This window comes from Homo sapiens, chromosome 7 (genome assembly GCF_000001405.40).
Source record: "Homo sapiens chromosome 7, GRCh38.p14 Primary Assembly".
Classification (NCBI taxonomy): domain Eukaryota; kingdom Metazoa; phylum Chordata; class Mammalia; order Primates; family Hominidae; genus Homo; species Homo sapiens.
The window spans coordinates 122,910,269-122,982,357 of record NC_000007.14 but is presented as its reverse complement, the minus strand read 5'-3'; the positions used below and the strand labels follow the sequence as shown (position 1 = coordinate 122,982,357).

General features: G+C 36.5%; 1 long non-coding RNA gene across 1 annotated transcript, besides 3 other annotated features; it reads right to left on the bottom strand.

Annotated features, from left to right (window-relative positions):
- Positions 1 to 16,086: 16,086 nt before the first annotated feature.
- Positions 16,087 to 66,800, bottom strand: LOC105375482 (uncharacterized). Its single transcript, XR_927924.2, has 3 exons — positions 66,687 to 66,800; positions 56,143 to 56,251; positions 16,087 to 16,421 (listed from the first exon to the last, which is right to left on the bottom strand). It is a non-coding gene; the product is annotated as an uncharacterized LOC105375482 (long non-coding RNA).
- Positions 49,890 to 50,390: an enhancer, noted in NCBI's record as "H3K4me1 hESC enhancer chr7:122572022-122572522 (GRCh37/hg19 assembly coordinates)". NCBI's record gives its function as "activates a minimal SCP1, AML or CMV promoter by ChIP-STARR-seq in naive H9 embryonic stem cells {active_cell/tissue: H9 hESC(naive)}" and the evidence as "EXISTENCE:reporter gene assay evidence [ECO:0000049][PMID:30033119]".
- Positions 68,004 to 68,513: an enhancer, noted in NCBI's record as "H3K4me1 hESC enhancer chr7:122553899-122554408 (GRCh37/hg19 assembly coordinates)". NCBI's record gives its function as "activates a minimal SCP1, AML or CMV promoter by ChIP-STARR-seq in naive and primed H9 embryonic stem cells {active_cell/tissue: H9 hESC(naive and primed)}" and the evidence as "EXISTENCE:reporter gene assay evidence [ECO:0000049][PMID:30033119]".
- Positions 68,514 to 69,024: an enhancer, noted in NCBI's record as "H3K4me1 hESC enhancer chr7:122553388-122553898 (GRCh37/hg19 assembly coordinates)". NCBI's record gives its function as "activates a minimal SCP1, AML or CMV promoter by ChIP-STARR-seq in naive and primed H9 embryonic stem cells {active_cell/tissue: H9 hESC(naive and primed)}" and the evidence as "EXISTENCE:reporter gene assay evidence [ECO:0000049][PMID:30033119]".

Genomic DNA, 72,089 nt, shown 5'->3' with positions numbered 1-72,089 from the left:
ACTACTTCTTTTCTCTCTATTAAGATATGCCAAAACATCAGAGAGAATAAGAAGCTGAAATTGAACCTTCATATTTGATAAAAATTGGGATTAAATTAAAAATTTTAAAACTTTAAAATTAATCTATCTAGCTATCTAGCTATCCATCTATCTATATTTAAGGAAAGGTTAAAAATCACAATAAAAATCCAACCAAGGTAAGTTTAGATATTGAGACACCACATGTATCTCAGCAAAAGCTCACAGAATTGAGTGCAGTATCCTATGAAATAAATACTTAGGATGACAAAGGCAACAAAATTGGAGTATATGGACTACTTATAGAAGCCTCCCTGGTAAATATCTCTATATATCTCATCTTTTTTCATTTAATAAAAAGACTAAACAAGCTCATCTATGCAGAGAGTCACGAAATCTATAACATGAAATCCAGTTTATGAGCTAGATAAAACATATGCCAGCTCAGAGCACTAAACTTGCTCCTCTCACACACAAATCTCCTATAAATAGTTCATCCAGGTAGAACTCACAGTATTCAGTATGAAAAACAAATCAATAGAAACCAATATCTAACATATGCAAAACACACAAAAACAAAGGAAAAAACAAGAATGCAGATGAGGATTACACTATTGCAAATGTCTCAATGCAGATTAAAGTTATGATAAAACATATTTCAAAAAACTCAAAGAAACCCATGAAAATATCCTTTCTATAAAACAAAAACTCAATAAGAGATATGAAACAATTGAGAAAGAAATAAGAAAAAATAAACTTGTGAAGTGAACAAGGACAATAAAATCATTACACCTAAAAGGAAAAATAAAAGAAACTGCTGAATACAAACTAAGGAATATGGCAAACAGAGTTGAGATAAGAAAGCAAAATGAAATTCAAAAGAGCGAAGAGTTTAAGTTACGATGGCCATTACTTTTGGAAAAGTAGGAGGATTTGGAATGTTGAGTAATGTTTTATTTTTTGAAGAATACAAAAGATAGTAGTTAAACAGATATGTCCACTCTCATTACTCATTGAATATGCATTTATAATTTGTTTACTTTTATATATGTTATTTCTTCTCTTTTTTAACTCAATTTTTCTTGAAGTATAGCTATACTTCAAGAAAAATTGAGTTAAAAAAGAGAAGAAATAACATCATAAATATGGAAGGAGATCCGATATATGCATTATTGGTACTTCCTGAAGAAGAGAAAAATTGCCACTGGAAAAAATTTAAAAATATGATTTAAGAAAATTGTTCTGAAACTAGAGAGATCTGAAACTACAGAATGAAAAACTCCAATTTTGAGGAAAATGAACACAAAATTTTCAACAATGAGGCATATTCCAGTGAAATTAATAAATTTTGGCCTGGCACGGTGGCTCACACCTGTAATCCCAACAGTTTGGGTGTCCAAGGCAGGTGGATCACATGAGGCCAGGAGTTCAAGACCTGCCTGGGCAACATGGCAAAATCCGCTTTCTACTAAAAATACAAAAATTAGCCAGGCGTGGTGGTGCACACCTATAATCCCAGTATTCAGGTGTCTGAGGCAGGAGAATCACTTGATCCCGGGAGGTGGAGGTCGCAGTGAGCCAGGATCACACCACTGCATACCAGCCTGTGTGACAGAGATCTTGCCTCAAAAAATATATATATATAATAATAATAATACATTTCATGTAAAAATAAAATAATAAGCAGAGAGCATTGAATCCCCAAAATATTAGTTGAAAAATAAAACAACCCTGAGAAAAGTGGTTAACCAATTACATTTATGTTTTAAACTACACTGATATAGAAACAATAATATAACTAACACATTTCTGTAGTTAATGGTGAAGTAAGGTTTTAGGTATTACATGAGTTAGTTACAATGGTAAACATTAACTATGTACATGTAATAAGCTTTTCAAATTGTCACAATATAAATGCATTTTAAAAAGTCAAGCAAACATAGGTCATATATCAAAAGATAAAAAACAAAAGACCTATTAAAATATAAAGTTTGACCAAAATATATCAGAAATAAAGTCAAATGTATGTTAAATCAATAAATTTAAATAATCATCTACTAAAAGAAAAAGTTTATCAGATTTGACTATAAAGCAAAACATAATTATATGCTAAAATCAAGAGAAACACTTAAAATTAAGTGACTCATAAAGTTAAAGTGAAAAGAAGGGTAAAGTATGTTTGTAGTAAAATTCTGTAATTTGCTTTTCCAATTTAACAATAAATTAAATAGATGAAAAACTTAGTAAAAATTAATAACATAAAACAGATCTGATGGCTTTATGTCTAAGTCTACACCAAGAAAACAGAAACAAAACCTTCTTTTCAAGTTTCCATGGATCATTCACAAAAAGTGATCACATATTAAGCAGCTAAAAAAGCTTCCGCAAATTTCAAAAAGACATAGCACAAACGGGATTCTCTTTTCTAGTATGGTAATGCTAGAAATTAATATTAAAAGCATAAAGAGCCCTATGAGATTGTGAAATTTTACTAATCTTTTCAATAATTTTTGTACAAAAGGAAAAGCAAACTGAAATTCTACAATAGAGAAAATAGTAACAATAAAGTACTAAACATCAAAAATTAGGATATGCCTAAAGTGCACAAACATAACCATAAATATAAACACTTAAATTAATAAGAAAAAATCAGTATATAATTAAGTATCCAACTCATTAACTTGAAGAGATTAACTACTAAGGAAATTATAAGGGAAAGATAAAAATAGAGTGAAAATAATGAATTTAATAAAATGTTTTCAATTGACAAAAATAAAGAGCTATTTACTTCAAAAATAGAATACAAACATCATGAAGTAACTGAATCAAAATAAAAGGGAGAAAGTACGCATAAGTTTTATATAACTATGAGTAATCTTTAAAATGCTACTGAAGAACACAAAAGAAGACTTAAATGAAGGCAAGAGCATTTTAAAATCTTGGACAAAATGACTCATAGATATGTGAATTCTCAAATCAATAAATGTAATGATTTTTCTTTAAGAATGTGCTCAACTTTTTAAAATAAGATAAGCATTTTCTAAAATTTGTATGGAAAAGTAATATGAAAAATAGGTTCTAATAAATTCTGAAAGTGGGGGGAGTAATAAGAGGAGATAGTCCTCCAGATAAAAAAAACCTACTATAAAACAATAGTAATAAAAAAAGTGGTACTGATGAATCAATATACCATAAGAAACAACCCCCAAGATCATTTAAATGAAAAAAAAAAATAGAGTTCAATGAGTGCTGTAATATATATTCTCCTGCGTCTAAAACACTTAAGGCTATGCGACTCTATCTTTGACTATGCAGAAACTACCTCTGGAAGATAGCACAGATTGTTTCTGGGAAGATAATGGAAGATTAAGGCATTGGAGCGAGGGTGAGGTGATTTACTTTTCACTATATATCTTACTGTTTCTTTTACATTTTGTGTTATCGTTACACATTAATTATTTTAAATTTTAAAGTAAATGAAATAAATTACAAAAAAAGTAAAGTTACAATTACACATGTTCGTTCTAGAAAATTAAAAACTTTAGGAAAGCTTAAAAATTAAAACCAAAATTAATTGCAATATTGTTAACTGTGGAACATATCCAAGATGCAGCACCAAAGTATGTTATCAGCGAATCCATACAGGTCTGCAGCGAACTCAATTCTTGCCTTCTCAGAAGAAGGAATTCGACAAAGGAGCATAAGACAGAAGGAGAGATGGAGGCAAATTTTAGAGCAGGGGTGCAAGTTTATTAAAAAGCTTTAAAGCAAGAAGGAAAAGAAGTAAAATACATGTGGAAGATGGCCTAGCAGGCAACTTGAGAGATCAAGTGCACAGTTTGACCTTTTGACTTGGGGTGTTATACACTGGCATTCTTCCAGGGTCTTGCATTCTTCTTCCCTGACTTTTCCCTTAGGGTAGGAGGACTCATGCTCCCTGGTCAGCTAGCACCTAGGAGGAAAGCATGCACAGTGTGTTTACTGGAGTTGTAGGCATGCTCACTTTAGTAGTTCCATCTTGCTCCTCAATGCACATGCTTGAGCCCAGCGGCCCAACTCCTGAGATCTTATCGGGAAGCTACTGATCACAAGTTTCAGGTGTCTTCATTTATTGGGAGACCGCCTTTCCCTGGTGCCAGCTGTGACCCATTATTATTATTATTATTTTATATATATATTTTTATTATACTTTATGTTCTAGGGTAAACGTGCACAATGTGCAGGTTTGTTACATATGTATACATGTGCCATGTTGGTGTGCTGCACCCATTAACTCATCATTTACATTAGGTATATCTCCTAATGCTACCCCTCCCCCCTCCCCCCACCCCACAACAGGCCCTGGTGTGTGATGTCCCCCTTCCTGTGTCCAAGTGTTCTCATTGTTCAATTCCCACCTATGAGTGAGAACATGCAATGTTTGGTTTTTTGACCTTGTGATAGTTTGCTGAGAATGATGGTTTCCAGCTTCATCCATATCCCTACAAAGGACATGAACTCATCATTTTTTATGGCTGCATAGTATTTCCATGGTTTATATGTGCCACATTTTCTTAATCCAGTCTATTATTGTTGGACATTTGGGTTGGTTCCAAGTCTTTGCTATTGCGAATAGTGCCACAATAAACATATGTGTGCGTGTATCTTTATAGCAGCATGATTTCTAATCCTTTGGGTATATACCCAGTAATGGGATGGCTGGGTCAAATGGTATTTCTAGCTCTAGATCCTTGAGGAATCGCCACACTGTCTTCCACAATGGTTGAACCAGCTTACAGTCCCACCAACAGTGTAAAAGTGTTCCTATTTCTCCACATCCTCTCCAGCACCTGTTGTTTCCTGACTTTTCAATGATCGCCATTCTAACTGGTGTGAGATGGCATCTCATTGTGGTTTTGATTTGCGTTTCTCAGATGGCCTGTGATGATGAGCATTTTTTCATGTGTCTTTTGGCTGCATAAATGTCTCCTTTTGAGAAATGTCTGTTCATATCCTTTGCCCACTTGTTGATGGGGTTGTTTGTTTTTTTACTGTAAATTTGTTTGAGTTCTTTGTAGATTCTGGATATTAGTCCTTTGTCAGATGAGTAGATTGCAGAAATGTCCTCCCATTCTGTAGGTTGCCTGTTCACTCTGATGGTAGTTTATTTTGCTGTGCAGAAGCTCTTTAGTTTAATTAGATCCCATTTGTCAATTTTGGCTTTTGTTGCCATTGCTTTTGGTGTTTTAGACATGAAGTCCTTGCCCATGCCTATGTCCTGAACGGTATTGCCTAGGTTTTCTTCTAGGGTTTTTATGTTTTTAGGTCTAACATGTAAGTCTTTAATCCATCTTGAATTAATTTTTGTATAGGGTGTAAGGAAGGGATCCAGTTTCAGCTTTCTACATATGGCTAGCCAGTTTTCCCAGCACCATTTGTTAAATAGGGAATCCTTTCCCCATTTCTTGTTTTTGTCTGGTTTGACCCATTATTATTTTACAGAGACAGTTAACAACCATCTGACCATCACCTGATGGTTGCCTGACATTCCTGGTTTTGTTGGGGGGGAGCTGGGGTGGAGCCCTCTCCTGCCTTGCTCATGTCTGACTTGCTACCCACTGTAGCAATTTCATCATGAGAAGTTAACTACTCTAAAGATTATCATTTGTTCCTCTTTACTCTTTTGTTTATGTGTATTTAATACAGGCAATATTTCCTTTGCATAAGTGTGCCAAAGAGGCAGAAGGAGATAAGCATTGAGAAACTGGCTCTATATGATAAACAGCTAGCAATGAGGAAGAATGAGAGGGAGAAAAGCCTCTCTGGCCAAGACTTGAGGAGAAATTTGAAGGTTTGGAATATGTGAGACTGGAGTAGCTCCAGAGTACAAGAGAACTGAAAGAAATAAAAATTTATGGGCTGGGCGTGGTGCTTCATGCCGGCAATTTCAGCACTTTGGGAGGCTGATGTGGGTGGATTGCTTGAGCTCAGAAGTTCAAGACCAGCCTGGGCAACATGATGAGACCCTGTCTCTACGAAAAATACAAAAATTAACCAGGCATGGTGCTGCACGCGTGTAGTCCCAGATACTAAGGATGCTGAGGTTGGAGGATCGCTTGAGCCCAGGAAGTCAAGGCTGCAGTGAGTTGAGATAACACCACTGCACTTCAGACTGGGTTATAGAGTGAAACCTTTCTCAAAAAAAATAAAAAAGAATTTATGAGAAGGAATGCCGTTGGCTATCTGTTGGGACCACTGTATATACCCTTTAAGGAATATAGGGAATTATTAGTGTTGCCTTTTTAATAAGTTGAGGTTCTAGGCCATTCTTCCTTTAAAATGACTCCTTATGCAGGCTGAGCCATGTGGAGCCCTGCCATTAATCACTTATTTAATGTAAAGTGTGTGGTGTACATGTAGGACTCTCTTCCTTAATAAACATTTATATAACTTTTTTATTTTTAATAATGTCTTAAAAGTATATATGCCTTTGCTCTTCCCACAATTAAAAAATAATTTTATAAAATCACAAAGAAATGAAACCCTTAATGGATCTAATATTGCCCACCAGGGAAAATGTCATATCTCAGAGAAAAATGTGGAGTTAGCCCTGATGGTTAGCAAGACTTCTTGCAGCAAGACCCAAGCAGTACTAATGCTTATACATAGGAAAAGGGTCACTCTTTGTGAGGTGCTAACAATGTGCCATTCTAAAAGCTCTTCACCTACCCCAGCCAGCAAACCACAATCCTCCCACTCAACCATTTGGGCATGTGAGACATTTACACATCTACACATATCTGGTGACACTTTAGAATTAGAATTGGAGTGCGGTCACAAACCTATGACTCAGGAGCCATAGTCATTCATCTCTTCCAAACTTCCTTCTTTGTTGCCTTCTTTCATGTTGTCATGATAACTTTCTGTTCCATCCAGCCTCAACCCACCACTCAATCTCTAGTAAGTGCAAGTTGCCAAAACTAAAATATTTTGGCTCTTGATTGCTTTAGAAAGTATGTGAGTGTTAGATAGAGCTAGTAAGAAAAAGTCAGAGCATTTTATTTTTTGCTGCCTTTTACAGCTAGAAAAAAAATGTACTGTAGAATGCAATTAGCTAGGGGGATAAAAAAAAATCGTATTTCTATCCAGAACATTTTTGTGTTGCTTACCTTTAAAAACTTTAATTATTCTAATTATATTTTTTAATAAGAAAAATCAGAAAATCTAGTTATATTGTGTTTATTTTAGTTTATTTAGAAAATGGCTATGACTTTTGAAATTCTGGTGACAAAATGTAATGTTCCCCATTAAAATCTCCACTCAAAGCCTTTTGGTCTAATGCCATTTCATCTTACGACTTTAATATTATTAAGTAGGAAATTGATAAATGTACTTTTACCTTTTTTCAAAAAAAATTTTATAACAAATACAAAGTTTTAGAGTTTTGTATGCTTTTTTTTACATAATGTTGTAAGTGCTTTCTAACACCATTAAAATGCTAAAAACTATGATTTTTGATAACCACTATCGCACAAAATAAGGTTCTTCTTGTATCCTCCCCTGCCCCCAACATTAACCAATTTTCAGGACAAATTCCACAAAGTCACAGAGTATAGGGAAGAAATAGGCTTTTTTTGAAGAGAAGGGAAACTTATATAGGCTATGGATCAGTAAGAGGAGAGAAAGAACAGGGCACCCAACCCTCCCATCATTTCTCAAAGACTCCTGCTGGGGCTAGTGTACCAGGAGAAGTGTGCATTCCAATGGAGCACACCCTCATGGAAGTTCCTATTTTCTAGAAAAAGGATGAGAAAGCAGCCTCTGGGTATGAACATGCCAGCTGCATGCCAGCCATTCACAGGCATTGTCTGAGAACGACGCAGTCAGTCACCTTGAGACCTGGAGACCATGGGAAACTGCAGTTCTGACTGCCAGGGGAAGAAGCCACCATCCAGTCCTGTGGGAATGTGAGCTTGGCTGCAGCCTCTCCTTCTGGGAGGAGAATGGGAATCCCAGGTACCAGCTGGTTAGCTGTCTAGACAACCCAGAATGACTCTCTAGGACTATTTTCAGCCATCTTATTCATTACATTACAAATGCATAATAATTAATCACATGTAACTATTATAGTTTTATTTAACCTTTCTTCTGATTGTTGCTATTTAGGTTATTTTTCTATTTTTCACTTTTATTAATAACGTTAAATAACATTGGCTTTCATTAATAATGTTAAAATGAACAACTTTTGCATAAATCTTTATGTGCATTTCCAATTGTCCTTTAGGCTAAATTCATAGAAGTAACATTGCAAGGTCAAATGGCAACAATTTCATTACGATTATTTATATCTCCTGCCAATTTGCCTTCTAGAAAGATTATGCTAATTTACAATTTCATAAGCAGTATACTTATGAAAGTATATACTTTCATAAGCAGTATATGAAAGTGTCTTTTTCACCAATTCTTCCCCAATGGGGTATTATCTTTTTAAATGTATTCTCTATTTTGATAGATGAAGTATAGTATCCTGCTAATATTTAATTAGCATTTCTTTCATTACTAGTGTGAAATGAATGTGGTTTTTAAAAATTGTTTGCTTACTAATTATGCAAGTTCAAATTTCCTGTACTTGATCTTAGTTTATTATTTGGGTATTAATGTCCTATTATTGATTGTGAAGAATTCTTTGTATATTAAGATATTAAACATTTTTCTGTTATATCTGTAGCAAATATTTTCCCAGTTAATTTACATTTTAATTAAAGATATAATTTCTGTTATTCCTTTGAGAACTACACATTTACTCACTGACTTCTGATCAATTATTCCTCATTTCAGACATGTTTTATATTATGAGGAATTTGAAGAAGGGGATGTGTATTTTTATTTGAAAGTGTTTTTTGTGTGTGTGCATATAACTAATAGTAAAATCAAATGCAGCCTTTGAAGAAAAAGAAAATTAGAGCAAGACATTTTAATTCATTTACTAACATTTCTAGAAAAATATTTGCCAATGTCAAAAATAGTCTTTCTAATTAAATTTCATCTGGTTTCCAAATATGTACTATGATTTTCTAGTTTGAAAGGTATATAGTATGAAGCTTATTTTTATTTCTTGAACACGGACTGCATATGTAGTAACAGTAGATAGAGGAAGTATTAAGGAAAGGCATACATTGTGGATTATCAACTAAATAGTACAAAAATTTCTTTAAAGGCAAAAATAAGCATGTTACTTACAGTAATGGGGTTAATATCAAGAGAATCTATTAAAATTTGAAAGTATCATTTCTCTTAATAAATTTTGCAGAGCTCTTGTTCTTTTAAAGCCTTGTGCATATATAACGTGGATAAAAACTAAAACTAAGCTACATTTTGAGATATAAAAGCCAAAGAAAAAAGATTAAGAAGAAAATACATCAAAATGTTGATGATATTATTCGTTGTCTTAATGGTAGGTTGCAACTGATTTTTGCTTATCTTGCCATTTCTCTATTTTCCAAATTTTCAACAATAAATACATATTACTTACATAATCAGGAGGTGGGGGGAGAACTTGGATAAACAGAGAAAAATATATGAAAAGAAAGCTCTCTTGACCAGTTTTAATTCCCAGGCTCTCTAATGCCCCACATCCTTTCTCATTAATTTTTAGTCATTTGAAATGTTTTCATGTCTCTCCTGACAACACAATCAGCTACTCTACAATAGTCCAATTTATTCTAGGTTCTAGGTTATTCCTGAACACAAGGTTTCTCAAAAAGTAAACTGGCCTATATATTTCAGCTTTCTTTGATTTCTAAAAATAATCTCTGTGTTTCTCCATAACTTTTTGCCTCTAGCTTATCCTAACCTAAAGCTACCTGGCTTTGCCTACCTTTTCTATCCTCCTCTTCCCCTACCAGGAGATACAAACCTCAGTTCCCCAATGTTCATGATTTGAAAAGCAGGTTAAATCGTGATTCAACATATCTGTGTGGAATTACAATCTACTTTCCCAGGCTGTTTTCCTCACAGGCTAGCTGATGTCGGCCAGAGGAGTGACAGAACTTTCACTGTCTCTAGTTAAGGGGAATGTGACATTGAATGTCATTGTTCACCCTGGAATAGTATAGCCCAGGCCCTCCACACTGTTGCCCAGGTTACAAGTTGATCTGCATGAAACATATAATGTCCACGAAACTAAGGATCCTGCAGAGCCAATCATTTAAGGGGACAAATCATATAAGAAAAGAAAGCTGTTCGTAGAGTGTTCGTGCTTTCATTCTTAGAAGAAAGGCTAATTTCAAAACTACAACCTCGTGGAGACAGGGAAGGTGACAGGAAAGGGCAGATAATGGTTTGCTTTTTACTAAAACATAAATATTTTATATATGAAAACTGAAACCAGCTTCTGCTCTGGTGTTTGGGTTTTATTCTCTAGCTAACATTTGCTTTTTCAAATTTTAGCAGTAATATTATAATACAACAGCTTTTCCTAATATTGCTACTGTGCCTCACTCAGCCATCATGGATTACCTCTTTAAATGTTGCTTCAGTTACATATATAGTCATTATTAATATTTCAGGCATATGTTTTACAAATTATTTCCCATATTTAAATTCTTAGTGGAACAAAATAGTCCCTGGTCCTCTTTTCCTACCTATATGGGGGAAGGGTGGGGATCAGAGAGAGAAAATTATTATAAGCTAAGGTCAGGGTCACAAGTAAAGTGTTCATTCCCATCTGAAAAATATATTTCAGTCAATTGTTTGGTTAAACAATTCTAAGAGCATAAAAAGGTCCTTGTATTTACATGGAACACAGCTTGTATTTACATACAGTTTAAGGTCTTGATGTGTAAACATGAGAAGATGATGCAGTCTCTCCCTCAGGAAATAACACCTACTTCCTTTGTGCTGAGGAACTGGGAAGCTCTCTAGTGTGAAACGAAAAGAATCATTCAAGGGAAGTGTATTAGGTTGTTCTTGTGTTGCTATAAATAAATGCCTGAGTCTAGGTGATTTATAAAGAAAAGAGATTTAATTGGCCCACGGTTCTGCAGACCGGACAAGTATGGTGCTGGCAATGGCTTCTGATGAGGGCCTCAGGAAGCTTACAATCACAGTGGAAGGCAAAAAGGAGCAGGCAGTTCGCAAGGCAAGAGCAGTAGCAAGATGAGGGGAGATGCCACACATTATTAAACAACCAGATCTCACGAGAACACACTAACTATCATGAGGAAGGAAGGAAGGAAGGAAGGAAGGAAGGAAGGAAGGAAGGAAGGAAGGAAGGAAGGAAGGAATATATAGTCGTGGGGTATGGGGCAGGGGAGTAGAATGGCAGGCAGACAGGCTGCTGATTTAAAGTGGATTAACCAACTCTGAAACACAAAGAAATCTGGAGAAACAGTGACTTATATTAAGAAAAACAATTTTAACTTACTATTTGCAGGAGCAGTGGGGAGCAAATATTAGATGTGTGGTCATATCAAAAAAGAATATTAAATTCTATCTTATAAAGCTGGAGCAATCACAACATGTAGTTGAGACTTTTTTTAAAAGGCACAAAAGACAATAAAAGACTGAAAAGAAAATTAAATTGATATTATATCTTCTGAGTCTGTGGACATGGCCAACTGTGCACGGTGCAGCAGGAGCTGGAGGGGATGGGCACTGTGTCAGCATGAAAGAGGTTGGTTACAGCACACTTGGATTTAGAGAGCTTTTGGAAGATGACAACCTGGTTTGGTTATTTTTTTATTTGTCAGAGTGTATTAAATGTTGTTAATTTCATAAAATAAAGAAAAAAGTCAGACAAAGAAAACTGAATATGATAGAGCTTAAGATACTAAAAGAATATCTACAAAGACTGGGAGTGGGATGGGGAAGTTAATTACCAACATTCATTCTGATTCTTCTACCTATATTTTATCAGAGCCTTTGGATCTCCTTTTAAACACAACTTTTCTTTTCCTTGTAACGTCACTCCAAATTTTCCTTATTTCCCTTCCAACTTCTAATATTTTTTCCTCCACTTCTTTTCATCCTCGTTTTCCTTTAATTCCAATTTTTCTTTCCTTAATGCAAGAGATATGCAAAGTATAGAACAAAATGAAAGGGTCATTTAAAAATTAGATGGAGAAAAATTTGCAGCAACATGGCAGAACATTTAGGGTACCAGTTCAAGTCTGTTCCTCCTCTCCTTTGCAAAAACAGGACCAAAAAGAAGGATAAAGAGGAGAGAAGAAGGTGGAGAAGGAAAGAAAGAAATCAAGAGGAGGAATAGAGAGGAGGAAGAGAAGGAAGGAGAAGGAGAACAAGAAAGAAGAAAGAAGGGAATTTCCACAAATAATATCCAGTGACCTGAGCTTGAAACACTCAGGAGTAACTCAGCCAAATTGCTCTCCCTGGGAGTCAAGGGAGAAGCATAAGGGTGGCAATGAGGAAGGTAAGGTATAGTATTACTGTTGAATATAAAACAAAGGGGACAATGTGTAAGTTGGATTGTTAAAATATATAGTCAATGCTTTTAGTGATGAAAGCAAAAGTATGATAATCTATTATAAAAGTTTCTTTTTTTGCCCATTGCTATCAAATGGCATACTAATTAGAAAGCAAAATCATGGTGAAGTGCATTGTTTACAAAACATGTAACAATTTAAATTATAGTACATATAAATTCTTAAATACTGCCCATACAACTTTTAATAATTCAGTTTAGTATGTAGTTGCTAGTTCAGATAAATGGTTTCAGCATAGTTATTTATTAAATAATGAAAGATCATTTATTAAGAAGGCTGGAAGTGGCTAGAAAAATATTCAGGTTGGTTTCTTTTTATATGTTCTTATAATAAATGTGAAAATCCTGTAAGTTTAAGCAAAGATCAGATTTGCAACCTATTTGAACACCAAAAACTAAGGGCTGTAATATTGCCAAACGTTTAGTTTTACTCCATATAATACCATACTATAAGGCTTCACATTTTTAAAAAGTTGATGATTATACCCCCACTGATTTTATGATCATTATGAATCCAATTTTCCTGTGGAATTTCTAAAGAATAAATTTTTAGAGAAGTGGAAATATAATCATTAAATAAAACATATTTTAGAATACATAGTGAAGCTATCAGTAAATTCAATTTATATTAGTAGGACAACTATGCTAGGGCAAACTACTTAAATGGTTTGTAAAGAATAAATGTCTTTTTAAAATGTTTTCTCTAATTCAATCAAAATTGCTAACATCCATTCTTTGTTCAAGACTGTGTATTAGGCAATAAGGTAGATTAAATGTAATAGGTGAGAAACACATACAAATAATTACAAAACCACACTTGCTTTTATGAATGCTTTAATAGTTCAATAGTGCAAAGAGAGAATGGGTGTGGGTGATATGAAAATAATATTGGCAAAATCTGGAAAATCCCCATGGAGAAGCAAGAATCATGCAGTGCTTTCCACAGACATTACAGGAAAAGGAAGTTTCAAGAAGATGGAAAGTAAGGACAAAGTCCCCTAAGTAGAAAAGCTTTTACTCCCAAAGTTTCTTCACTGTATCGATTTGAAATTTGTTCCCCTGTGATCTCAAGCCACTGATATTTCTCCTCTCTCTGGGATCACGCGCACTAAAACTATTCATTGCTTTAAAAGAAAAAGCCATTGTGACATCTTGAGTGATTTACTAAACGTTTCTGTTCCTCACTTTTCAATAGAATCAGGATAATAATAGTATTTGCCTCATAGGTTTGTTTTGAGGTTTGGACTGTTTTATTCATGTTGCATACTCAATACAGTTCTCGGCACATGTACTGAGTTCATTTACATTAGGTGCTCTGAACAGTGCCTAGTTCAGTAATGTTAGCTGTCATTATTATTATCATCATGTCTGTCATCAAAAACAATAAAAAGCCTGTTAAATAAGAAAGCTTTTAATAATTGGTGATTGTATCACTGGGTCTTCTGTAAATACACATCCTCTATCCTTTCTTAACTTATAATTTTAAAAAAACATATTTTTTCCTTTTATTTTTATTTGATACATAAGTATACATATTTATGGGATACAGAATGATATTTCAATACATGTATGTAATGTGTAATGATCAAATCAGGGTAATCAGCATATCTATCATCTCAAACATTTTTCATTTTTTAATGTTAGGAGCATTCAAAATCCTCTCTTCTGGCTTTTTGAAAATATACTTTAAATTATTGTTAATCATATTCACCACACAGTGCTACAGAACTCTAGAACTATTCCTCCCATCTAGCTGTAACTTTATATCTTTTAACCAACCCTTCCTATCTTTCCCTCTCTCTACCTTTCCCAGCCTCTAATAACCACAATCCTACTATTTGCTTCTATGAACTGAATTTTTTAGCTCCCACATATAATGAGCTGAATTAAGCTCCCACATACAAGCGAGAACATGTGGTATTTATCTTTCTGTGCCTGACTTATTTCACTTAATATTGTGTTCTCTAGGCTCATCCATGTTGCTGCAAATGACAGTATTTTATTCTTTTATGGCTGAATACTATTCCATTTTTTTGTGTGTGTGTGTGTGTGTGTGTGTGTGTGGCTCATATTAAATAAAACTTTTTAAAATTATACTTTAAGTTCTAGGGTACATGTGCACAACGTGCAGGTTTGATACATAGGTATACATGTGTCATGTTGGTTTGCTGCACCCATCAACTCATCATTTACATTAGGCATTTCTTCTAATGCTATCCTTCCCCCAGCCCCCCACCCCCTGACAGGCCCCAGTATGTGATGTTCCTCGCCCTATGTCCAAGTGGTCTCATATGCAGCCATGAAAAAGGATGAGTTCATGTCCTTTGCAGGGACATGGATGAAGCTGGAAACCATCATTCTCAGCAAACTATCACAAGGACAGAAAACTAAATTAAACTTTTAAGTGTTTCCTAGCTGTCAAAGTTTTGAATCACTTTATTATCTTCATTATTTTCTTCCATATCTGTTCATTGATCATAGTAGTTCTAAGGGGGTTTGCAAAAGTCTTTTTAAAGTTGGTAAAGCAAAACTGGATGGCAACACTTCCTGCTCCCAAGTGCAAATTAAATAAACAACAATAAAAAATGACAAATTTATTTAAAACAAAGAAAAAAATAGAACATTCTGGGATGTCACTGAAGGAAAAAGTAAATTGATGAAATCCTAAGGATTTTCACTAATACTGTCACTGAGAAGAGAAATGCACTATAGGGTGAATAGAGAGGAGAAAAGGAGAGGGAAAATCTTGGAGAGTAGAAGCCAATAGGACTTACTCATTTTTAATCTGCCACAGATACTCACTTGCCTACAATCCAGAACTTTATACCTGATAATTATCCCAATGTACTTCAGAACAGAGCTGCTTTTAATGCCCTGTAAATATGAATCACCAGGACTACAAGTTAGGGGACTTTGTCTATAGTCCTGATTTAATGATTAAGTAAATCAGTGATCTTGGACAAATCATTTGAACTCTCCAAGCCTCCAGTTTTTCATCTGTAAAACAGATTTTAGATTATTTTTATTAAGAGGCATGTGTCTTTTTTAAGTTTGGAGAGCTCAGCCTGAAGAGATGTTGATCCTAAAGTCCTGGACAGATGGTGGAGAGGGCATGACTCTCCTTCCTGCTTGTTGTGTATTGCAGGAAGGTGGTGATGTGCTGCACGGGTTGCACGCAGATCTGTCAGGTAAATGCCTGGTTTCGACAATCTCTGGTTCTGTTTCAGCCTTTAAAACTATCATCTGTAACCTGATACTTTTGATCATTCTGCATTCGTTTAGGGACAACCTCGAAGTATAAGTAGATTAACACGATAAAAGTTTATTTCTTGCTCACATGAAGTCCAATGAGTGAGAGGAAGAGGGGCTGTTTATGTTCTGTAGTCCCACCATCTCCTCAGAACTCCCAGTCCTTGGCTGAATTCTTTGACATTAGAGGACTGACAGAGGAAGAGAGAGAGCAGAGAAGATCATGCAGTTGCCCTTATGGGCTAGACCAGGGTGTCCAGTCTTTTAGCTTCCCTAGGCCACACTGGTAGAAGAAAAATTGTCTTGGACAAAACATAAAATACACTAACGATAGTTGATGAGCTGAAAAAGAAAAAAAAATTGCAAAAAAAAAAAAATCTCATAATGTTTCCAGAGAGTTCACGAATTTGTGTTTGGCCACATTCAAAGCTGTCCTGGGCCACATGCAGCCCACATGCAGGCTATGGGTTGGACAGGCTTGGACTAGACTGAAAGTGGCATATAACTCTTTTGCATTCCATTTACTAGACCTCAGTTATATAACAACACTTAAGGGCGAGCAATGTCTCTCTGCGAGCCCAGGAGCACGAGAAAATAGATGACTGTGAATACACAGCTATCTGGCACATAGGATAATCTTTAAGTCATGGTGTTGTGCAAATCCAGATGAAATCTAAAATGCAAACAGACAAGAAAATGTTTTAATGTTTCTTCTGTGAGGGATGCATAATATAAAGTGTTAAATGGAGAACCTGAACAAATGAAAGTCACACTCCTCTGGTAAGCACTATGAAAAAAGACTGTTTTGTGAATGCAGAACTTTAAATTACAAGCAGAAACATTCATAAGGTGTATTATGGATGTTAAAATCCTTCAGAACATGCTCAAGTTCCCTGTTAATGACAAATCTATGCCAATAAAATTATCAGACCTTTTCTGATGACCCCGTGTGTAAGAGAAGCCCCGCTGGGAGGCTCATATAACATCTGCCCATATCATATTCCTTTTTACAGAAAGCACTCTTATGCCTGCACTTTTCTTAGCATCACATTTACAGGCCATTTCAGCAGTAGCACATCACTGTATTCTTGCAGCTTCCAAACAAGAATTACTCAAAGGTTTGGAAAGTGCTGTGTAATCAGAAACCATTCAAATTAAGTCTGTATTTGCTTGTAAAATGACCCACTCTCTTTTCCTCTTCCTCTTTAATGATGCTTATTATTTTCATGTATGAGGTTAAATGTCCATTCATGCTTAGCCAGTTTGCTCCTGACATTCATTTCAGGCTTTTGCCACAATGATGTCGGGATTTTACTCTGGGGATCACAAATTGGTTAGCTGAAGTTACTTATTAAAATTATGTAATGTCTAGTTCAAAGGCAAAAATTTGAGAAAATATAACAAGTAGCAAGGATTGCTAATGTTTAGGTAGTTGACTACCTTCCCATTTACTATCAGAGAAGTGGATTATAAAGGGAGGGATTAAAACAATACTACATGCTAGAGCTGTAATAAGGCTGACACATCCTTCCCCAACATTTTTTCTGATCATTACTGTCTCTTATTTGTTTGTGAAAAAAAAAAAAAGAATCAAAAAGCAGCATTTTCTGAAGTGCACAATGTGTACTCCTGAATGATTTTAGGTTTCATGAAGCATTATATAAAATTTAATCACATAAAGATTTTCCATTTTAATTATCTTTCAGTTGATTACACCAAAAAGAAAGTTACAACTTCTTGCTAGCATGTCTTAAATACACCTCTAAATCTTTTTTTTTTCTTTTTTTTTTTTTTTTTTGAGACAGAGTCTCACTCTATCACTCAGGCTGGAGAGCAGTGGTGCAATCTTGGCTCACTGCAACCTCTGTCTCCCGGGTTCAAGAGATTCTCCTGCCTCAGCCTCCTGAGTAGCTGGGATTACAAGCGTGCACCACCACACCTAGCTAATTTTTTTGTATTTTTGGTAGAGATGGGGTTTCACCATGTTGGCCAGGCTGGTCTAGAACTCCTGACCTCAAATCATCCACCCGCCTTGGCCTCCCAGAGTGTTGAGATTACAGGCATGAGCCACTGCACCCGGCCCAGTAGGCCTCTAAATCTAACTGATCTCTTCAAATAAATAGAGAGAAAGCCTTAGGCCCAAGGCCTTTGGCAGGCAATAGCATTTTGTTGTAATTATTGTGTGATTTCAATACATTTATTTTTATAAAGACTGTCTACTCCAAGTCATCTAAGTTATTTAAATTAGTTATATTGGGCCAGAGTGGTGGCTTACACCTGTAATCCCAGCACTTTGGGGAGCCAAGACCAGAGGATTGCTTGAGGCCAGGAGTTCAAGACCAGCCTGGGCAACATAGCAAGACCCTGTCTCTACAAAAATTTTAAAAATTGGCTGGACATTGTGGCATATGCTTGTAGTCTTAGCTACTTAGGAGGCTGAGGTGAGAGGATCACTTGAGCCCTGGAGTTTGAGCCTGCAGTGAACTTTGATCATGCCACTGCACTCCAACCTGGACAACAGAGTGTGACTCTGTCTCTAAAAAAAAACAAAAGAAACAGTTATATAAAGTCAATTTTTAAAAAATATTAAATCAGTAATATTAAAAGCAGACATGGATATAACAAGTATTATGAAGATAGTATAAGACTGAATGAACTTTGGAAAATAATGCAAGGGGAAATTATGCACAATAGACCTATTCACCATATCTGTGGTTGTCATTACCATGAATAATACACAGAAAGAGGCAATACCATTAGATGTAATTTTTTTTTACTAAAGCTACTGTATTTATATTTTGCATTGTTCTTCATAGGAACATTTCATCCTAAAGAATAGTTATTTACATATGTAAAACCAGATTGCATTATAATACAGGTTGAGCTGCTATTACTAATAACTAAATTTTAAAATGGCTCAGATATGATAGACGATTTTCTCTTTCTCCTGTAATGGTCATACGGCAAGTGGTCCAGAAAATTCCCATTTTTCTTGTTGTTCCTCTCTCATCCCTGGAGCATCTACAGATTCAAAGATATATTAGTGTCCTGTCTACATCCCAGGTAGCAGCAGAATGAAGGAGTCCAAAAGAGAGAAAGCTCCCTCCCTTTAAATGACAAATCTTGGCAAGAAATAATTCATATGGCCATATTTAAATATGATGGAGGCTGGTTGGTCAAATGGTTTACCGAAGATTTCATTAACATAGAAAAAGAAGGAAATATATATTGATGAACAAATAGCGGTCTGCTTAAACTCCAAGGGATTTCTCAATCACAGAAACAATGAAATTATATTTATATACTGTTATCTTTACAGCATTTTTATCTTTGTTCCATTTCATACCAAATTAAATACAAACCCGTTGACCTAATGTTCAAGTCCCTTCAAAATTGTCCACAATATAAAAATATGGCATTAAGCTGCAAAGACAGTTTGAAATGACTAGAGATGTTTCTTTTAAAAACCTACACAATGTGACTGACTTTATCTAGGTAAGTCTGACAGTTAAGCAAGATGGGAATCTGAGCAGTTAAGAGCACGTGTTTAGGATTTGTTTCCTGAAGATAGTAACTGACACTAAAGCCTAGAAAGGTATTCTTATACATTTAGCTCTGCTAAATGACCAGCAGGTCACAGAAGGTAAACGTAAGACTTCCACAGAAGATGCTGACACTGACAAATGAAAATGAGGTTAAATAGAGTCATTATAAAAATCCCTCTAGTAAAACTTCAGAAAAACAGAAGTTAAAGCCAGATGCTTCTATTACCCAGCTCATCCAATTTAAGTCTACTCAAGAATCGATAAAGCTCTATTCTGAGATTTCTTAGCGACTGTTCAAGGTTTTGGGAGTTGCAGGAGGCTTGATTAGCATTTGCCGGTGCTGGGACATTTTTTAGGAGATACCACAAATCATATAACTTCAGTTATGAGAAGTCCATGAAATATGTCCTAGATATAAGAATCTTAAATAACATCCATCAGGATATCACCATTGGGAAAATAACATCATATGTTTCAATAACCTGGAAGCAACTGTGACATGTGACAAGCAGAAAGCTGAGTGAGATTCCCCCCCTGCCCCCAGCAAGTAACATAAATACAATTCCAATATGAAAATGAAAACAGAGCGAAAACAATGATTAAATAACTGGAGTAACAGTACTTATTACTCAAATGATATCAGAATATAAGAATTCACCTATATTTCAGGACAGAGCATGTTCTCATTCAAACATATTTGACCAAACACCATTTCTTTTTCAAATACTGGAATATTTTTAAGTGTGAAAAAATGTTTCTATCCATTCTTCAAAATTAGTGCTGAGGCTGGGCCCTGTAATCCTAGCACTTTGGGAGCCTGAGGCGGGCAGATCACTTGAGGTTAGGAGTTCGAGACCAGCCTTGCCAACATGGAGAAACCCCATCTCTACTAAAAATACAAAAATTAGCCAGGCATAGTGGTGCATGCCGGTAATTCCAGCTACTCAGGAGGCTGAGGAAGGAGAATTGCTTGAACTCATGAGGCGGAGGTTGCAGAGAGCCAAGGTTGTGCCACTGTACTCCAGCCTGGGCATTTAGTGCTGGATATGAGGACATCTGCTCAATTGTTATTGGATATAGTTCTAAGCAAAATTGTAAAGTAGGCAGAGCCTACATCTCCACTTCCAGTCTAGTCGTTCTATAATTTCATCTTTTTTGGCCTCTTCTCCTAATCATTCAAGAACCTTGTCTCCTTATGTTCTCTTCTACTGTGTTCTTCTACCTCTTTCCCCTGTCCTAGCCTTGAGCCTGCACCATTGTAGTCTAGTCCTCAGAAAAGGAGCTTATAGATAATGGTAACAGTACAACATATGTTATATTCAACTTTAGAGAGAAAAGACTGACTATGGACAGGGTAACTGGATATGTGTTTGGGATCTCATTCCCACCTCTTCCACCAACAGTACCCTGGTTTCCCATGAAAGAGTTTGCTTCCCACTCATTCTTGGTCACGTAATTTGTGTTGGATGGAACCCCATTCCCAGCTCTAGGGATGAGCCATAAGATCACTTTTTGCTATCTGGAGTCAAGTGCCTATGGAAGGCCAGAGTTTTAGTGGAAATAAAGAGTATAGGAATTATGAGATTGGTTGGTTGCTTTTAAGTACACACACACACAAAAAAAAAAAGGGAAAGAAAGAAAGAAATAAAATGATGAGGTTTGGGGTATGACTGATCTCTGATCTCGTCACCCAGGTACTGAGCATAGTACCCAATAGGTAGTTTTTCTAGCCCTTGCACTCCTCACTACCTCCCCTTCTAATAGTCCCCAGTGTCTGTGGTTCCCATCTTTGTGTCCATTTGAACAACTAAAAAAAAAAAATAATGAGCTTGGAACTTTCAAGTCCCAGCTCAAGGTATGGGGAATGAACCAGGAAACTTCTGTGTCTCCCTTCAAAAAGTCCTATATCCTATAGCTAAAGGATTGAGGGTTTTGTTATCAAACTCAAAGTCCAATCATTCAGGTGGCTAAATTATATCATACATAGAGTTCACAGCCACAGATTCTCTTACGTTAAAGTGAGAGCATTGATTGGAAAAAAGTGAAAACCATGAAAATTGCCATAAGGGCATCTGGGCACATTCCAGAGAAGCTAGGGACTGTGAACCTCCAAATTCCACTGTGACTTCCTTGTCATAGAAGCATCCCATTCTTGCAATCTAAGGAGATTAGACTCCTCTTGCCTAAATAACCTGCAATGACCTTTCCAAGACAGTTGCCTTACACAAAAATCGTAATCTTCCTCTTTTCCTTACTCCTAACAGATAATTACATTAAAATCTAAGGTATTGAGCACAAAATATGATCTGGGAGAAGGTAGCATACATACTAATTGCAATATTTTGCCAACATACATTAACTAAAACCTAGAGAATATTTATCATAACGGATTCTAAGAGTTTCAAATCAGGTAGAAGAAATGGCCAAATTGAATGATACAGTGGAATTAACCAGATTTAATTTAATGTGTTAACTAAAGTAGCTTGGAGTGGCTCTGTGGGTTCAATTGCTTGACTGAAACTCAGAATCAAAGGTGGTCTATGCTGATGGAAATTGAGATATCAGAGTTACCTTGGTATTCTGTAGAAACAGTTATCAAATGCCAGGCGCGGTGGCTCACGCCTGTAATCCCAGCACTTTGGGAGGCCGAGGTGGGCGGATCACGAGGTCAGGAGATCGAGACCACGGTGAAACCCTGTCTCTACTAAAAATACAAAAAATTAGCCGGGCATGGTGGCGGGCCCCTGTAGTCCCAGCTACTCGGGAGGCTGAGGCGGGAGAATGGCGTGAACCCGGGAGGCGGAGCTTGCAGTGAGCCGAGATCGCGCCACTGCACTCCAGCCTGGGCGACACAGCGAGACTCTGTCTCAAAAAAAAAAAAGAAACAGTTATCAAATATTTAGGGAAAATGAATGCTATAATGATTTTGTTATATGTGACCCCCTTACTCATCTTCCAATTGTACATCCCAGGAAGTATACTTACACTGGAAGGGGAATACCAGCACCCTTGAAGTCCTCTGTCATAGCTATTCTCTAGAGGCCAGAAGTAATAGTGGGAAATGCTGCTATTAAAATAAGTCATCTGAATTCAGTCTGGGATGATGCAATCCCAGTATAATAAGAGCCACGTTTCAGGTCTTAATTGCCAGAGTCAAAGTAGGTATGGTTATTATAATGGGAGGCAGACTAGTTTGAACAGCAATGATCTTTGGTACTGGTTTATTGATTATGGTTATCCTAGTTCTAAAATATACGGCAGGAAGAATCACTGGAACCTGGGTGGCGGAGGTTGCAGTGAGTGGAGATCATGCCACTGCACTCCAGCCTGGGTGACAGAGACTCCATTTCAAAAAAATAATAAAATAAAAGTAAAATATATGGCAGGCTACAAACATTGTACTTTATTTGAATAATCAGAGCAATTCTTAGCATAGTAAACAGAAATCTAACTTAAACCACCATCATAGAGAGTTCTGGTCCCTCAACCAATTCCCAGACTTGAGCTGGTTTACAGACACAACATCCCTTAAATGAAAGAAGGCCTGGGTTCCTTGAGGAGTGACCTTTCTACATTGCCTAAATTTATCTTGTAACTTTTCTTCCTAGCCTTCCCCAAAGGGACTATGGACATTTACCAAAGTTACTATGCATTGAGGAAAGGAAAACACCAAACTTTGAGGGAATTTTTGGACCTTAACTCTAAATTAAATCTAATTTGGGGGAGAAAAAGCCCACTTCTTCTTCACAAGTCCAGACAGAAGCTTATGGAAGCCAGATGATAAAGCTTTGATGTATGTCTGTCTGACAGTGGCCCCAGTAGGTCTTCTACTCACCCTGCAATAATTTCTTCAGCCCCAGAAAGCAGATTTGAAATAGACATATTTAACAATTGGCAGACTCCTCAAAGCAGTTTCCTGACTCAAGTGAGGGCTATTATAGTAGGAAAGGCCAAATAGAAGCCACTAGAAATGTGAATGCACTGAATTATGATAAATTTAATTAGATGGTAACTCCAGTTGCAGCGACTATTCTAGATGTGGTTTCTTGACTATAACAAATCAACATAGCCCTTGGTACCTGGTATGCAGCAATTGAACTAATGGGTGAATGTTGTTTTTTTTTCTTTTCTTTACACTTACTTGTAATGATCACCAGGAGTTGTTTGTTTTCAACTCTTCATACCTCTGTCATATTTCCTTTTCAAGCACTTTGATAACCTCTTCATCCCATAGGACATCATGCTGGTCTAGCACAATAATATCACATTGATTGGAACTTTCTGGTGAGCAGGAAATGGAGGCATCAGTATGACACATGTAGACCAAAGGGTGGGAAAGAACACCCATTAAAATTCAGGGATCTCACACCTTAATGAAATTTCTAGGAGTTCAGTGATATGGGGCACATTGAATTGGCCCTTATGATGAAAAAGCCTCTCCTACCATGATGAAAGAGACCTGGAGGCTTCTTCGTAATTTGGGGGGCATCAACTAATTTATTTGAGTGTGTTCTTTCAAACCATTTACTAAGAAATGTGAAAGGCTGCAAGTTTTGAGTGGGCCGAAAGCAAAAGACAACTCTGCAACAGTTCCAGGCTGCTATGCAAGTTGTTCTGAAGTTGGGTCATATGACCCAGAAGATTCACCAGTGTTTGAAGTGTCTGTGGCAGATAGGGATGCTGAATGCAGTCTTTGACCAGCCACTGCAGGTGAAATACAGCATAGACCTGTAAGATTTTAGCACAAAGTTATGCTGTCCACTGTAGACAACTATTTCTCTTTTGAAAAATGGGTATGGCTTACCAGTGGGGCCAAATAGAGATGAATTCTTTATCATTGGCCCTAAAGTTTCTGAGCTGCCCATGATGAACTGGGAGTTATATGGCCTCCAAGCTATAAAGTTGAGTGGGAACAGCAATACTTCTTCATCAGGAAAAAGCAGTATAGATGAGATCAAGACTAAGTAGGTCCTGAGGTATGAGTTTAAGCAAATGGCTCCAACTCCTGCAGCTCCTACTAGAGAAACATTTCCTCTCTCAGTCTACACCAATCATTTTATAAGACTTTCACCGTGATCAGTTGAATGATAAAGAAAATATTCAGATGAAGAAATTGTATTCTGCACAATATTCTGGCATGACCCAAAAGTGAGGAACTGCAATGTTACAGCCCTACTTCAGGGGTGGCCCTAAAGGATAAAAGGAAATCCTCCCAGTTGGCAGACTTTAGAACAATACTCCTGATTTTTCATTTTGCATGAAAAAAGAGATGTTTCAGTATGTGGATCTACACAGATTCATGAGCATTGATAATGGTTTGGCTTGATGTCAAAAATTTGGAATGAACACTGTTAGAAAATTAATGACAGGCAGGTTTGGGGATGAGATATGTGACGTCTCTGAATGGGCGCAGAGAGTAGGAATGTTTATATCAAATGTAAATACTCACTAATGAGCGATCTCAGCAAAAGAGGAACTTGATGATCAAATGGCCCAGATACCTCATTTTTAGCTGTCACTCAGCCTCTTTCCACAGCCAACTCCATCCTTCACAATGTATTCATGAACACAGGGGTAATGGCAGCAGGGATAGAGGTTTCGCTTTCACTCAGTATCATGGCCTTCCACTCACCGAGACTTTACTACTTCTGAGTGCCCAGTTGGCCAACAGCAGAGATCAACACTGATTCTCTAAAATAACTCCCTGGGAGATAAATGGCACCACTCCCCTATGAAAAAGAAAGCATTATGTTCTCTTTGGAATAGGCACTTATTCTGGGTATGTATTTGTCTTCCTTACCTTTAATGCTTCTAATAAAAACCACCATTTTTGGATTTATGGAAAACCTATTCATCATTAAGCTATTCCACAGAGCCTGGCTCTCTACCAAGGAACTTGTTTTAGAACAAATAAGCTTCATCATTGGACTTATGATAATGAAATCCACTGAGCTGGCCTGATACTATGGTATAATGGACTTTTGAAAGTGCGGTTACAGTGTCAGCTAGTTAACACATTGTAAGGATGGCTAATATCCTCCAGTGTGGGCTATATGCTCCAAATCAGAAATTAATACATGGTGGTGATTCTCTTGTGGTAAGGATTACTGGGTCCAGAAACTACCAGGTGAAAACGAGAGTGGTTCCTCCTATTAGTACTCCCAGGAATCCCCTAGCAAATATTTTCCTTTTTGTCACCACAACTTTAAACTGTACTGGTTTAGGTCCCAAGGGATGAATACTTTGACAAGGGAACACAACAATTGTTTCTTTAGTTTTGAAGCTGAGAATGTGACCTGGCTATTTTGAACTATTATACAACCGAATCAACAGGCAAAAAGAAAAAAAAAAGAAAAAAAAAAAGAGAGAGAGATTACATCAACTGGGATTTTTTAATTCTATCTATCAAAGAGAATTTGAGTTTTTACTATATAATGAAACAGGTAGGGATGCAGGAGACCTTTGGGGATATGGGTCAGTTTTGATCATGCAGAAACAGATGCTAAGTCACAGAAGTATGAAAGAATTAATGAGGTATTGCTTGAGAAAAACTAAAGAGAGAGGAAGCAGAAATATACAGCAAAAGCCTTCAGACTGTCTTGAGTTACCTGGGGAGTGTATTTAGTGGGTGGAATAGGGAAAAGTACATCTGCTCCATCTTTCTGGAAGAGAAAGTCCAGTTTGTGTCCTTTTAAAATGTAACTTATCATTGCATCCCATACATTAAGCTCTTCAATGATCTCCCTTGATATCTAAAGTAAAACTCTAAGTTCTGACAATGGTGAACAACATCCTATATGAATTAGCTACCTTCTTGCCTAACATTTTCCTCCTACTCAATCTCTAGTACCTAGAAGAGGGCTGGCCCAAAATACATAATCAATAAATACTCTTGGATTAATAAACTGAGTAAGTTATCTCTTTTTAATATTTAAATCAAACACTTGGCCTGATATCAGGAACCATGAATATAATGAAATATGCCCATGAATATGGCACATTGCATGGTAAGTGGGACCTTGTAGATGTAATTAGGGTTACTAATAAATTGATGTCAAAATGGGAGTGTTGTGGATTATCCAGGTGGACCTAATGTCATCACATCAGCCCAAGCAGAAGAAGAAAGCAGAAGAGAAAGACAGAAATGTGAAGCATGAGAAAGACTTGACATGCTGGCTAATATGGAGGGAGCCACATTCAAAAGAGAGTGAATTAAGAAGTTGAAAGAGGTCCCCTGGCCAAAAGGCAGGAGGAAAACAATGACCTCAGAGACTTTCAATTGAAGTAAAGCTTCTACTTCTTGAACATTTTCCTTCCACTTCATTATTCTTATTTGCAACCTAACAATTCAATATACCCTTAACATACTTAGAGTTTATTTGTTTATTAGTTTCACTCATTTTTAAGAATTCCAAGAGACAGTAGAAGAGAAGTACTCTTCAAACTTCTACACTTATGCTGTCTTCATTGAACCACATTCAACTAGGAAGCACCTAAGCCGCTTACCTATGTGCATCTTCCTGGAAAAAAAATTAAATTATAAAGAAATGTTCCATAAACATGCTCAGTGCAAAATATCCAAGTGTTGACTTTCAAAACTATTTTTTTCACACAAATTAGAATTCTGGTTTTGTAATTTTTTCTCTGTTACTATTAAAAGAGAGCTGAAATAAACATAACTACTCATTGGAGACTTTGATGTTTTTATAAAATGAAAATAGCTTTGTTTCTCTTGCTGATGGTCTCTTTCCTTTTGCTGGTCCTGAATAGAAACTATTAAATTAGTTTTTATGCAATTCTTTGTTGAGGTCTCTGAAGTTGCAAGGAAAAACCAAGCCTAATGAGATGGTAGCAGGTTATTGGAAAGATGTGTTGGAAAGTAAAACATGAGAACCATCTCAGCGGCTTGACTCCTGTTCAAAGGTGCATCACTCAAATCAAAACCACAATGAGATACTGTCTCACACCAGTCAGAATGGTGATTGTTAAAAAGTTAAGAAACAACAGATGCTGGCAACATTGTGGAGAAAAAGAAATGCTTTTACACTCTTGTTGGGGGTATAAATTAATTCAACCATAGTGGAAGACAGTGTGGTGAGTCCTCAAAGATCTAAAGGCAGAAATACCATTTGACCCAGCAATCCCACTACTGGATATATACCCAGAAGAATATAAATCATTCTGTTATAAAGATACATGCACACTTATATGTTCATTGCAGCACTATTCACAATAGCAAAGGCATGGAATCAACACAAATGCTCATCAATGACAGACTGGATAAAGAAAATGTGATACATACACACCATGGAATACTGTGCAGCCATAAAAAGAAATGAGATCATGTCCTTTGCAGGGACACGAATGGAGCTGGAAGCTGTTATCCTCAGCAAACTAACACAGGAACAGAAAACCACACACCGCATGTTCTCACTTATAAGTGAGAGCTGAATGATGAGAACACGTGGACACATGGGAGAGAACAACACACACTGGGGCCTGTAGCAAGGGGTTGGGGGATCGAGGGAGGGAGAGCATCAGGAATAATAGCAAATGGACGCTGGGCTTAATACCTAGGTGGTGGGTTCATCTGTGCAGCAAACTACCATGGCACATGTTTACCCATGTAACAAACCTGCACATCCTGAACATGTACCCCAGAACTTAAAGTAAAAGTTGAAAAAAAAAAACAACGACTACAACAAAGGTGCATCACCTCCAGGACTGGGATTGCAGGACTGGGATTGAGCTCTATGAAGAATCAGAACAGGTGCCAATTTTTAGCCAGGATATTTCAAATTAGGAATTGACTTATTATTGGGGCAGTCTCACATTGATGAGATCACCCATTATGAAACAGTCCAATTGGGCCGAATTTTGCACCAGGTCATCTCAGTAGCAGATGGCATTCTTTTATGTCCATCCCCTACAAGTTTACTTTATGCAGGGCACCTGTCCTTCGCTGGATCCATGGGTAGCTGTATTAGTATAATTTTCTGCACCTGAAATAAACCATAGTAACTTAAAGCGTAAGCTCATTTTTTAATGTTTATAGATTAAAACTTTATTTTTTTAATTTATTATGCTTTAAGTTCTAGGGTTCATGTACACAACATGCAGATTTGTTACTATGTATTAAGAAAATGTGGCACATATACACCATGGAATACTATGCAGCCATAAAAAAGGATGAGTTCATGTCCTTTGTAGAGACAAGGATGAAGCTGGAAACCATCATTCTGAGCAAACTATTGCAAGGACAGAAAACCAAACACCACATGTTCTCATTCATAGGTGGGAACCGAACAATAAGAACATTTAGACAGAGGGTGGGGAACAGCATAAGCTCATTTTTAAAGAAAGTGTCTGAAGGATGCACTTGTCCACAATTCCTCTGTGGTATCACTGCTTCTCTAGGTAGGTATTTTCTAAACAAAACATCAGTTCCCAAACACGGGTAAGATTGACCTGTGATGCTTATTTATTTATTTATTTATTTATTATTTTATTTTATTGAGATGGAGTCTCACTCTGTCGTCCAGGCTGGCGTGCAGTGGCATGATCTCGGCTCACTGCAACCTCTGCCTCTCAGGTTCAAGTGATTCTCCTGCCCTAACCTCCCGAGTAGCTGGGACTACAGGTGCCTGCCACCACACCCAGCTAGTTGTTTTCTGTTGTTGTGGTTGTTCTGTTTTTGTTTTTTTGTTTGTTTGTTTTTGTATTTTTAGTAGAGATGGGGTTTTGCCATATTGGCCAGGCTGGTCTCGAACTCCTGACCTAAAGTGATCTGCCTGCCTCAGCCTCCCAAAGTGCTGGGATTACAGGTGTGAGCCACCGCACCCATCTTGTGATGGTTATTTGAAGTGCAGGTTTCAATCCGCAATGCCTAGATGTTTTGATTGAATAGAATTAGAGACCAATGCCTTCATTTTTATAAACCACCTTTAATCTTCTGATGAAGGTGGCAGAGGATCATTCATTGAGAAATTCTGTATAGAGAACATTAAGAAATTGATGATTTTTCAGTGTGCTGTGCTTTATCCAGAGTTACTCAAAACTATTTAGAGTTTTACCTGGCCACATAATCTTGCATTAAGGTTCTTTAAAGTCTGCTTTAGTATATAACCAAGACACCCATAGAGTGAGAAGAGAACTCATTAGAGAGAAAAGCAGTTTTTGATGTTACCTATCACATTAAAATAAGAAGAAATACTGTATCAGAGATTACTTCATGCAAAGTGGCTGTAATTCACCACCATCATCATTTTTGTGGTAGATGCTGTCAAAATAAGGGTCATTAGAAGACCCCCACTCAGCTGGGCTTGGAAACCTGATGAGATCATAGCCTAGTAGCAGATGGAAGCAGGGAAAATGGAGCAAAGCACAACTCATCATAGCAGGAAATGAGGATTCATATTGGGAGGGAGTGCACCATAATCTTTAGCTAACCAATGAGAAACTAAGTTTAGTTAACTAAGATTATCTAAGCTTTCAGTATTAAACAAAGTTGACCCTTGAACAGTACAGGTCTGAAACATGTGCGTCCACTTATATGTGGATTTTTTCAAAAAGTTATATTGAGTGTGCCTGCCTCTCCTGCCTCTCCTTCCTCCTTCTCCTCCTCTTCTGCCTCTGCTACCCCTGAGACAACAAGACCAACCCCTCTTCTTCTACCTCCTCCTCAGCCCACTCAACATGAAGACAACAAGCATAAAGACTTTTATGATGAGCCACTTCCACTTAATAAATAGTAGATATATTTTCTCTTTCTTATGGTTTTCTCAATAATACTTCCCTTTCTCTAGTTTACTTTATTGTAGGAATACAGCATATGATACATATAACATACAAAATGTGTGTTACTGATTGTTTATGTTATTGATAAGGCTTCTGATCAACAGTAGGCTATTAGTACTTAAGTTTTAGGGGAGTTAAAAATTATATGTGGATTTTTTACTGTGAGGGGTTTGGTACCCCAACCCCCACATTGTTCTAGGGTCAACTGTAATAGGAGATTTTAGAATCTTTACCTAAAAGAATAGATCATTTCTTTAATAGAGAATTTAAACATAACCATATGTCCTCTTATATTGTTTGTTAGAGATTTTTATTTCCAAACCTTTCTTGAAATACTTTTTAATTGACTAGTTCTGTCATTAATAGGTACGTGTTTATGAATAAGATTAGAAAGATACATAAAACATCACTGGAAAATGTTGCTGCTAGGTGATCATGTGAAATTTATGAAATACTTTATTAGAAAGCAGTAGAGGTGAACTCTCCCCAGCATGTACCTCCCCAGGAAAGATTAAATGGATAATACTTCTAAGATACTATGGGAGAGTTAATTAAAACTACATGATTCAGCATATAGGATTTGGAGAAGCTGCTTATAAGCAAGCTTCTCCAATAAGCAAGAATGAGAAGATGTGCTCTGTAGGAAAGGTAAGAAAAGTTAAGCATGAAAGATGCTGGGGTAAGTGAGGAACCAAGGCAGCACAGGGTGAGGTGCCAGAAATGCAGTGGTTGAGAGCATGGAACTTCTTCCTTTTCCCTTTTGTTGCCTGAGTTTGTAATCCTAACTCTTCCATTCGCTAACAGCAACTTTTGGGGCTTAACTTCTTGATGCTTCAGCTTCTTTATCTGCAAGTTGGGATAATGATAATACAGTAATATCAATTACCAACCATTTCACTTTCTGCAATTTCAGTTACCTGCTGTCAACCACAATCCAAAAATATTAAATGGAATATTCCAGAAACAAACAATTCATAAGTTTTAAATTGCATGCCATCCTTAGTAGTGTGATGAAATCTCATGCCCTCCTGCTCTGTCCCGCCTAGGACATGAATCATCCATTTGTGCAGTGGCAGCCTAGCCACACTGCACACTATTACCTGCCCATTACTCACTCAGTAGCTACCTGGGTTATCAGATCAACAGATCACAGGAAGAAGAAGAGTGCGTATAGTACAACCAGATATTTTGACAGAGAGTGAAAAAGATCACATTTACATAACTTTTATTATAGTATATTGTTATATTTGTTTATTAATTACCATTGTTATTGTCTCTTTATGCCTACTTTATAAATTAAACATTATCACAGGTATGTATGTATAGAAAAAAATATAGTGTATATAGAGTCCAGTACTATCTGCAGTCTCAGGCATTCACTGGTAGGCTTGGAACACATCCCCCATGGATAAAGGGGCACTACGGTATCTGTTTTACAGGATGACTGCAAAGAGTCAATGAGTAAACATAGGTAAGAGGCTTAAGGCAATCCCTGAAACATAGTAAGTTCCAAGTAGCTCTTAGCTCTTATTAACTACAGGAGGTTCATGCTACTCTAAGATAGAAGGGTTTAAATAATAAAACCTTCCCCATAGGTAAGCCAAATCCCTTCTTCTCTTTCAATTTAAACTCATATTATCTTATTCTGTCATTCATGGCAATAGGGAAAAGTCAGACACTCTTCTCTGCATGATGACCCTTCACACGCTGAAGGCTTTCATGTAATCGGAAACATTTGTGGATGTAGAGCTCTTCAGGGAAAAGTGTGTCCCAATCTAATTTCACAAAGTAATGTCAGGAAGGAAACAATCAATGAGGTTACTCCAAATCAAAGTACTTAGAGAAAGTCTTTTAACTCATCTTTAGTCCAGCAAAACGTGAAGAATCACTGATGTCCAAAAGACATGTAGGGAAGGATGTTTTACTTCTATACTTCTTACTATGTTTTGAGGCTAAAATCAAAGGTTTTGGAAAGTTCCAATGTACTAAATCAGAATAATTTAGAGTCAATTTCTACATTAAGATAACAGAGTATTTATATTGATTCTTGAGTTTTATAACACAAACAGTTTATTCTAATTTTGGTTTAACTTGAAGGCAGTGACATCACCTACATATATTTGGACTCTTACAAAACCTAGCAAGCATTTTACCTATCATAGGTATTCAGTAACATTATTGCTCAATGAGTTCATAGTAGTCAAATTAGAAATTTAGGAACTAACAATAATATCTAAATGTTTATTGGAAATTGCTGCAATTGGTGAACATCAGACAGTAATATAAGCATCCCATATATATATGTAAAACATATATATAACATATATATAACATGTATAACATACATATCATGTATATAACATATACGTTTCTTCAAACAGTGCAAACAAGTAGAAAATAAAATGTAACTTTCATCTTCGTTTATGTTATTTTAGGATAATTTTTAAAGGTAAAAATTTAACTTCTGTTAACTTCTTCTCCAGCTTAAGAGAATATGGTGAAGATTTTCCAAAACAGGACAAAAATCAGGACACATGGTATAATTTTAAAAACTATTTTCTGGTTTGGATGTATATTTTAAGTAGTGTTTTCTAAAATTGTTTTTTAAGCCACACTCAAAAAGCTGATTGTTAGCATTTAATATTAAATGCTAATTAATCCTTTTAAAAAAATAAAGTTATATGAAACTGCTTGCCCATAGTATGGTTATAACTCCTACACGACAAACTTTTTTTTTTTTTTTTAGCACTAATGACCACATTTACTTTAGAGAATTTCTGCTGCCCTGGAAATGTTAGAGTAGGGAAAGCCAAGAACCAAGTGGTGAGTGAAAAATCTGTTAGGTATGACCTAAAACACTGTCAGCTGTGAACTGCTGCTAGTCTCCCCTGGCATGGGAATGAAGAGGCCAGGAAGAAAAGTCAAGTCAAGTATCCATTCCCCTCCCCTCCCCAGCTGCTGAGTAAATACACTTCTAAAGTTGATTCTGGCACCCAAAATTTTTCCAGAACATATCATAGGCAAGATATTTTTCCCATCTTGTCTAGGTATGAACCTGTGCTCTTTGACTTATCTGAGTTACACTAAAACCAAATTATTTTTCAACTGTCTTTATATATATTTAGAAAGCATATTTTTCGTCTTAACTAATGTAGCATAGTTAAGATGAAAAATATGCTTTCTGAATTTTTGGGTATGGGGTATTCACTCCATTCAATTTTTGGGTATGGGATATTCACTCCACAAAAATTTAGGTAACTCTTTCTTTAATATAAAACATCCAGAGAACAAGAGGGAGAGGGAGGGAGGGAGAGAGATAGCTTAGTAAAATTTCAGAACACCAAACACAAAGTCTTAAAAACCAGCAGATATAATACAGCATGTCATCATGTCATCATATGACTATGCCATAATTTATTTAATAGATATCCTAATTTAAGATATTTAGTTCCTGATTTTCTACTATTGTGCAAAGTGATCTTATGATGGTTGTTGTAAATAAAGCTTTATGTATGTTTCTTATTATTTCTTGTAATAAATCATGTAAATTAGATTGCTGTGTCAAAATGTATGCATTTTCATACATTCATATAGGCCTTCATACATATAGCCAAATTGTCTTCTAGAAATCAATTTATACTTACTGTGTATGATCATTCTTATCTCTCAAAAAATTGCAAAACATATTTTAAATTGTTACATATTACTTCATTATTATATATCCAACATCAATCAATGTAACAAGCATTTATATTAGCAATTTCACAAACACTTATGTGGTCAACATTTGTACCAAATTCAGAACATATTTTGTACCATCTTTTAAGTGTATCTTCCCTTAAGTATATGACAATTAATATAGATCTATTTTAGTTTTTATTACTTTCCCTTGTCCTTCTCCTTCTCCTCTTTGTCCTTCTGAAGAATCTCCCCCAATAAATATTTTCCATATTTATTTTGTATATTTTGTGATATTTTTCTATATATGAAAAATGTTACCATCATATATGTTACTGTTTTTCCTTGATACTTTATTGTGGAGTTTGTTTTGAGGTTTATGTTGATTATCACTTGCTCCAACAGTTTATTATATTTATTTTTTATTTTTATTTTCTGCCAAACAGTCAAAGGCACCACAGGTAATGAATATTTGGGCTACAAATCCATCTTGGGACCACATGATGGCTATCAGTTTTCTGAGGTGATAGCCCCGCCCACTCAACCTAGAGCCAAGTTTTGTTACAATAAATTTTTCTCAGCAGTCCTATTTCTGAGTTTCCATCTTGGCTTCTTTTTGGTCTAAGCTCAACAATGCATTTAAAAATTACAAATAAGGGGGCTGTGCGCAGTTGCTCACACCTGTAATCCCAGCAATTTGGGAGGCCAAGGCAGGTGGATCACCTGAGGTCAGGAGTTCAAGACAAGCCTAGCCAACATGCTGAAACCTTGTGTCTACTAAAAATACAAAAATTAGCCAGGCATAATGCACACCTGTAATCTCAGCTACTGGGGAGGCTAAGGCATGAGAATCCAGGAGGCGGAGGTTGAAGTGAGCTGAGATCATGCCACTGCACTCTAGCCTGGGAGACAGAGCAAGACTCCGTCTCAAAAAATAAATAAATAAAATAAAATAATAAAAATACACAAATAAATATCACTAATATAAGTAGCAGTTTATCCAGAATTTTAACTGTTTTGGTGAACTGTCAATCAAGGTACTAGCCTCCCATATTGCCAAAAATAAAAGTCACATTTTATTTAATAATTCAATTTTGTTGCAACAATAATGACATGAAAATTATGCACAGTCTATTTGAAGTACAAAAAGTAGTATGATGTCAATTACGTAAAGTGTACAAACTATAGTAGAGAGTTGTAATATCACAGGTTTGGGAAATAAATGAAATTGTAACTCTGATACTCTTCGGTTTGTGACTTGTGGCTAGTGTGGGAGTCATGGTTGCTCAGACTTGCTTTCAAGGGAATTTGCTGTGAGGTAAGAAGTTGGCTGACAGCTGCCCTACCATTAGATCTATCCCAAAATTTACCATGACCACAGTTTCCCCAGGTGTGCCCCAGACAGTATAAATCCTTGTTGTAGTGATTGGCATTGGATATGTAATAATGAAGTACATCTGTAACAATTGAGTATGGCTAGAGAATAAGAGCCAAGCCATTTCTCCTAAAGGCAGAATTCTCCTCTAAGAGGCAAACTTTGCACCAGAAGACATCTCTACGCCATCTCCAACTAGAGCCAAGGTTTGTGACAACCTGGCTGAGATTTTCCGAGAGCTGCACTGTGGTCTGAGTTTCTTCCTACACAATTGTCCTTCCTACCCCTCCCTTTTCACAAGTACCTGAAGGCTCTCCATGCCTTCCCCCTTCCCCTCTTCTCTGGATCCTTCACAAAAATATCCCCCAATAAATCTTTTGCATGTCTAATTCCATCCCAGGGGACCCAAATTAACACAATAATTTATCTGATTTCTTTGCTTTTCAGATCCATTATGTGTAACTGAGGATAATAATACTTACGTAACTGAGGTTTTTAAAGATTAAAAGAAATAATTTATTTAAAGCACTTATAACTGGGCCAAGGACATAGAAAGTACTTAAGAAAGGATGCTGCTGTCATAATTTATCATTTTAAAAACCCAAAAAAATACAAATTAGGTATTAGAGGTGATTTTTCTTTTCCCTCTACTTGCTCCTTCCCACATTATCTAAAATTTTTTCAATAATTTTTTTAAAAAAATAAATATAGACTCAAATATTAGATTTGGGTGACCTTAAGCTCAGGATTTTTTTGTTAAAGAATTTAGTAAAATCTTCAACTAACTGTTACCGACATGATAGATTAAATATTTGCAAATTTTCCCTGGCAAAAATTTCCATTTGTATTCATGCCCCAAAACAGCTTTTTAAATTAAAACAAAACACTATCAGGAAAACTATGCTTCATAAGTAAAACACATTTGAAATTTTACCCAAAGTCATTGTGTTGAAAATTTTATACCTAAAATAACAAAGAAGCTTTAAAAACTACGTAGACTGTAACTCCTTTAAGGATTTTTCATAATGTTTGTGTTTAATGTATTTGCTTCAAAGGTTGCACCTATCTATTAGTAAATCATGTTCTTAGAATTCAGGCAATTACTCTTTTGGTCCTCATTAGAAAAATGTAAATACCTTTAAGTTTTGAGATTTGTATCAATTTTTTCTTTCATTTGGAGCCTACCACATACTATTATCTTCAGAAAATAGTTTTGTTTTAAAAATATCAAACTATTTTGTAATTTTTGTGAAATTGTTAAGCTTCAATAGTCATATATTTGCCAGTGGAAACTAAAAAGAAAATAGAACTCTAACAAATAGTCATATGAAGATCGCTGCTAATGAATTTTCATTTTTCAAGATGCCTCATAGTATGAGGCAACGCTAGTAATTGCTAACTACTTATCTTTCTCCCTCTTTTTCTTTGCCAACAGACACCTAATTTTATTGGTGAAGTCAATGTGCTCAGGTGAAAACTCACTTCCCATACTCCTTTGCATCTAATTGTGTTCATGTGACTGGGTCCTAACCAGTGAGATGAAAGCAAAAATCTGCAGAGGGAGAAAAGAGGTGGCCTAGGAAAGTTTAAGCTTTCTTGAGAACAGGGTGACAAACAAATACAGCTGGTGGTATTCATCCTCTCCACCTCCTAGAATTTAGATGTAATACCTTGAGCTGCAGCCGCCATTTGTGAGATGAGGTAAGAAGCATAAGGAGGAAAACAAACACACAACATAAAGATGGAAAGATCCTTGGTTCTTGATGGCACGTCAAACAACTGACAATATTCTCTGTTTCTTGAGACAGAGTCCCGCTCTGTCATCCAGGCTGGAGTACAGTGGCACAATCATGGCTCCCTGCAGCTTTGACCTTCCGGGCTCAAGCGTTCCCAGTAGCTGAGACTACAGGTGCATGACGCCACACCCAACTACTTTTTTAATTTTTTGGGTTTTGTTTGTTTGTTTGTTTGTTTTATAGATGGAATCTCACCATGTTGCCCAGGCTAATCTCAAATTTCTAGGCTCAAGTGATCCTCCTGCCTCCGCCTCCCAAAGTGCTGAGATTACAGGTGTAAGCTACTGCACCCAGCCTGAGCACATACTGACCTGATACAGGTTCCTCCCTAATTGAGAATTATAATTGTACTGATACAGATTCCTCCCTAAATGAGCACTATACGTTGTTCCCTATGTTCTATCATCATCCATCTGCATTGAACCACTACCAATCTCAGGCCTTCCCAGAATTAATTCTCATCAAGTCTGAGGTTGCTTCATTAGACTACTCTAATTCCTATAAGATAAATCAGAGTCTTTGGCAATAGCAAGAGTTCTTTCTTTCAAGTAGTGCCAGGATAAACATTAACATGTGTGATTAATTTGTTGTTTCCCACAAGACAGAATTGGAAGATATATAACAAAAGAGAATCAGAATGTTTCCGGGTGATTTTTTCCTAAGAAGCCTAACATATTTTTCAATGTTTTGTATTGCTGATACCATCTCTGCCACATGTACTAGGAAAATGGGCAAAGAGCTTTAAATTACTTGAGACTATGCAATGTGAATCTAAAAATTAGAATACAATGACTACAAACTATTTGAATTACAGCTTTGCAATAATCTTCCAGTAACTGCATGGGCTTAAAATGTTTTCCTTGCATTTGGAATTATTTTAAATATAAGCTTATTTTATACTGTGTTCTATAGGATTTTACTTTGCTTTTACTTATTCTTGTTTTCATTTTCTGTATTTAAAGTTTAGCCAATTCTCTACTGAATTGTCATCTCCAGATGAGGTTGGTGAATGACTACTGATGACATTTGAATGGTGGAGAACATATAAGTGCCCAAAATATGTCTTACTTGCATGAACTTTATGAATTTTTATATTAAAATATTTAGTTTCCAGAAATCTGTTAAGTTTAAATGTGATCCTTGGAATAAATATTTTAAGCCATTATCATCCACTAACACATCTTATAATCAGATTAGTTAATACACATAGTTCATTGAGTCTTAAGTAGATAAGCTTTAAAATTAATTCAATTCCTCTGTTCATGAATTTATTATTTTTGACTGTTGTTTATTAAGTGATCTGTGTTTTAGCTTTTGACCACAGTTACAGCATATTAATGTACCATTCCTGATAGAGTAATGAACATTTCTTTCAGTGACAGAAATTTTTTTAAATAAAATAGGAGATTAAGAGGTCAAGGCAGAGAAATTAGCTTAAACCTCAGTTGTATTTACAAAGTTAATATAATATGAACTTTAAAAGTTGATGGGTTCAAAGATCAAACACTATAGCTTAAAATGAAAATTGAATATCTTCTCTTCAACTGCTACAAATTACACAAGTAAAGAACAACTGTAGAGGAAGGGGCAACTCATGAAACAAAAACTATGGCTAACAAATAATAATTCATGACTAAATATTTAAAAATAAAATATACATGAAAATAGCCATAGGACATTAGGGTTGTTTACCTCCCAAGTTGCCATATATTAAAAATTGATAACAAATATTGTGTTGAAACCAAAAAAAACAAATAAAAACAGATAGTCCTTTATATTGATGGAGGCAATGTTGATTGATATTGCCTTCCTGGCAACTGGGTGATATGTAAACAAACTTTCTGGCAATTAAAAAATATATACCAAATATCTTGAAGTATATATTTATAGATTCCTAAAATTTTTTCACTGAGGAAATAATTAATGGTATCTAAAAATTTAACTACATTATTAAGGACTGAAAATGTCCAGTAATCCAGGATTGGTTAATTAAGTAATTGTGTTTTATAAATTATTGGGTAGTCTTTTACAATGAAGTTCTTAATACATATTTGTTGACATGTAAAGTTATTCAAAATTATTGCTAATAGGAAACCCATTTTGTAAAGAAATTTTAAAAACAGGAAGATTTACATATGAATCAATGTAGTTTTGGTAATATATATCAGTGTGGTTGGAGTTTGTATCTTTTTTTATTTCAGCTAATCTATATTTATAATTTTGTGCAGTGAACATGTACTTAATAAAGCTTTTTTAAGTGATCCAGTAACTATTATTATACACAATGGATTATGCCTCAAATATATTCTCCAAAAAATCTTCTTAAGGTTTTATCCCTTTTAATGAAAAAAAAATGGAAAACAGAAACTCTTTGAACTGTACACACAGCACAAAGTCCCTCTCTCTGACCACTGCCCTTCTATACCCCAGTGAGGGAGACCAATAGCTGTATTTGTAACAGCTATAGGTGGTGAGGTCAGGTGCAGACATTTGTGCAAACAAGAGCACTCAGCTTCTCTTTCCTCCTATCTGAAACTGGACTTGCAATTAACTAGTAAGCATCATTAGAGCTGAAAACAAACCCAGAGCAATGGCATGTTATGATATAAAGGTGGAGAAACTTGGTCTACTAAGAGAGATTTTTTTTTTTAAGATGAGGAAACAATATAAAAGATGGGAGACCATAGTTCCAGAAAAACAAAAAAGAATAACCTTAGTTACAGGCTCTTTTCCAAAGCTTACAAAGCCAGATCGTACTCCCTGTCCCAGGATTCCAGGGGAAACCTATATTTTTATGATAAAGTCTGTTTTCTTCTTAACCTAGTTTAAGTAAATTTCTGTTATTTGCAAAGAAAAAGCATAAAGAAATGTATCAGTCAGAAAAGCAGAAATCTAGTTAGTTTAACAAGAGAATTTATAGAAGGAGTATGTTTAACAGGCACTAGAGGATGGAAAAAAAAAACAAAAAAGGAACACTGAAGTATCATAAAAGTGGCAACTACAGTAAGCAAGTTACCACTTCTAAGTCTGGGGTAATAAAGGGTTGAGTGGGGGAATACTAAAAACTAGTACTTTGAGGAGAGATTGCCTAGCAATGCTTGTAATTCATGATCTTAGAGGAGAGGTCTCGGGTAGCCAGGATTCTGAAGACAGGATGTCAGCCAACTGGTGCTAGTCTCTCTAAGAAGGCAAAATGAGGCTGGTTGTAGGAATTTGGGGGAAATAACTGAAGGCAATTGCTATTGTTACTGCCATTTCCAGGGTGAAAAACCATTCCTAAGGTGATACTGACAGTCAAAGGAAGAAAAACAGGAGAATATGTCATTTTTTTCTTCCTCCAGGACTCCAGTCTTCCTTCAGAATTCACTATGTGGAAGCCTAACAGGAAGGCAGCTGAAAAAGTGGAAATGTAGTTTGCGGAGCCCCAGACCTACTAAGACAAGGAAAAATACAAGAGTGTGTTTGAAACTAAGTGATAATGGCTTAAAAACAAGCACGTATGATAAAAGTAAGTTTTGTTTTACTTCCTAATTTCATGTTTTACACAGTGCAAAAATAATTGCAAAATGAATAAATAATATTGTAGAGAAACCATAGGAACCTCTCCAAAGATAAGTTAAATTCAAGGGATGTTTGCTTTTTTGGCAGCCTGTGTCATACTAAAAAAAGAGTCTTTTAATTAGCTTTGCTTAGTCCTAAATATAATTAAGTTTGTGAATTTAAAAGGAATTTTATGTTTTGGTTGAAGAAAAAATGAAAAATTAAGTTAGTGCATTTCTTGTTCAAACATCAAATTTTGATAGTATTTGTAGGTTAACATATTCTATCAATTGAGACATATCAATTAAACTATTTGATTGTCTTATTAAATTCCAAAAATAAACATACGGTAACACTTAAACAGTATCAAGCTTGTAGCTGTGCATGGAGTTCTTGCTACAATAGCAGGCCTTGCTATAGTAGGTAGCATTAGGCCGAGGAGTCACCACCAAAACATCTAAATGAAAAAACAAATGAATTTCGAGAATTATACTTTTAAGAATGTTCCATGCTCTGATAGGAAGAACAGAAACTCTGGTGTTGTAGGGTAAGATGTTCTGTAAATATCTGCTAGGTCCATTTAATCTGAAGTCCAATTTAAGTTTAGGGGTTTTTTTTGTTGATTTTCAGTCTCCAGGATCCGTCTAGTGCTGTGAACAGGGTGTTGAAGTCCCCTACTATTATGCTGGGTCACAAAGCAAGTCTCAATAAATTTTTAACAACTGAAATAATACCAAGTATCTTTTCAAACAAGCAGAATAAAACCAGAAATAAATCCAGAGGAATTCTCAAAACTAAAAATACATGGAAATTAAACAACAGGCTTCTGAAAAATCTTTAGGTCAATGAAGAAATTAAGATGGAAATTTTTTAAATGTTTGAAATGAATAGAAATGGAAACAACATATCAAAACCTCTGGGGCACAGAAAAAGCAGTGCTAAGAGGAAGAAGTTTACAGTGCTAAATGCCTACCTCAAAAAATAAAAATCACAAACCAATAACATAATGTCACACCTCAAGGAACTAGAAAAACAAGAACAAACCAAACCCAAAGCTAGCAGAAGAAAAGAAATAACAAAAATCACAGCAGAACTAAATGAAATTGAGACCAAGAAAAGAAAAAAAAATAGATTGCTAGATGCAGTGGTTGACACCTGTAATCCCAGCCTTTTGGGAGGCCGAGGTGAGAGGACTGTTGGAGCCCAGGAGTTTGAGACCAGCTTGGGCAACATAGGGAGACCCTGTCTCTACAAAAAAAATTTAAAAAAATAGCCACGTATGGTGGTCCATGCCTATAATCCTAGCTACTCAGGAGGCTGAGGTAGGAGGATTACTTGAGCCCAGGAGGTCAAGGCTGCAGTGAGCCATGATTGCACCACTGCACTCCAGCCTAGGTGACAGAGCAAGATCCCGTCTCCAAAAAGAAAAGAAAAGGATCAGCAAAACAAAAAGTTTGTACATTAAAAATATAAACAAAATTGATACACCACTAGCTAGACTAACCAATATAAGATCCAAAAAATATAATAAATTAAAAAGGAGACATTACAACTGATATCACAGAAATACAGAAGATCACCAGAGACTATTATGAACAACTCTACACTCACAAACTAGAAAACCTAGAGAAAATGGATAAATTCCTGGAAACATACAATGTCCCAAGATTGAGCCAGGAAAAAATAGAAATCCCAAATAGACCAATAACAAGTAGTGAAATTCAATCAATAATTTAAAAATCTCTCAATAAATAAAACCCAGGATCACATAGATGCACAGCCAAATTCCACCAAATCTGCAAAGAAAAACTGGTATTAATCCTCTTCGTACTGTTTCATAAAATTGAGGAGGAGGGAATCCTTTCTAACTCATTCTACAAAGCCAATATTGCCTGGACACCAAAGCCAGACAAGGACACAACAGAAAAAGAAAACTACAGACAAATATCCCTGACAAACATAGATGCAAACATGCTCAACAAAATATTAAAATACTGGAAAACCAAATCCTATGGCATATAAAAAAAACAAAACACCATAATTAAGTAGATTTTATTCCAAGGATGCAAATATGGTTCAACATATGAAAATCAATAAATAGGATTCATCATATGAACAGAATTGAAGAAAATATATATATACCTATATGTGTGTGTGTATATATATATATATATATATATATATATATATATATATATATAATCATCTCAATAGATGCAGAAAAAGCATTTTATAAAATCCAACATCCCTTCATGATAAAAGCCCTCAACAAACTAGGCATCAAAGAAACATGCCTCAAAATAATAAAGGCCATATATGACACACCCACAGGCAACATTATACTGAGTGGAGAAAAGTTGAAAGTATTTCCCCTGAGAATTAGAACAAGAGAATAATGCCCACTTTCACCACTCCTATTCAACATAATGCTCGGAGTCGTAGCCAGAGCAATGAGGCAAGAGAAAGAAACAAGGTATCCAAATTGGAAAAGAGTAAGTTACTTCTGTTTGTTGATGACATGATTTTTTATCTTTAAAACCCTAAAGACTCCTCCAAAAACCATTTAGATTTGATAAATGAATTAAGTAGAGTTTCAGGATACAAAATTAACATATGAAAATTAGGAGCATTTATTTTCTTTTTCTTTTCTTTTTCTTTTCTTTTTTTCAGATGGGGTCTCACTCAGTCTCACTCTGTCATCCAGGATAGAGTACAGGGTGCAATTACAGATTACTGCAGCCTTGACCTCCTGGGCTCAAGCGATACTCCACCTCAGCCTTTTGAGTAGCTAGGACAACAGTCATACACCACTATGCCCAGCTAATTTTTTTTTTTTTTTTTTTGTAGAGACTGGGTCTCCCTGTGTTGCCCAGGTGGGTCTCAAACTCCTGAGCTCAAGTGATCCTCCCATGCTGGCCTCCAAAAGTGCTGGAATTACAGACATGAGCCACTGTGCCCAGCCAATACTAGCATTTCTAAACACCAATAACAATCAAGCTTAGAACCAAATCAAGAACCCAATCTTATTTATAGTAGTTATAGAGAAATAAAATAAAATACCTAAGAATATATTTAACTAAGACGGTAAAAGATCTCTACAAGGAAAACTGTAAAACACTGACAAAAGAAATTAGAGATGATACAAATGGAAAAACATCCATGTTCATGGTGGGAAAAATCAATATTCTTAAGATAACCATACTACCCAAAGCAATCCACAGATTCAACACAGTTTCTATCAAAATATCAATGTCATTTTTCACAGAATCAGAGAAAACAATCCTAAAGTTCAAATGGTACCAAAAAAGAGCCAAAATAATCAAAGCAATTCTAAGCAAAAAGAACAAATCTGGAGGCATCACATTATCTGACTTCAAATCACACTACAAGTCTATAGTAACCAAAACAGCATGGTACTGGTATAAAATTAGACACATACACCAATGGAACAGAAAAGAACACCCTGAAATAAAGCCAGATATCTGCAACAAACTGATCTTTAACAAAGTCGACAAAAAACAAAAACTGGGGAAAGGACACTCTTCAATAAATGGTGCTGGAAACATGAATTGCCATACGCAAAAAAATAAAAATAAAACTAGACATCTATCTCTCATCATATGCAAAAAATCAACCTAAGATGGATTAAACACTTAAATGTAAGACATGAACTACAAAAAATGCTAGAATAAACTAGGGAAAACTCTTCTGGCCATTGGCCTAGGCAAAGAATTCATGACTAAGACTTCAAAAGCACAAGCAACAGAAATAAAAATGGACAAATGGGACTTAATTAAACTAAAAAGCCTCTGCATAGCAACAGAAATAATAAACAGAATGAATAGACAATCTGAAGAATAGGAGACTGTAATTGAAAACCATGCATCCCTCAAAGGACTAATATCCAGACTCAACAAGGAATTCAAACAACACAACTACAAATAATAAATAACCCTATTAAAATTGGGGCAAAGGACATGAGTAAACATTTTCCAAAAGAAGACACACAAATGACCAATAAGAACATGAAAAAATGCTCAACATCACTAATCATCAGAAAAATGCAAATTAAAACAATGAGATCATCTAACACCAGTCAGAATGGCTATTATTAAGTAGTCAAAAATAGATGTTGGCAAGGGTATGGAGAAAAGGGAACACTTATATACTGTTGGTGAGAATGTAAATTAGTATAACCTCTATAGAAATCAGTATGGATATTTCTCAAAGAACTAGAAATAGAACTAAATTTGATATGGCAATTCCATTAGCAAGTTTCTACCCAAAGAAAAATAAATCATTATATCAAAAAAAACTTGCACTTGTATGTTTATTACAGCACTATTCATAATAGCAAAGATATGAAACCAACCTAAATGTTCATCAGTGGATGATTGGATAAATAAAATGTAGCATATATACACAATAGAATACCATTCAGCCAGGAAAAAAAAAGAATGAAATCATCTTTTGCAGCAACATGGATGGAACTGGAGGCCATTATATTAAGTTAAATAATTCAGAAAGCGAAAGTCAAATACCAACTTTTTCTTATAAGTGGGAGCTAAGTACCATGTACACATGGAAATAGAGTGTAGAAAAATAGACATTGGAGATTCAAAAGGGTTGGAAGGTGGAGGTTGGTGAGAAATGAGAAACAACTTAATGGGTACAATGTATATTTTTCAGGTGGTGGCTACACTAAGAGCCCAGACTTCACCAATGCAATATATCCAAGTAACAAAACTGCACTTGTACCTCTTAAATTTATACAAATACAAATAAAAAGAACATATTTTAAGAACACTGTTGAATCAGTGAAGACCGTTTGATTTAAAATACCAGAATAAAAATCTCCCTTCCTTGGTAAGCTGACAGTCACCAGATATTTTCTCCCCCAAAGACATTTGCCAATTCAGGGAATGAGTTGCAGATTGTTTGCAAAAATGGTCATGATAATGCACCCCATTCATGTACGCATGCCATTGGCAATGTGACATTGACACTTCTTCCATCAAGAGGTAGAATCTTTTTCTCCATCCCTTGAATAAGGGCTGGCTTTGTGAGTTGTTTTGAACAATATATTGTGACAGAACTGAAGTTGTGAGTTCTGGAGACTAAGACTCAAGAGGTCTTTTTTTCTTAGAACAAAGACCTGAGACTGAGATGTAACCATGTCTAGTCTATCCTACTAGATTATGATAAGCCAAATAAAGGAGAATGGAGATGTCCAAGTCTAGAATCAACACCATGTACCAAATATGGGAATGAGGCCCTCTTGGACCATCCAGTCCCAGAGATGGCCATAGCTGCATGAGGATCCCATGTGAGGCCAGTCAATAAGTCACCTAGCTGATTGGAGCCCAAATTGCTGACCCACAGAATTATGATCAAATAAATAATTGGGATAGGTTGTTAAATAGTAACAGATAACTGATAAAATTGTGTGTGACCTAGGCAGAGGGACTCTACTGGAAGAAAGAGTAACAAATGAGCTTTTGATGTCTGTGGAAGCTGGCATGATGGATTAGAATCTCAAAGATCCCTAAATATATTCCCATGTTTCCTTATGGGAACTTTTGGAGAGATGGGTGAAACAGGAAGGTCGGGTGTGGCTAAGCCAGTCACTACCAAGAAGCAGAAAGGAAATTCTCACAATTGTCCAGTGCTTAGAAAATAAAGTCTTGCCAGTGGGAGAGAGTTTGTGTCAAACACATGTACAGTATCATACTCAAGATTTTGAAGCTACATAATGTGGAAGGACACAAATTTAAACTTCTGAAAGTCCAAATCTACATTAAGCTTCTGCAAGAAAAACTGCATCTTTCATATGCTTCATGTCTGAGGTCACAGAGGACTGCCAGGCTCTTCATCAAAAACCCAGAGGCCCCATGCTCAATAAAACAGATAAATCAGAAGTAAACTGAGGCTCAATAAAGGGCAACTTAGTTCAATCTTTGCTTAGATTGAGCCTATCAGTCCCTCACAATTTCTACCTAACAAAACAAAGGGCAAAACCTCCCTGGGAAAAATAATATCAACTGTAACACTGTAATTATTTTCTACACACTGTCTAACATGAAATAAAGAATATCAAGACTTGCAAAGAGTCAGAACAACAGGACCAATAATAAAGAGGATATAGCAGAGAACAGAGGCAGACCAACAGGTAATCCAGATATTGAAGTTAGTAAATGACAATTTTAAAATAACTATTTTAAATAAAACATTCTGTAAAATGGACAAAAAGTTGGAAATTTTCCAAAAGAGAATTGAAATTTATAAAAATAATTAACAGAAAAATCTGGGATAATAAAACATAATATCTACCATTAAGAATTTACAGAATGTGCATAACCGTAAACTGGGCACAGCAAAAGGTACCACAGGACAACAGAAAATATCTAATCAGAAACACAAAGAAAAAAGAATAGAAATAATAAAATGCATTTATAATAAACATATGGGAGGCACATTGTCTAAATCTGGGTAACTGGAGAGCCAGAAGGAAAAAAAGAGGAGAGAAATTAGGTAACATTTAAAGATAATGGCTGAAAATTGGCAGGGCGCGGTGGCTCATGCCTGTAATCCCCACACTTTGGGAGGCTGAAGAGGGGGTGGATCACCTGAGGTCAGGAGTTCAAGACTAGCCTGGACAACATGGCGAAACACCTTTTCTACTAAAAATACAAAAAATAGCCAGGCATGGTGATGGGTGCCTGTAATCCCAGCTACTCAGGAGGCTGAGGCAGAAGAATCGCTCGAACCCTGGAGTCGGAGGTTGCAGTGAGTTGAGATCTTGCCCTTGCACTCCAGCCTTGGCAACAGAGTGAGACTCCATCTCAGAAAAAAAAAAAAAAAAAAAGGCTGAAAATCTTACAAAAACTAATGAATGATGTGAGTCCACAGATTAAAGATGCTTTGCAAAACCTTTGCAGGATATTACAAAGAAAACCACACATAGGCACATAATAATCAAACTGCTAAAAACCAAAGATAAGAGGAAAATGTATATGCAGGTGGAGAAAGATTATGTATTTATTTCAGAGAAACAATAAGAATGATGATTGACTTCTCAACAGAATTGCAGAAAGCCAGAAGACAACAGAATGCCATCTTTAAACTACAAAAGAAAAAACGAATTTGTAAAACATAATCAAGTGACCCTTTTAAAACTGGAAAAAAATGAGTATCTAAAATTAGAAACTAGTTTAAAAATTTCACAGCAGACTAGACACAATATAAATTATTATTAGTCAATCTGAAAATTGAACAAAAAAACCCCATATAACCTAAAGCACAAATAAATAACATAATGGAAAACACAGAAAAGTGTACAAGAAGCATTGGGAAACAGTTAAAGGCATAAGATATGTATAATCAAATTTCCTGTAGGAATGGAGATGGAAAAAGAGACAGAAACAGTATTTGTAGATCTAATAAGAATTCCCCAAAATAGACAAAAGAAAGTAACTCACAGATTCAAAAATCTCTGAAAGATTCAAGCAGAATAAATACAAAGAAGAATTCATTTAGGCATGACAGAAAAAGAAAAAAGAAAAAGAGAAAATTTGAAAAGCATCTACAAGGAAAAGGCACACTACATTTACAAATATCACAATATGGTGGCAAGTGCCTATAGTCCCAGCTATTCTAGAGGTTGAGGTTGGAAGATTGCTTTTATCTAGGAGGTTGAAGCTACAGTGGGCCATGATTGCACCACTGCACTCCAGCCTGGGTAACAGAACAAGACCCTGTCTCAAAAACAAAACAAAACAAAACAAAAAAAGTATAACAGTAAGACTGACAATATATTCTTATCAGAAAGACAGAAGCCAAATTACAATGGAACATAATCTTTAAAGCTTGGGGAATAGAAGAGGATGGCCAAAGTAGAATTCTATATGCAGCAAAAATACTTTTCAAAGATTAAAACAAAATAATCCAGACTTCATTACGAACCTACAATAAAAGAAATAGTTATTTAGATAGAAGAAATATTATTCTAGAGAGAAAAAAACTAGAGGAAGGCATAAAGGATAACACTAGTGGAAATTGGGGGACAGGGCATAAATAGAAATTAGTCCTTTGCAAAACAATATTAGTAATGTCACTGGGGTTTTAAATACGTGTAGAATTTAAATTTATGTCAACAATGATTCTAAAAGCATCATTATAAAAATTATCAATATTAGAAATAAAAGAGCCCTACCAGAACCAAAAACATAAAAGAATGTTAGAAAAATTTTACATTAATGAATTTGACAACTTAGAAGCAATTAACAAATTCCTTGGAAAATACAATACACCAAAATCAGGACAAGGAAAAATACAAATAAATACTCCTAAATCTGCTGAAGAAATTAATCAATTATTTTTTAAAGAACAAAGAAAATTATTTTGCCCAAAAGCTTCACTAGTGAAAATTTTCAAATATTTAGGGAAGAAAATACCAATGTTAGAGAATTAGAGAAGTGGATATTTCCCATTTTATTTTAAACAAACATGAATATTACAAGAAAGAGAAATTACAGTTCACCATCTGTTGTAAATATATACATGTATGCAAAGATTCTTTTAAATTTTATCAAATTAAGTATAGCGGCATATTAAAAGGATAATGAATGCATTATTACTAACTAGGGTTTATCTCCAGAATGCAGGGTTGCATAGTCATGCAAAATCAATCAGTATAATTTTCTATATTAACAGACTAAAGGAGAAAAAGACATATGATTGTAATAAATGTGAGAAAAAGTGTTTGGTGAAATTCAACACCTACTCATGATTTTAAAATAATTATTAGCATACTGGGACCAGAAAGGAACATGCTTGCTCTTACACTGTTGTTGATGAAAAATCCATAGCTAACATACTAAATAATGAACGAGTAAATGTTTTCACCCTGAAGTCAGGAACAAAACTCTCACGATTTCTATTCAACATTGTATTAGATGCCCTACCATGTGTAATAAAGCAAGAAAAAGAAATAATGGGTAAAAAGATTAGAAAGAAGTAAGCAAACTGTTTAGTTGCAAATAACATGGATGTGTACATATTTTGAAATCCAGAAAAGTATACCAGAAAACTAAAATCAATAAATGGGTTTGTCCATGGTGCAGGATTAACAAGGTTAATATAAAATATCAATTGTTTTTCTGTATGCAGGCAATGAATAATTGCACTGGAGGGGTGGAAATGGCCTGAGGTCCTGCCTTCAGAACCCCTAGTGGTGCAGAAGGGGCCCTGGCCATGGTGGGCAGGGGCAGGGTGATGCCCAGGCTCCTGATGGATTGCTTAGGTGAGAGTGACTTTGGCTATGCTGCAGTCTTCCTGCTTGGTGGACAGGGTTGCTGCCAGTAGCTGGGGTTTCAGCCACGTGGCAGCAGCAGCCTGAAGCCATGGCAGATGTGGGTGAGGTAGGCTTTCCTTAGGGCACCCTGAAAATGCACAGCCACCCTGCTGCTGGGGGGACAGGGGTCACTGCCATTGGCTCTGGCTTTGGCCCTGGGAATAGCAGCCAGCAGGGACAGTGGCTACTAGTAGCTCTACTGAGTGACAGTGGCTCTACTGAGGATGTCAGTGGGGCTCCAGGAATGTGGAGGTACAGGGGCTGTTGAACCTCAGGGGAGGATGCAGTTTGGTGGGGACTGGACTTTCAAAATGGTGCTGTGCTAACTGGGAGTTAGGGAGATACTCAGTGTGATCTCCCTCTCTGGAGCAATGCCCCTGTGCTGTTTTCAGGCAACTCCCTAAATCAGTCTCAGGGGCCCAGAGGATGGAGGGGCTTTCTTGCATCTAGCAATGCAGGAGTCCACCCTGGGAATCTGGACCCCTGGAAGATCTCTCACTTACCTTTTTTCCACAGTGGGGACCATCTCTGGGCTCCCAGCCAATCCTGGCCCAGAAAGCTACCTCATTTCCCTCTCCTTCCTTGCTTCAGGTGTTTTCTGTCACTTCTCTGTTAAATTCCAGTGTTCTCTTTTAGATGATCTATTAGACGTATGCTTATGTACTCACTATTTGGGTTCTTCTTTGTGGAGGAAGAAAATGACAGCTGGCCCTCTAGTCAGCCATCTTGAGGTCTCTGGATTTGTGTTGCTATGTTTTATTGTTTTATTAATTAATATTTTTGATTCATGGTTAGTTGACTCCACAGATTTGGAACTCACAAATACAGATAGCCAATTGTGCTTTAAATACCATCTGCATTTCTCCAAATAAGTCAAAAAGACCATAGTTGGTGTTTATTATTTCTTTCCTTCATTATCTATTCAATGTTGCCTTTGCCCTTAGCCACCAACTCAGCTGATCAAGATTTTTTTGACAGGCAAGGAGAACCAAATTTTATTCCTTAATGAAGTGAACCCTTGATGACCCTGCCTGAATGGATTTGCTTTAGTATGCCATTAACTCTAGTGAACATGATAGTACCAGAGAGCACTAGTGGATCACCAGGTTTCAGCTATACTCATCTCAGCCCTTACTGTTTATTTTGCTATTATATACTCTGAAAATGCCTTCTGCTGCTTTTTATAACCTTGAGAAGGAACCAAAAATACATATATGAACACAAAATTGTCTTTAGACAACATAAATAATATGACTTCCCTATCGATACATTGCTATTTTTCAAAAATGTGTAGATGCACTTCTGATTAATAACATGCAGTTTTGTTCTCACATGTAAGTAGGCTAAATACTAGGTATGTGAAATAATAGACATTGTAGACTCCAAAAAGTGGGAAGATAAGAGTGGGGTGAGGGATGAAAAATTATCTATTGGGTACAGCGTACACTATCTGCGTGATGAGTACACTAACAGTCCAGACTTCGTTACTGTGCAATATACCCATGTAACAAAAATGCACTTGTATCCCCTAAATCTACAAAAATAAAAAAGTTTAAAGCAGTTTATTTTATTATTTCACTCACTTAACAGTGATTTATTAAGTGCACACATGTGAAATGTGCTATGGTGTTCCAGCAGTATATGTACACAAGACTTTTCCTGATCCAGCCTAGGAACCCTTTTCAACAGTTTGTTGTTTTCAAATGTGCCATTATTGTCTAAGTTCACATCTCCCACCATGAGGTAAAAGTAGCAACTCTTTATTATTCACACGGCCATGTCTCTTTAGAATTCATTATATTGAAACAATATAGATTTTCATGCCTCTGCAATCTCCTAATACCTCTTATTAGGGATTGTTATATGATTACCTATGACACTGTGTTATTCATTTAGCTATCCCTGAATACAGGCTCCCAATAATTTTCTTAAATATTGTTATTGTGGTTCACTGATAATGACCACAAATGCAGGTTTTAACAACAGCATGTGGGGAAATATGAACAATAATTTGCTTTCTGATCATGTTAAATTTACTATACAGGATTTTATAGTTGTATGTTTATATAAACATATAACCACATATCTTACAACAATTTCTTCTTTTGAACTCATTAAGCTGTAATTGCTGTATTCCTAGAAAACTTTATCTTTTGATACCTCATTTTTACCTTTCATAAATCAACAGTGGGGAAAGATACGTAAAGGGACCTTGGGCAGAGTGAGAAGAATGTTCCTATCTTCACAAGGACTGCCCATCTTTCATCTCACATGGCCTAAGATTAATCCCCATGAGTACGACCTCACCACATTGATCAGGGGCAAAAAAGACATCAGCTGAAGGGACCTGTGGAAGTTCCAAAGAAATAGCCTTGGAAGACCTCAGGGGAGACAGATGTAGCCACCTGCAGAGGACTGCCTAACACATGGTACAGAGCCCTAAGGAGGAATTGGGTGACTTCCCTGAGTGCCAGTGGCAGGGGTGGGGGTAGCGGAAGGGAGGGTACATAAAGAATGCCTACCATCACTCTTACTACCCTTAGGTGCAATAAACCAGAGACAGTACCACATCAGCGCACAAACAGGTGAGAGGCAACACATGGGCACAGACATGCAGCTCAAGAAACAGCAGTAGACTGTCAGTAGCCCAGACCCCTGCACTTGTTCTCTGTCCAAAATGAAGCCCAAATCAGCACATGAGCACTATTCTGTCATCAATCTAATCTTAAGGGGTCTCATGAAAGAAACACTGCATCAGGTGGTAAGAATGACTTGCTCACAAAGGCACCTTCTTGTAGCCAGCACCTGGCTATAGGACCATAGCGTGAATTTGGAGCTTCTCGGAGCATCTGGTAGATGTGGGGCAGAGGATTGTGAAGGATACCAAAGAGAAACAGGAAATGGAGCACAAAAATCCCTATGCAGACTCGGAGCATACCACCCAGATAGCACTACAAGCTCCGGCTAATTACAGACAACACAGGGGCACTTAGAAAATGTCAAGAAAGGCCGGGTGCAGTGGCTCACACCTGTAATCCCAGCACTTTGGGAGGTCGAGGTGGGCGGATCACGAGGTCAGGAGATCGAGACCGTCCTGGCTGACACGGTGAAACCCCGTCTCTACTAAAAATACAAAAAATTAGCCGGGGGTGGTGGCGGGCGCCTGTAGTCTCAGCTACTCGAGAGGCTGAGGCAGGAGAATGGCGTGAACCTGGGAGGCGGAGCTTGCAGTGAACTGAGATCGCACCAAGGCAGTCCAGCCTGGGCAAAAGACCGAGACTCCGTCTCAAAAAAATAAATAAATAAAATAAAAAATAAAGATAATGCCAAGAAAGGCAGTCCAAAATGTGGCCTCCTGAGATGAAAGGCCCAGCACAGGGGCCCTGCTTGCCTAGATCTAGAAGAAGCATGCTCCTGGAGTCCTGTGATCCAAACTTTGGTCTTTATCAGAAGCCAGCAACAAGTGAGAAGCTTTTTCTTAAAACAAAGATATTTTCTTTCCAAAGACAACATAAAATATGCTGTTTGTTTTACAGCAAAATAGTTGTAAAAAGGTAGAGGCTTGTGCATTATTTTCTTATGCCATAGGTTTCATAAGTTTACCAAAGTCAGTTTAAATGCCAGTGCATCTGCTGGGTCATGTGTGTTGAGAGAGAGTAATTTGCACTCCATTTTCAACCAGCTAAAGAGACTTTTTGCTCCACATCCCACTCAAAGCAGAAGTCTTATGGGATATCTGCTAAAGATGTTAGAGTAACTTACTCAAATAAGATACCAATGGTTTCCAAACCTCAAAGAGGTTCACTAAGCATTGCGACTCTGGGCCTCTTTCTTAACAGTAAGGAGAGCAAATTACAGCAACTTTTAACTTTGGAGGGGCTATTTCAACTTATTTTAGATTACTGGACACCAGGAACTTCATTGAGGTGGCAGGCTACTGTACTTTTACAGGCTTTGTTTCCTATTCCCTGCATGCAAGTGTGTATCCATGATATCTGAAAGACCTGATACCTGCTCTGATGATGTCAGCAATATAGTAGCCTAGTATGCTCTCTTGTAGGATGATGAGATGATTGAGGTTCTTGTGGATTAAACTGTAGCTTAAATCAAGGGAGTCAATATTGTTTTTATGTAGGATAACAATGTTATGTTGCTATCCTTGCTAGATAAAAGCAAACTGCCTTTGATATTCTCTCTTTGTTGGACATAGAGAGCAACTGCTGCCAGCTAAATTGCTTCACAGTAGGCTTTGTTGATGTGGTCACATAAAGAGAATATATCTACAACATCAGCTGTATTTGAAGTCATCACCTGATGAAATTTACAACCATATTCTACCATTCTCTAAGACTTTGCTGTTTTCTAAACAAACCAAATAGGGAAATTGAATGGAGATATGATAGGAATCACCATCCCTGCATATTTCAACTTTTAGATGGTAGAACTAATCTTTGCAGTTCTCCTAGAATGAGTTTGATTTTGGATTCAAATTTTGCTAAGGGGAAGGAGTTCCAGAGGCTTCTATTTGGCCCTTCCTCTAATAGTCATAATAGTCATGACTTCATGTCATGACTAGGCAGCCAACACAGCAATTCTACCAGGTGTTAAGTATATCTATTTGAAATACACACACATACATACATACACACATGGAAGCACTTAGAAAAAAAATACAGGATATTTTCGGGAACCACTGGGCCCACGGTGAGACAGTCTTGAACCAAAATTCCTTTTATCACCCTGTAGCCTGGTTGAGAAAGACATTCTGGGTCCCCAAGAATTGGAACTGGCTCATTGTTAGTATCTAATAACCTCTCCCAACAAAGTTTATGTGTTTCTCTTTCCCAATGCATACATTTTTTTTTTCTTTTAGTAAATGTTATTGATTCCTTTGGAGTGGGCTGGGGGAATTTTCTGGTACATGTTTACAATGTTATTTTGCCTATCCTTCAGTTAATGTGTTTTAGGTCTATGAAACGCTTTAAGTCTGTGAACTACCTTGAATCTAGTAATAAAATGAGGGACAAGGCTGGGACTGGGGTGAGGCAAGTGACGTGCCTAGAGCACAAAATTTCACTCTGGTTCGTGCAAGTGCTGTTACTGCATCAAACCTTGTATCTTAAATGATTTTCTTGCGTCATCCTATTACCAGCTTTTCAAGGGAGAATGGTTGCTGTGGTCTGAATGTGTCCGTGAAAAATTCACATGTTGAAATCCTAACCACCAAGGTGATGGTTTTACAATATGGGGTATTTAGGAGGTGATTAGGCTATAAGGGCAGAGCCCTTATGAATGAAATTACTTTCCTTATAATAAGGCCTCAGCAAGACCCTCACCCTTTTCGCTATGTGAAGACACAGCAACAAAATACCATTTATCAACTAGAAAACGGGCCCTCACCAGGCACAAATCTGCCAGTGCCATATTCTTAGACTTTCCACCCTTCAGAACTGTAAGAAACAAATTGTTCTTGTTTATAAGCCACCTAGTCTATTATATTTTGTTATAGCAGCCTAAATGGACTAAGACGATGATTCTTTTGTTATTTTTTAATTCAAGTCTTTTTTTTGACAGACCTAGAGTGTTATTTTTGTTGTTATATAGTTCAAATGAAATGTTAATAGATTGCCCATATGGTTTAGTCTTAAAGATCTCATCATCAATTAACCCTATGTGTCAGATAATGTTGATTATCTTCACAACTATTGTCTTAGATTGGACAAATGCCAGGTCATTTTCAGGTATGATCCTATAACCTTCACAGAAGAGACATGCTGAGGCTATAAATTCAAATCAAATTACAGGCCAGGTGTGGTACCTCATGCCTGTGATCCCAGCACTTTGGGAGGCCGAGGTGGGCATATCACTTCAGGTCAGGAGTTAGAGACCAGTCTGGCCAAAATGGTGAAACGCTCTATTAAAAAAAAAAAAAAAAAAAAGTTGGCAGATATGCTCACTTGTACCCAAGAGTTGGAGGTTGCAGTGAGCTGAGATCGTGCCACTGCACTCCAGCCTGGGCGATAGAGCAAGACTCCATCTTAAAAAAAAAAAAAAAAAAAAAGAAATTACAATCTTAATAGGTTTTAGGATCTGATTTTTCTGCTATACCAATTAAATTAGAAGAAATCCTTTTAGAGCAGTCATAGAAAAATCCCTGATACTTTGACCAAACCTTAAACAAAAACTCAACATGTGACTTTGTTGTTTTCTTTTTTTCCTTTTATTTCTCCACTACAGTTAGAAGCAGCCTTACATTCTTTCCACCCTTTATAATAGTCAATGGGCACAGACTCTTCTGTCTGCAATCTTACCTTCAGTAGGCACTTTTCTGTTGAGCACAGATAGTACTATAAGTAACTTTTCATAACAGAAGGTCATGAAGTTCTGGAGCCTCTTCATGGTCACTGGGTCCTCATTACCCTAAAATTTAAGCAAGTAAGATAAACAGTCTCAACTTCACTTCCTTGAGGGTCCATTTCTTGCAGTCACTTCTGGTACCAGTAAATGTGTCAGTCAGGGCCCTCAGTCATAAACAACACAATCTACTATCATGAGTCTAAGCAAAAAATGAATTTATCGAAAGACGTAAGCTAATTCACAGACTCTCTGGAAGGGCCAGGGAGCCACACCCTGAAATCACACAGCTAGAAACAAATGCCCATTCATGCTGTGCAGGCTGCTCTAGTCTTGGTACATGTGAAGCTCAGGAAGCGATGCTCAAAGCTCCCCCAGTACCACACCATAGAATAAAACATAATTCCCCTACATCTGGCCATTTCCTCACATTATCCACATATATACATCTAATTGCAGAATCTAGTCAAAATCAACACCTTTTTGCAAGGGAGTCTAAGATTAAGAGCTTTCTGTTTTCTATCTTGGGAAAACACAACTCATGATAGATGGAAGTATCAGAATGGAAGGAGAGTATTTTAAGAAGTTGGGCAATCATTGCTTTTTAAGGCTACTATACACTATAGCCCAAGGAAAGCTGCCTTTCACCTCCTTAGTCTGAGAAAAAGCCCACACTTAAAGGCTTATTCTGAAACTAACTCTCGTTTCAGTAGTGAAAATATGCTAAATATCCTATTTATCATTGAATTATTTTGGAAATGGCGTTGTTAACCTTGTTTGCTTTTTAGATACATGTATAAAGTAGGAGAGAAGCTGGCATATAAGGGCAAAAGTTTTATACATATATAATGAATAGCATAAAATAAGTACATATTTATTTGGAGAGATTTAGGTCTCAGTCATTTTCTGATTTAAGCTTAAAATTCCCAGTTTAAGTGTACAAATGATATTCAACCTGTGTTGTTTCCCTAATTAACTAAGAACTTTTGTACATGTTTAAGCCATTATTATTAAAAAGTGTTGGCAAAATGGTCAAGATTATAATATTGCTGAATTATATAAAAGTCCTTTTCAGGTTGAGCTAACATTTTACTTTAGCACAAAAAAGAGATATTTTAGAACACGTAAAATAATATTTTTAGTTTTTCTCGTTTTGTTACCAAATTTCAAACCTTACATGGAGGTTATTATAGTATATTTGACACCCTATATTCCTGTGATTAGAGATGTGTATATATATATATATATATGGGCTAGGCATGCTATGTGTCTGAGCTTTGTCTAAATGTTATACAGAAGTTTGTAGGGTTAAAGATACATAGGTTTAATTCATGCAAGATAAACAATAAGTGCTCTCTTTTATACAATATGCACTGCATCTGGACCTTAAACATATAAAAATGGTCAGTGAAACTTCTGTGAACATGAAGAAATTATTTTAAAAGGCATTTAAATGAAAAAAAGAAGTTGGGCAATCATAACTAACAACTGTCTAGTAGTTTCAGAAGCTAATGATAAAGTAACAGTTCATCCCAACATTATGCACACTTTTTTTATTTTCCAGAGGATATTTCAAACTCTTTTTTGAAGCTAGTTTATCTATCTATCTATCTATCTATCTATCTATCTATCTATCTATCTACCTACCTACCTACCTACCTCTGTACATATCTTGTGTACTTCTTAAAAGCAGAAAATATATTTTTCCCTTTTGTGTCTAACATAGTTCCAACAATCACACCTGGCCCATAATAGATTGTCAACACCTGTTTGCAGAAAGAATGAGTGGATGGAACTATGTCAGATTTATCAGACTCATGGCATAAAAGCCATTCTAAAGCATGGGGATTATTTTTTGTTCCAAATTATGCCATTTTCTGTACCTCCAATTATCCCCATTACAGTCCTCTGCATTTTTTGGGAAAATTACTTAAAACTGTAAGAGATTTTACCACATTATTGCTTATAATAAAGAAACATTAGAGACAACCTAGATGTCCAATAATAATGGACCAGTTTAATATGGTTATGTATATTATCTTAAATAACTGACTACCCTCTAGTTATTAAAAATTGTCACAGTGTACATCTCCTATTTTAACTGCCAAGAATTTATTCTTCTTTCATTTAACAGTAGCATCCAAATTTTTCTTTGGGATATATCCCTGCCAACATTGGACATAACCTTGAGGGTGACCACCTTCTCTTGGACCAATGGTAAGCATGTGAGCCAGGCTTGGACAGATGTTCTGGGCATACAATTTGAAAGGCAAGAGCTCTAAAGTTGAAATTTATTCACCCTATCTTGAATAAATTATGCATTGCATTCTTCTCTCTCAGTTCATGAAGCAAGATGATTCCTTAAAACTCTTCTTTATATTTCCTTAAATTTTGCAACTTTCCCTGCATTGTGCACATAAGTTATTTTTCTGTTTAAGATAACTAGAGCTGGTCTTTTGCAAACAAAAACCCTAAATGATAAAATTGGGTTTTAGAAGAATGTTTTGTTGACCTGGAGAAAGAGTTACAACAAATTACTCCATGAAAAAAGTAACTTGCAAAGCCATGTAATATGTTCAATACAAATTATACATGAATACTTGTATATAGAAAACATTATAAATGCATATATTAAAATTAGTTTTTCTAGGAGATGGTGTTATCAATTTTTATTGCCTTGTCTTTGTTAATTCTTCTTTTTCAAATATTTTAGAATACCTATATATTACTTTGTCATTCAGAAACATATTTCAAAACAGAAAAACTTTCATTCTTGATTTTAAATGTCAATTACTTTATTAAAAAACTTATGAAGAATGCTAAATTAATTTAAGAACCAAAGGAAAGAATAAATCTGAGTTTGTTTACCCAAATAAGAACCTGAAGCTTCAACATAGAGAGACAAGTTGACCATAGCCAGTGTACTTGGTTTGTGACTTAGGCAGGCGTCAGGGTAAGTGGGGAAGGTGACTAGATCTTTTGGAGGATTTAATTCTGTTGTTAACTTTGGCCATGGCTGATGAACAAGAATATTCCTCACAATGGCCCCCTAAATCCTTTCTATCTCTTCAACTCTTATAGTTTCTCCTTTTTGTATTGCTTCATTACAACTTGTAATAAACCCAATTCAAATCTCCTTAAGCAAAAAAAAAAAGAAAAGATTTATAAACTTCAGTAATAAAAAAGTTCAAGGATAGAAGTAACTTCATACATGGCATTCAAATAATATCTTCAGGAGTCAATCTCCCGATATTAATTCTGTTTTCCTCTGTGTTTCTGTGTTGGCTTAAAATTTATAAAGGCTCTCTTGGTGATGCCCCCAAAGCTCCAAATCTATGTCTTTTCTGATTAAGTGTAACATAAAAGATATTTTTGTTTTCAACAACACAAAGTCCCAAACTGAGTCTTCTGGGACAATGAGTCATGTGCCCATCTATGAACAAATCACTGTTGACCAAGGGATTCTGATTGGCCAGGCCAGACTTACCCACCCATGGGGCCAGAAGGGCATCAGTCTATCCCATCATGTGGAATAAAAGCAGGGGTGGAATGGATGCCCAAGGGCAACATTAGTTCTGTTACCAGAAGGGTAATCCATTTGAAGCAGGCAAAACTAGCAAATATTTACCTCACCATTTATTTTTAAAATATATTCAAGTATGAAAAGATGAGAGTGAGGATTGAAGTTTTGAAACTTGACAGTTCTTTTCTCTTTGAAGCTCTGTGTACAAAGAAAATGACCACCATGAAAAAATGGAATGTCAGGAAATCTGAGCTTTGCTCTTAGCAATATCAAAACAAAATTATTTAATCTCTCTCAGCATCAGTTTTATCATTTGAAAACTGTGGGAGGGAGGGAAGGGAGTGAGAGAACTGAATAAGATGCGCTCTAAAGGCCTCTTGTAACTGAGTTGCTTGGCTTTAAAACGCATTTTAAAACTTTTTTGTCTTCTCTCTCATATTAGCCTTGAAATATACTTTGAAACTCTTTGTGTCCCTTCTTTCCCACCAGGAACTCCCTTGTACTGCACTTGCTTATCTAATTATGTGCTTGCTTAAAAATTCCGGGTGCTAATCTTAAAATAAAACAGGCATGGAGACTCAGCTATGCAATTCTTCCCATCTAGAGATTGCCTCAAGGCCGTTAATCTACGACCAGCCTTTGTCAACATGGTGTCAGCACACACTCCAGGTGGACAATAACTCAAGACAGCCATTGGAACAAGACACACAGATGCTGCACTCTGCCCCACTCCTGCATGTTTCTCACACCAGTTTTCCCTTTTTAAACCCCTTCATTCAGCCTAAACTTTTGAGATGGTTCTTTTGAGGCCTGCGCCTAGCCATCTCCCAAGTGCTAGTATCTGAATAGAATTGTTTTCCTTTCATTGCACCTCAATTCTCCTATTTTGACTTTTGAACAGTGAGCAGCCAGACCTGAGTTCAGTTACACCATCAGTACCAAAATTCTATCTTTCTTGTTCTTTTAAGATTCTTGATTAGATAAAATCTTTGTTTTTTTTCCCCTTTAAGAAAGTGTTATTTCTAATACATCATGCCTTTTTTAAAAAAATATATACCATGGGAATCAGGTTATTGCTTGATGATCAGGTTTTGAGTAAAAACAAAACTGTAATATCCGATGACAAATATGTAAGGAACATTTTTCTAAAAGCATGAATACATATTTTGATGGGATTGTTTTTTAGACCTGACAGACTAACACATGACTTGGATGCTTTTGCAGGAAAAGGATAATGTGTTAGCAACAAATTAGAGCTCATTATGAAAACATGGTGCACTAATACCAGGTACAGAAATTATGCCATCAGAGTCCAAAGAGTACCCAGCAAATCATAATTTTCATTTTTCAGTGCTCTCTAAAGAGGATGCTATAGAACCTTTGATAGGAAAATTATAAGAGCTATCCTTTATTGAACATCTGCTATGTGTCAGCTGTTTTGTGTGTTCTTCTTAACACTCTATTATAAACCATGTTATGGTATTATGTATAGTGACTATAAGGTAAAATACACATATGAGAAAATTAAGGCTCAAAGAGATTAATAACTTACCCAAGCTCACAAATCTGGTAATTAGCAGAGATGGATCTGTTCTCAGGTCTGTTGCATCTTATGAGTGTGTTGTTGTTTTCACTTTGAGACCATTCCTTTTTGTAATCTCCAAAGAGAGAGTGCCTCACAATTTTGCCTTGTATTTGGAAAATTGTTCCCTAGAAATATCTTTGGCACATTTGAATTTCAGGCAAAAGTATACCAATTGATGGACAGTCTATAATAATGCAGGAGTCATCACAGGTTTTTTATAAATTGCTATTATCTGGCAGAGAATACAAAACTTTGACCTTAAAATGAGTGAACTGCTCACAAGTGGGAGTTGAACAATGAGAACACATGGACACAGGGAGGGGAACATCACACACTGGGGCCTGGTGGGAGGTGGGGGTCTAGGGGAGGGATAACACTAGGAGAAATACCTAATGTAGGTGATGGGTTGATGGGTGCAACAAACCACCATGGCATGTGTATACCTATGTAACAAACCTGCATGTTCTGCACATGTAACCCAGACCTTAAAGTATAATAAGAATAAAAAAGAGTGAATTGGCTCTTATTTCTAAACCCAGACATGCAGTTAGTAGTGATCTTGCAGAAACTGTGTTACTAGAATGTCTTGCAGAAACATTACATTTGGTTACTAATATAGGATCTGTTTAAACATAGCAGTATTAATTTCTCTTTGTTTTTCATGTTATCCACGGCAAAAAAATAAAAATAAAAATAAAACAAAAAAAAACAACAAAAAACAAAAAACCAAAACACCTTATTTGAAGGAACATGCCTCTGGAGCAAGAAGCACAAACTTAACTTAGCAGCTGAAAGTTTCTTACTCTTAGGAATGGTGATTTTTTCTTATTAAATCAGTGGACATAGGTCAGCAGAGCTGCCTCCAATGGTAATTTTGGATGAATTGAGCCCTAAGGCAATTAAGGCAAAGGTTCCCTATCTGCATGTTAATCTGAGTGTCTCACAGTGCCAAAGGCAGTAGCAGAACCCACAGCAATGAACATGCTAATAAAGTAGCTAGATAGCCATACAGGGAAACAGAAGCTGAATAGGTCACTAGTCTTAGTTCAGCTGCAAGATTTCTTGCTATTCTAAATTTTCACAGCAAAGTATCATACAAGCTCAGGTAAATCTCAAGAGGTTAAATAATGATTCACAAGCCAATTGGAATGTTTCCATTTTAGATGTAGTCATTATTTTGGTAATGTCATTGATTGCTTAATTCTGCTAGTTTCTTTAACAGCAAAGGGAAATGGAAACCATTCCTGTAATTGCCAATATACAGCTTTACACAGAAACCAGTTGAACTGGAATGAAACCTATGCCAAGCTTTCAGTTAATGAGGTTTCTCAATCAATCCTCAATAGTTGCTGAGTGCCTGCTCTAGGGTACTCCAGGTAAACTGTGCCATTAGATTCTTTTTATGTAGTACTACATAAGAACTTGGAGGAAAAGGAAATGAGTTTGCCTTAAGAGACAAACTTTGAAAATCAATGTATAAAGCACCAGTAAGCAAATTTGCCTCAGACTGAATAGCTCCCCTGGCTAATGGTAATCTGATTGAATGAAACATATTAAAGGAAGAATGTGTTAATGGATGGAAAAGTGAGTTTGCTGGTGACGGGTGGGGTGTGGTTGTGAGAGACTGAAAAGCAAAGGTAGAAAGTAAAAATCCAAACATCTAGAAGGAAATCCAGCCAACTCAACTATGATGCAAATTCAGCATCGGAATATCCCAACTCTAAGGGCAAATACAAATTAAAAGTAAGAGGCTTAATTCTCCCTGTTAAGAGAGGAGACTACTCTCCCCTTCCCTTTTCTTCAAGCATTTACTTTTAAAAGCTTGTAAACTCTTTCTCTTCTTTTTAAAATATATGTGAATCCTTTCACAAATTTAATAAGCCTCTTGCCAGCCTAATGACCCAAAAATGTCTTTCTCAAGGACCTCAGAACCATCGTTTGAAATATAATCATCAAGGAACATAGCACCCTATCTCCCAGTTTCTGTAGGAGAATGGGAGCTAACATCAGTGGAAGCCTCATTCCAAGTTGCAAAATTATCTCCTGTCATAAATAAGTGAGAAATTGATTTTTCTTTTGAATAAAGCCAATAAGCTGACACAGAGTCACCCCAATTACCAAGTGAAATGAGGACAAACTAGGTGTGACAAATGGTGCTGTTAAGTTTTCCCACTGGAAACCTAGTTATTCTTCATCTTGAGAACATGTATGAAATGGACTGTATCTGTTGGCTATAGGAGGGTGAAATGTCTTTTTGCCTTTGCAGTCTCTTTAACAGATTGCCTGTGATTCACATCACATTGTGGTTTAATGCATTTTCAATAATAAAACTTTTATTTCTCTTTTCATCTTTGCAGTAACGTTTTCTGAATTGGGCAGAGGTTTTGTTTCCAATTATATTTCACCAACACAAGTTCCTTTGCTATGGTTCCATGTTTATTCCAAACTCCTGACGATAAATGATTTTTCCAAAAATGATTGTGTCCAATGCATTAAACAGGTGCAAAAATGTTGATTTGTACGATTATTCTTTTCACTGGACAATAACAAGCATTTGATTATACAGATCAGCCTCTATGAGTTTGATTATTATTAATCTATTCTTAAAGAAGAGTTTGTTCTTGATATGCTATCAAGTTTCTACGTTTGTAGGTCTGAGAACCAACCTCCAGTTTCTGATGAATTGCCAAGATTAATGCTATTCTGTGAGGAATAAACAGCCAACAGGCCTTCCCTAGTAAATTCAGACATGCACATTTTCATACAAAATTTCTTCAGAAACAAGAAGATATGAGATTGAAAAAATTGTCTCCCTATCAAGAATTGATAAATGTTCAAACAAATGTTGTCCAGGTGTTGCTCTTAGCTTTGGACTGAAAAAAGGTAAATATTGGTGAGCCTTCGAATTTCAATCTGGGACATCCAGCTGAATTCATCAAGGTAGAAACAGGTATTATACTAAGGAATAAAGAAAAAATAAACTCATTATTGTACAGTGTCCCCTTCCTAACATCTCAGACACAGGGATTGGTAGACAGCAAATGGAGGATACCACTTTATTTTGACATTAGCATTAGTGTCCACTGTCTCACGTGTACAGCAGTGTAGTGCTTTTGGTTTTGTTCTTTAACTCAACAATCTCACCATTGGCAGAATGTGATAATCTATAATTTATAGAGGTTTATGTTATGTATCTATGGAAATTCCTGAAAAGTATGCTTGAGTATCCAGACTCTTATGTAGCATTGAAAGAAAAAAGAAATATCAATTTTCTGAGACATTTCAAGATCCATTCATTATCTGGAGCTGACCTTTTAACTTGATCACATACTTGGGTCATTGCTCCTTCACTTGAAGCCCTAATGAAAAGCTCTTGATTCCTTTTATTCTATGCTCATTTTGTCATCTAGCCTCTTAAAATAGTAGCATGCCTTTTCCCAGAGTAACTTGACCGTAATATATCAGCTTTTCTCTGTTGACCAAAAAAAGCAAACTCTGTAAATATTTATAGAGGTTTATTCTGAGCTAAACCTGAGTGACCATGGCCCAAGGCACAGTCTCAAGAGGTCCTGAGAACATGTGCCCAAGGTGGTGGGGTTACAGCCTGGTTTTATACATTTTTTAGGGAGACATAAGACATCAATCAGTATATGTGAGGTATACATTTGTTTGGTTCAGAAAGGCAGGACAACTCAAAGGAGGCAGGTGCTTCTAGGCCATAGGTGGACCCAAAGATGTTCTGAATGGCAATTGATTGAAAATGTTAAGTTATTTTCTAAAGACCTGGAATCAATAAGAAAGGAGTGTCAGGGTTAAGATAAGGGGTATGGAGACCAATATTCTTGTGAAGTCTCATAGGTAGCACCCTTAGAGACAATAGATGGCAAATATTTCCTATTCATACCTTTAAAAGGTGCTAGATGCTAGACTCTCAGTTCTCTTCAAGATTGGGAGGGCCTGACGGGGAAGCATCTAGTTATGTTAATAGAGATCTTTACAGACGCAAATTTTCCCCCAGGGAAGATGACTTTGCAAGGCTATTTCAAAATATGGTCAAATAACATATTTTGGGGTAAAATATATTGATTTCCTTCATTTTCTGTCATGTGATGTTATGCCAGAGTAATGCTGGAAAGTAAGATATGCTATATAGGGATAAATAAAACCCATCTGATAAGTTTTTTTTTTTTTTGGAGATGGAGTCTTGCTTTGTCGCCCAGGCTGGAGTGCAGTGGCTCGATCTTGGCTCATTGCAACCTCCACCTCCCGGGTTCAAGCAGTTCTCCTGCCTCAGCCTCCCAAGTAGCTGGAATTACAGACATGTGCCACGATGCCCAGCTAATTGTTTTGTATTTCTTTTAGTAGAGACAGGGTTTCACCATGTTGGCCAGGCTGGTTTCGAACTCCTAACCTCAAGTGATCCACCCATCTCAGCCTCCCAAAGTGCTGGGATTACAGGTGTGAGCCACCACGCCTGGCCCATCTGATAAGATTTTATGGTTTATAGAGCGTGACTCCCTGGTCCCCTTAGGAATTTGGGCCAGAAAGAAAAAAGTTCAGAGTTTAGGCCTCATTTCTATACTGCATATAACCTAAACCTATGGATATAACCTCACCTAGGCACACCCAGGCTGGACACCTATATATTGCTTAAGATACAAAGCCACTAAAATTTATTTTCATTTGAAATTTGAGGTACTTAATTTAGATTCTGCAGTATCTTACCCTCTAGCTTTTCAATTACTGTGTTCTTTTTTTAACTAAGAAATCTTTTAGTTTGTGAATTCTTGGTTTTCCATTAGGTTACATTTTGGTTATGAAACATTTTGGTGGTGTGCCATGGACTAAATTGTATTCTCAAAATTATTATCCATTTGAACTTTATCCAGAAACTAAAAATATTAATGAATATAGTGGCTGGTTTCATTTTAGTCTCATCCCTAGTTTCCATGCTTTGTAAGAAAAAAGGGAGATGACTAGGCTAATAATCTCTAAGACTTACCCCAACTTCAGTCCCCAAATGCATAACATATATAATCATTGTCCATCATACTCAAAGATGAAAAACAACAAATATAGAGAAAACGGGCATTTGGCAATGGGAAGAATAGTCTATAGACTTTCTTCAATCTACCATATGTTTTTAAAATGGAAATTAGTTGGGCAGAGGGGAGAATGAATGAGAATGGAGAATGTTAAAAACTCACTCTGTAGTTTCAGATTTAATTAAACAGTGCTTCGGAACTTCACCATAATACCTGTCTTTCTATCCATCTATCTATTTCTATATATAATCACATGAAAATACATACGATATATATATGCACACATACACACACTCACATACACAGTATTTCTCCTTTCTTTTCTGAATTATCCATAATATTTTGTACCTTGCTTGTGATTGAGATCCGTATTTGAAGTTTCCTTCTTAGAGCTTTTTATAAATTCTTAATCTTTTCAAAAACTTGTTTTTAAAATGCTCTATTTTATCATATGTTGATACAGGAGTTAAGAAGAAATTACTGGCCGGGTGCAGTGGCTCACGCCTGTAATCCCAGCACTTTGAGATGCCGAGGCAGGCAGATCAGGAGGTCAAGGATCAAGACCATCCTGGCCAGCGTGGTGGAACACCATCTCTACTAAAAATACAAAAATTAGCTGGGTGTGTTGGTACGCGCCTGTAGTCCCAGCTACTCCGGAGGCTGAGGCAGGAGAATCTCTTGAATCCGGGAGGCAGAGGTTGCAGTGAGCCGAGATCGTGCTACCGCACTCTAACATGGAGACTCCGTCTCAAAAAAAAAAAAAAAAAGAAGAAATTACTTAAGCAGATAGTGAGGGTACAGCAGTCCTCAGTAAGGTTTTCCTTTTAATGAAAAGTAGCTCCAAATCATTTTCCTTTCTAACAATGAGCAGCCTATAAAATCGAGCTGCAGACATAGATGCTGGCAGTTGTGCCAATCATGTTCAAAACGGGAGCCCCATCTTCCCTTCTCATTATCAGCTACGTGTAGAGTCAGGAGCAGACAAGATGGCGCCAGTCAACGGGCGAGTTCATTTGCATAATAAGATTAAGATGGGGCAGCCAGTCTTCCCTCCCCCCGACCCCACCACCAGCCCCAGCTATATAAACGTCACACCTGTGGGCCCTACCAAATCAGACACCTCCTCTAGCCTGCTTATAAAATCTGGTGCTGCCCATGGCCTTTTCCCCTTTTTCAGACGTCCCTCTCTGGCAAGGAGCTGCTCTCCCCTCTCCTTTCCTCTATTAAACTTTCCGCTCCTTTAACCTACCCACGTGTGTCCCTGTTCTAAATTCTTTCTCTCAGCAAGACAAGGAACCCCAGGGTTTATACCCCAGACAACGTAGCCGCTTCAATGTTGCTTACTAAGGTGCCCTTTTGCTTCACTGTAAAAGGTCACAAATCTCATTAAATTTTTTTTAAGGTGTATCCCCGTCTCCACTTTCCAACAAACCCACCTGAATTTTAGTTACGCTTCAATTGTAAGAACTTTTAATAGTAGCCTTGTCTATTTTGTCTTACCCTTTTCAGTGCTAATCAAGCAAATTATACATAGAAAATGTAGCTATTACAATTAAAATATGATCTTCATACTATTACATCATAAGGATGGTGATTTATTCAAGAAGTATAATACAATTTGTGATTTAAGTAACTATAATTTAGCAGTTAAAATGTCATTTCATCTCATATTCTAAAGTGTTGGAATGCTGCATGTAATCATCAAAACAGGAAGAAAAATTGGGGGTTAAATTGAATTCTGATAAATAGTAAGGTTCACTGACATTCATTAATACCTAAGGTGCCATGGAAACTAAAAGATCAATTTTTTTTAATGTTATCTTAGTATACCTGGGGCTCAGTTGCAAATAATTAAAATAATTATGTCTGATTACTTAAGCTTGTTTCCGTGCTGGCTGAGTAATGTCAGAAGAAGTTAGTGAAATAAAGTGGAGTATGTTATGGTCTTTCTTAGGACCAGGGCAGGTGGTTGGTTATGTACAGCTCTAAGGGGATGCCGTTCATATTCACAGTTCTCCTGGACTTGTGTATTTATTACTGATAGAGACAGGAGACAGTCAAAGGTCCGTGGCGAAATTCCGCTTTCAAGCCTAAAACAGCCTGAAGGCTGAAAAACTGGACTGCTGGTCCTGGATGAAGCCCGCCCCCTTTCCTGACCGATTCTCTCTGAACAGTGCCCACCTGTTCGCTGGGAAGACGGGGTGGAGCTTCGGGAAGTTCGCGCCTTTTGCAGCGGGGAGGAGCCTGGCCTCTTCAGTTCCAGGGTGGTGACCTGCAATTCAATCGGTGAGGCGGGAAACCTCCTAGCAGGACTCTCTCTCTCTTTGCTGAGAATTATTTTTCCTTTTTTCCTTTCACCCAATAAATTCCGTTCCCCATACCCTTCAATGTGTCTGCGTGCCCAATTTTTCTGGTCGTGACACAGGAACCCAGATTTAGCTGAACTAAGGGGCAGGAATTCTGCAACATTACTATCATTGTCAGGGAGCCGTACGTGTACTTGAGGAAAAGGAGGCTTTCTCCTAATATGAACAAAAGCACTGTTCAGGCAACAGCAGGGCTAGACTCTGACTCCAGATACACATAGAAAGGCAGTAACACAACAAGCTGGAATCTCTACTTGACTACATTACAGCTTCAATTAAGCCTCTATTCCTTGTGAAAATATGTGGAAATTCAAATGTAATATTTCCTCAAGAAAACTAGTAACAATCAATAAGGATACCATATTCGGAAATAAAATAGTAAAAATCGCATAGCTTTTATAGTAAAAAAAAAAAAGTAGAAATCTAATGAATTTATTATGTGTTCTTCTCTGTTGCAGTCAATAGTTCTCATACATTGAATACCATGGCCAAGAACTTTGAACATTATAATATTAAATGGAATACAATTAGGCAAAATACTAAAAAATTTTTAATGAGTTATATATTCAAAAAGTAATATAAGAAATAAGGTGAAAAAAGTACAGCTCGAAAAATAATACTATGTTGAAATAAGAATATTACAGAGAAAGAATTGTCTATTAAGTGCTTTTAAAAAGAATTATATAACAAATAGCAAGAACTCAATATCTTAATAAAAAGCTATGAGGGAAGGTAAAATCCATACATTAACACTTATTCTCTGATTTACAATAAATAAAAATAAAAATGAATGTAATAAACTCACCCAAACAGAAAAAGGATAGTTATAAGTGGAAGGACAGTTATAGATGTTTATAACAGACAGAACAAAATATGTGGTAAAGAGAACTTGAATAACAGAAAACCAGTGGAAAACTGTCCTGTGGTCAAGTGCCCTTTGGGGAGCTCATTGCAAAACACAGACAATGATGAAGGCATCAGAATGAACCCCAGAAGTAAGAAGTAAGGAAATAGTGGACAGGAAGGAGAAAAGCATAGCCCCCAAAGTGAGGAGGAAAGTATTCTATGAGTTAGTAACATATAGTTTGGAATAAGAGTATAGTCTTCACATCTTAGCTCACTATTCAGCTACCTATGTGACCTTGGGCAAGCTACTAACTTCTAAGGATTAAATGTATATATAATTATTTATTTATATGTATTTATAAATTATTATTATTAATTCACTGCGTGGTAAGAAAAATAATGGCCTCCTAAAGATGTCTACATGCTAACTGCTGGAATCTGTGCATATGTTGTGTTATATAAAGGGGAATTAAGGTTGCCAATCAAATGATGTTAAAGGATATTATCCTAGATTATCCAGGTAGGCCGACTGTAATTAAAAAGGCCATAAAATGTGGATGAGGGAAGCTTAACAGTGAGTGTCAGAGTGATTTGATGTGAGAAAGATTTTATATATATACACACAAAGGGGAGTTTACTAAGTACTAACTTAAATGATCACAAGGTCCCACAATAGGCTGTCTGCAAGCTTGAGGAGCAAGGAGAGCCAGTCCAAGTCTCAAAACTGAAGAACTTGGAGTCCAATGTTTGAAGGTAGGAAGCATCAAGCACAGAAGAAAGATGTAGGCTGGGAGGCTAGGCCAGTCTTGTCTTTTCAGGGTTTTCTGAGTGCTTTATATTTGCTGGCAGCTGATTAGATTGTGCCCACCAGATTAAGAGTGGGTCTACCTTCCCCACCCCAGCACACTGACTCAAATTTTAATCTCCTTTGGCAACACCCTCACAGACACACCCAGGATCAATACATTGCATCCTTCAATCCAATCAAGTTGACACTTAGTATTAACCATCACAGACCCCCTTCACCGCTTAAAGTCTGTGATGGCCTGTAAATCACAGGCATTCTCTGGTAGCTAAAAAAGCTAAGGAAATAGATCCCCTTCCTAGATCTTCCAAAAAGAAATAAAGCCCTCTTGACACCTTGATTTTAGCTTATTGAGATACATTTAGGACTTCAGACCTACAAAGCTGTAAGATAATAAATTTATATTGTTTTAAGCCATTGTTTGTGATAATTTATTACAGTAGCAATAGAAAGCTAATACAACCATGTTGAAGTCAGTACAGTATAGTAAATGGGAATTTTAAAAGGGGAGAGTAGAAAAGTAAGATACAGTAGTGTTCCTCTATTACTATTAGGGAGAATATATATACTATTGGTTAACCAGTATATCTCATTTACTTACAAAGAACATTTGTAGGAAAAAATTGCATTAGCTTAACACGACTAGATGAAAATGTCATTTGTTTGATATCCACATATATCTGAAATATTTCTGCTTTTTATTTTATTTCTAAAGTAGGTTTCAGTATTAAGAAGACACTGAATAACTATCTCACAGTTAATTTTTCCAGGAATTTTAGAAACTAACTCTATAGCTTATGAATCAATGTATTACAAATCAATGTATATGGATTTCTTACTTGGTATACATCTGTCCTTTGATAATCTCTGTCTTGCCTGACAAAATAGTTTCTGAACTTATATAAAATTGTTCCATGAAAGTACACTAAACCTTTGAGGAACAGCCCTTTACTCATGGTGAGATGGATTGGACATACTGCACGTGATTATAGAAAATTCCAATAGGAGAGAAGATTAATGTAGAATCCAAGAAGAGTGTTTAGGGGAACTTGAATCTGAGCCCATAAAGCCCTAGATGCAGAGGAAACAGGATGATAGATATGTCTTATCATATGGTTAATAATTTGATTGATTGATTGGTCGAGATGGGATTTCACTCTGCAGTTCAGGCTGGAGTGTACCAGTGCAATCATAGCTCACTGCAGCCTGGAATTCCTGGGCTCAAGAAATTCTTCTGCCTCAGCCTCCAAAGTAACTGGGACCACAGGCATGTGCCACCACACCTGGCAAGAATATTATTAATTGTGATTCTTTTTCATCTCTATATAGATTAGAGAGGGAGCCATTCAGACTGTTGGCTATACCTAACACTTTGCCTTCTTGGGAGTTCCTTTTCCCACCAATTTCCTCAAAATTCTGTTGAATATTTAGCATAGGAAATGGATAGTTTCATGGTTGATAATGATTGTCTCTACCATCCAGCCCTTTCTCCCTTTCTTTTTTTTTTTTTTTTTTTTTTGAGATGGAGTCTCGCTCTGTTGCCCTGGCTGGAGTGCAGTGGCACCATCTTGGCTCATTGCAAGCTCCACCCCCCAGGTTCACGCCATTCTCCTGCCTCAGCCTCCCAAGTAGCTGGGACTACAGGCGCCTGCCACCATGCCCGGCTAATTTTTTTGTATTTTTAGTAGAGACGGGGTTTCACCGTGTTAGCCAGGATGGTCTCGATCTCCTGAC